This window comes from Urocampus carinirostris, chromosome 16 (assembly GCF_059441175.1).
Source record: "Urocampus carinirostris isolate Australia breed hairy pipefish chromosome 16, RoL_Ucar_1.0, whole genome shotgun sequence".
In the NCBI taxonomy this organism is placed as follows: Eukaryota; Metazoa; Chordata; class Actinopteri; order Syngnathiformes; family Syngnathidae; genus Urocampus; species Urocampus carinirostris.
In genome coordinates, this window is record NC_142364.1 from 26,948,173 (window position 1) to 27,020,261 (window position 72,089).

General features: G+C 38.9%; 3 protein-coding genes and 1 long non-coding RNA gene across 4 annotated transcripts in view; 3 read left to right on the forward strand and 1 right to left on the reverse strand.

Moving 5' to 3' along the window:
* The first annotated feature begins 2,789 nt into the window (after nucleotides 1-2,789).
* Nucleotides 2,790-28,220, forward strand: myo1hb (myosin IHb). The gene is made up of 32 exons (XM_088355290.1): nucleotides 2,790-2,829; nucleotides 5,449-5,610; nucleotides 7,883-7,998; nucleotides 8,089-8,287; nucleotides 8,366-8,446; nucleotides 8,977-9,156; nucleotides 9,238-9,336; nucleotides 9,873-9,986; nucleotides 10,063-10,134; nucleotides 10,230-10,349; nucleotides 10,442-10,509; nucleotides 11,550-11,655; nucleotides 11,727-11,807; nucleotides 11,869-11,960; nucleotides 12,037-12,131; nucleotides 13,970-14,016; nucleotides 14,179-14,259; nucleotides 14,318-14,423; nucleotides 16,637-16,754; nucleotides 18,879-18,992; nucleotides 19,821-19,897; nucleotides 19,993-20,061; nucleotides 20,140-20,224; nucleotides 20,291-20,453; nucleotides 21,654-21,737; nucleotides 21,804-21,897; nucleotides 24,344-24,399; nucleotides 24,495-24,630; nucleotides 24,712-24,782; nucleotides 26,669-26,766; nucleotides 27,854-27,953; nucleotides 28,030-28,220. The coding sequence occupies exons 1-32, from the start codon at nucleotides 2,791-2,793 to the stop codon at nucleotides 28,054-28,056; spliced, it is 3,150 nt and encodes a 1,049-aa protein (XP_088211416.1). The 5' UTR covers nucleotide 2,790; the 3' UTR covers nucleotides 28,057-28,220.
* Nucleotides 9,095-12,057, reverse strand: LOC148350899 (uncharacterized). Its single transcript, XR_015852985.1, has 3 exons — nucleotides 11,851-12,057; nucleotides 11,613-11,768; nucleotides 9,095-9,231 (listed from the first exon to the last, which is right to left on the reverse strand). It is a non-coding gene; the product is annotated as an uncharacterized LOC148350899 (long non-coding RNA).
* Nucleotides 28,221-30,838: 2,618 nt separating the features above from the next.
* Nucleotides 30,839-54,187, forward strand: susd2 (sushi domain containing 2). Its single transcript, XM_088320021.1, is given in 15 exon segments — nucleotides 30,839-30,902; nucleotides 32,947-33,145; nucleotides 34,860-35,011; nucleotides 35,088-35,255; nucleotides 36,700-36,871; nucleotides 36,937-37,138; nucleotides 41,823-41,908; nucleotides 43,532-43,800; nucleotides 45,976-46,183; nucleotides 46,185-46,342; nucleotides 48,100-48,348; nucleotides 49,520-49,703; nucleotides 50,997-51,091; nucleotides 52,205-52,390; nucleotides 53,738-54,187. Coding segments are annotated over 15 exon segments (2,523 nt in total). The 3' UTR covers nucleotides 53,869-54,187.
* Nucleotides 54,188-55,601: 1,414 nt separating this feature from the next.
* taok3b (TAO kinase 3b) overlaps nucleotides 55,602-72,089 on the forward strand; it is a 16,844-nt gene continuing 356 nt past the window's right edge. Inside the window, exons 1-8 of the mRNA XM_088356206.1 lie at nucleotides 55,602-56,348; nucleotides 58,901-59,137; nucleotides 60,506-60,634; nucleotides 60,760-60,963; nucleotides 63,124-63,363; nucleotides 64,906-65,118; nucleotides 67,457-67,639; nucleotides 69,852-72,089. The exon at nucleotides 69,852-72,089 is cut by the window's right edge and continues 356 nt beyond it. Coding sequence (XP_088212332.1) covers nucleotides 58,952-59,137; nucleotides 60,506-60,634; nucleotides 60,760-60,963; nucleotides 63,124-63,363; nucleotides 64,906-65,118; nucleotides 67,457-67,639; nucleotides 69,852-70,013 — 1,317 coding nt within the window. The 5' untranslated portion in view covers nucleotides 55,602-56,348; nucleotides 58,901-58,951 and the 3' untranslated portion in view covers nucleotides 70,014-72,089. The remainder of the gene's footprint in view (nucleotides 56,349-58,900; nucleotides 59,138-60,505; nucleotides 60,635-60,759; nucleotides 60,964-63,123; nucleotides 63,364-64,905; nucleotides 65,119-67,456; nucleotides 67,640-69,851) is intronic.

Consider the following 72,089-nt stretch of genomic DNA (forward strand, 5'->3'; position numbering starts at 1 on the left):
ATAATCAAATTATAAGTACTGAAAAACTCATAGAATGACTATGTATGCAATGACACATTTCAATATTCTTATGCCATCAAATGGAATGCTGAAGTTAGCACTACAGTACAGAATACGAGCAAGTAATCCAGCTAATAGTACCTAGTATGAGCGTTCACGAAGAAAAGCAAAAAATTGGTGGAGTGAAAAACAAAAGTTAGCTAGAGCAGCTAACAACAGCAGATAGCAGAAAATACTATGAGCGATGTGGGTCGGAACAGATCCTACAATAAACAAGATCTTGCGGTATAGTGTAATGCCCTGTTCTAGATTTTCAAGACTTTGTTGGTTTCAAGTGCAGTTTGTAATTAGTTTGAAATCCATCTGTCTAATCAAAGATCAGTAATCAAATACCTGTGCTTTAATTTTATGGCCGAGGCCGCGAATGGCGGGACCCTGCAAGGATAGGGTTTCGCCATCCTTGTATTACAGTATAGCACACACACACAAACAAATACACACACAAAAGCGAAGAATGCCTGCAAACTGCCTGAGCTCCATTAATGTTTAAGTATTCCCGGACATTATTGCCTCATTAGTGACAAGGTAAGAAGGAGGGCACCTATATGCCCTTAATGCTAGTGCGTGGAGAGAGGACACCACCTTTGCTAGATGACTGCTGACATATCTAGTTTGACCACCTATGGTTCTAGAATGGGCATACCCTGGCAGCCCTAGAATTGCCATTGAGTTTTTTTTTTGTATGGGTCCTATAGTCCAGCATTGCCGCCCAAGAGCATTGAGTTGACTAAGTTGAAGGTACAAGATGGATTTAGGTATGACTCACATGGCTTTGGAAGCAAAGGAGGTAAGAACTGCAGTTAGAATTTTGTGAACCTGTTCGTCTTTCCTGATGTTAGCCAATCAGTTACCTTGTCCTTGTGTGGTTTGTTGTGGTGTTTGTCCCATAAGGCAACATGTATTTAGTTCTTAGTTTTATTTTCAATTCTTGTTCAGTCATTGCAATCAATGTAATTTATTATTTGTTTTCTCTTTTCACATCTTGTTAGATGCTTTTGGAAAATTGTGATTTGTTTGTTACTTTGTACCTTGGTTTGTTAATTAAACACCATGTTTTTTTTTAATCAAGCATATTGTGCCTGCCCCAAATTTGACACCTAATCTACGACCATCCTAAACCCTGGACCCCCTGTAGCTTTTGTAGCGAAAAACATAGCAACAAGGGACTAACAAATGAGCGTCTCAGCTTTCCTTTGACATCTGGAGGCCCCCCTGAAGTCGCCTGTTATCCTGTGATACGCGTTTCTATACACGCTGTATCCCTTTCCTGGTGCCAAACTGCTCCACTGAACGGGGATCTTACACCAGTCTTGAAGGACTGCGAAGACTAAAGACCAACCCGATGGAAAGATTGTCTGGCCTGACATAAAAATTGGATGTTTTCTGTTGTTCATTTTAATGTCTGTGGAAAGGTGATCTCAGTCACTGCTTTGCTTTTTGCTGGTCACAATGTACCACGGGGAAGACCTTGAGAAAGAAACAGAACTACTTTGACAGAATAAGATGTCCTCAACCATCTGATGGTGTTTAAAAGTGGAACATCCTAATTATCCAGGTTCACAAACTCTAGTGGGGTCCAAACATATTTATTTGCAATGCAATACTGATATTAGAGTGTTGTCCTATATTGTCCAAGCTGAGAGAGTAGAATGGCCTTGATCGTCATTCTAAAGATGTACAATGAGGTTGGATGGCGATGATCAAAATGCTGATCTTCTTTTTATTCAACTCAAACTTGGTCAGTGCTTCTCTATTCACTTTATTCTCGGAAAGTAAAAAAAAAAAAAGTTTCCCGGAGTTAGACGCGCCTGGGCCCTTCTTGACGCAGCCTGGTGACCCTCCGTGGGGTCCCACCACACCATCTAAGAACCACTGAACTAGGCACAACAATTTTGATTCCATTTCAGGCTATCATTCTTAATTCTTAGTCCTGTTTCCTTCAAATTCGAGTTTTTATACAGGTATCATTTGACTTATGACCGGGATCTGTTCCAACCAACCGGTTTTAAGTCCATAACAATGTCATTGTCAGCTGCTGAAACCGCACAGCCAAAGTTGTCATATGGGCTGCTGGGCTGCTAGGCTGCCGGGCCACAAAGTGAATTTAAAGAATGAGCAATCTTCTGCGAAAAATGACCGTCTGCTGGTTGTGGTCATAAGTACAAGTGGACATAAATCTAGGAAGTCGTAACATGGATGTCACTTGAATTCAATGTTCTATTCGAATCTATTATGAATTGTTGGTGAGACAAAAAGAACAAGATTCTGGTTAAACAGAACATTCTAGATGTGTGGATTTAATAATCAGAAAAGGCAACCTCTTGTCCCAAAACAATTGACACGACTTTGCGCTCAGTCCAATTTTCACGTAAAACCTAGTCTGAGGAATAAGTTCTTTCTGAAGTTGTGATAGTGAATATTCTGTTTTAATCAAACATTTAGTGTTTTATTCCTTTGTGCTTATTCACACGTTTTATCACCAACTACGGATTTCATCCTTCACTGATGTCATGGGATCGACAATCTTAGAATAAATGTCTTTCATCCTGCCGTGATCCCCTGCAGGATGTTTTGGAGTCCTCTTTTTTTTTTTTTTACTGACCTTTGTTTCCTTCTCGGGCAAACTGATATTCATATTGATGCTTTCCATTTAAGGAAGTAAAAAGTACAATCTATGTTTCCTGTTAAGTATTTTACTCTCCTCCCTCTAAGCTGAAACAAATCTAGTTGATGCGGTGTAAACACACAGCAACGGGCTTCCACTCTACAGTAAGTAACTTTATTCTCTTAGCAGAACTGTAAAAATATGTTTTTTGGGGGGGTTAAATCAATGTGAGTTAGAGTAGGTGTGGTTCGATCTACAGCTAACAGTGAGTGTTCGGCACTCAGGGATGCAAGCCAAACTTCCGCAACTTAATACCAAGTGGATGTGTTGTAATTAAAGTGCTTTGCTGCCAGTCAAGTGGGTTTTCCCAACCATACCTTATGAATTTTGTAGTGATATGCACTACTCAAGTTAAAGCAATCATTAGAAAAGGTGACTTTCAATATAAAAGCCTGTTGACAACCCCCCAAAAAATGGCTAGAAGAGAGGAGAATGTTGCTAACTGCTTATAGATAAGAGATTTTTGTGGAAGCTGCATTTTGTTGCTAAAGACCCTAGTCAAATGAAATTATTGCACCAGCATTAATAGCTATTGTCATAATATTATTCATTTTAATAGTTAGCGACTACTACTGAAGCAGGTGGCAATTTTTTTAAACCACATCAAATTATGTGGCTACCGGACTTGGCCATTGGGCCTCGAGTTTGACGCATGAGGCTTCATTTAGGTTGGGTTGTGTGCTTCCTGTTAGCAGTCTAGAAATAGTGTGGATTAGATAGCTTTGTATGAAAAACAGATTCATCAAAAACAGAAAGGATGTGGCCGAGGTCCCAGAAGCCAATTTAAACTGAAAGACATAAAAATAGGGATGGGACTGACAATAAACTGAGATATGGTTGCATGTATAAAAAGCTGTCTAATCTAGTTCTGGGATATGCAGTACACATAATGTTTTATTGCTTGCTTTGTTCAAAATAAACATGCAGCTAGCATTTCTGGCACCCTCATAAATATATCTGGATATAAGTGTGATAAATATGATGATAAGAACAAAATGTCACGAAATTGGTTCCTAACCAAAACAAATTAAAACTTGAAATTAATGCAACTTTTCTTTTTTCCACATCAGCTGTTAAATATATGTATATTACAACAGAATAATAACTATTTAGGGCAATTTTACATACAGAGAGTAATTTAATCCTTTGTTGATCCTTTCAATACCCTTTGATTTTTGTATTCCGTCATCTGCACAGTTTCCATACACACTATATGCTGATTAAAAAAAAAGACAAGAAAATAAATAACCTGTAAAATAACTGCCACTATTTTATTGACACTTTTAACAGCAATTAAACACATTCACAATTTCATGATATCATATTCTAGCAATGGGCAGCACGGTGGCGCAGTGGTTAGCGCTTGTGCGGCACAGTTCATGTCATGGGAACCTGTAGTGGGTTCAAATCCAGCTCCAGACTTCCTGTGCGGAGTTTGTATGTTCTCCCCGTGCTTGCGTGGGTTTCCTCCGGGCACTCCGGTTTCCTCCCATGTTCCAAAAACATGCATTTCAGGTGAATTGGCCGGTCCAAATTGTCCCTAGGCATGAATGAGCCTATGAGTTGTCTGTCCCTGTGTGCCCTGCGATTGGCTGGCAACCAGTTCAGGGTGTCCCCTGCCCACTGCTCGGAGATGGCTGGGATGTGCTCCAGCCCCCCCGCGACCTTAACGAGGATAAGCGGTACGGCTGATGAGATGAGATGAGATAACTGCCACATCTATATTTAAGATAATACAACCGTTTTGAACAACGGGGCCTGGAAACCTTTACAAATCTTGAGGTTTGTGAGCCTTTCGAATTCTCTTAAAAAACTTCACACTTATTTGTACAGTCAGTCCAGATTCAAGTTTAGGTTAAAATCTCAGTTTTTGAGAGATGTTAGATAATCTGAAGACCAAGATGCCTTGGAAAATGTAAATTGTATTCCCATTTCAGTCAAACTATTCAGGCTGACTTCTTATAGTGTTACATATAAGGATAAAAAAAGGCAGAGGTCTTAATCAGTTTTTGGCATGTGCTTTCCTGGCTTCGAGAAGTTCAGGAGGGTTACTGACTGACTTACAGTACGAAACAAACAAAAAAAAACATTTCTGGTGAAACAATTGTGGATACGTTTGTAATTTATAGTTGAGTAAACACACTGGAAATGAGGAAAGAAGACGTCAATGATTTTTGAACCTGCAATGAAAACAGGAGAGGACTGTACAAAAACCCGCAAGCAGCATGAATTCCAAGCCGGTTTAAAGATTATCCCCTGTCTTTTTATTAAATCTTCTAGGTTACAAAAAGCAGATAAGCCCTAAATGTTGTGGCTTTCAAAGAACAACAACATTGATAGCCAACAGTGACAATGATGTCAACAGTGCATAAGTGTCCAAAAAATGGAACAGCTCTCGCATCCTATGCAATTTCTTTTGCAGGTGTCAAATAACAAAAACAGAACTACATTTTTATTGTGGGCAAGCAGAATAAACTTCATCCATCCATTATCTGCACCGCTTATCCTCAGTAGGGTCGCGGGGTTGCTAGAGCTCATCATAGCTATCTTCGGGCAGTGGGGAGGAGACATCCTGAACTGGTTGCCAGCTAGTTGCAGGGAACAAAATAAATTTTGGTTTTGAATAAAAAAACAACCCAAAACCCTTACATTTGTAATTTTGTGATTATGTTACAGAGTCATGATATCTACATTCTGACTGATTATATCCTTGATCTGTCCAGAGCTTGGATGAGCGCTGCCAACGCATTCTGCGGAACATGGAAGCCTCACTCACGACCCGAGATCGTGTAGGGATCCAAGATTTCGTTTTGTTGGACGCCTACACCAGCGAGACCGCCTTTCTGGACAACCTAAGAAAACGCTTCCATGAGAATCTGATATATGTAAGTTATAACCTTAAGTGTGGTGATCATTTACAGCGATTTCTTTTTAAAGTCAGGTTTGGCTTTTTAGCAAGTCTAGAGATTTTGCTCAACAATTTCAACAGTCTTTTCCTGCAATTTTGTTTACATCATACTCCCAAAATATTTTTTGCATGTCTTTATTGATGTAATAAATACAACAACAAACTTAGTGCTCTTGCCGTTGTGGTACTCTAGCAAATGTTATGTTTGGGCAATGTGAATATTTTAATCTAATGTGATTTTTTTTGTGTGATTCAAACAACTCAAATGCTAATGTTCTGTTGACATTTCTTGTTAGCTGCACCATGGACATCCGTTAGAGATAGACCAGTTTCTCTTGAAACAAAGCTTGTTTTATATTAATATTATAATAAACATTATAATAAACAGTGGATGCAATTGTTTTTATGTGTTTAGTTTCAGTGAACTCCGACAGCGATCTTTTTTTTCTATGTCCTCATCAGTGTGGTGAATAACAGCGTTATTTTTTCAATAACGGGGTATTTAACTTTTTTTTTTTCCCGCCATTACAAAGCCCTTACTGTTACTGACGGGCAAAAGTGATGCGTTACTTTGGCTGCGGGTCGCTAACAGCGGCGTGCCCCCGTTTGTCACACCTCTCATAAAGTTATATAGTGATTACAAATATAGTATTTACTAATGCGCCGAAAGAAAAGGCGAATCAAAGAATGCCGCGCCAACCAACGCCTCTATTAGCCGGCTCTTGTAGGTGAACGAAGGGAGACGGCGCCCCACCATTCAGCAGCTGGTTCCCTTCCTAGAATTTGTTGAGCATATAAAAAGGTTAACAATTTTTGGTAATTTATCTTATTTTAGTAGATTTATAAATATTTGTATTGCATTTCCTGTGTTTTCGGTGTTAATGTGCTTATATAAAAATGTCAGGTTAATTCCTTTTTCTTCTTTTAGCTTTCTTTTTTCCTTTTACAATTGTATTTTTTCTTTTGTTTTTTTCCCTCTCCATTTTTCCATTAAATTTGTTAAACTCACTTTATTGTTATCTGCTGATTTTTTTTTGTCATTATAACATTTACTGTTTATATTTATTGCACTTCGAGTGTAGGATAGATCTGTTGCAGTGTTGCGGGTGAGGATCAATAATTATTACAATGTTCTATAACACTACTACTTGTCTGTTTTTCTCCTTTTAACTGACTCAAACACTGCTCAGAAAATTTAAAATCCTTGAACAGTCAACAACATTTTTTAGAGTAACGGAAATAGTTACTCTCCCCGGTAACTAGTTACATTTACTATACAGTAATTCAATTACTAACTCAATTACTTTTTTGAAGAAGTAGTGAGTAACTATAATTAATTACTTAAAGTAACGCACCCAACACTGGCCCTTATCTTATCAGATCTGCCATACTGCGGCACTGATATGTACAGTTAGCGGTCACGGGATTTACCAAGACTGAGCTCTTTTGTCATTTTTGAATTACTAAATGTGCTATTATCTTTACTTTAATTTAAAATCTAGCCTTACTCCTTCAAGGTTGATAAGTTACTTATATTTTTGATGGAAAACTGCAGAGGAAATTTCATACAATGCCTGTTCCTTATTTTGACCTTATTGAGCACTGTTGTTTGTTGTCTGGCAGCACGGTGGTGCAGTGGTTGGGTTCCTCCCCGTGCTTGCGTGGGTTTCCTCCGGGCACCCCGGTATTCTCCCACATTCCAAAAACATGCATGTCAGGGTAATTGGCCAGTCCAAATTGTTGCTAGGTGAGAATGAGCGAGTGAGTTGTCCGTCTCTGTGTGCCCTGCGACTGGCTGGCAACCAGTTCAGGGTGTCGCTGCTCACTGCCCGAAGATAGCTTTGATGGGCTCCAGCACCCCCGCGACCCTACTGAGGATAAGCGGTGCAGATAATGGATGGATGGGTGGATGGATGTTCGTTGTTTTGACTATTACATTATTGTTGCTATCGGCCAATCATGTTGTTGTTTTTTGATACCCACACCCTTAGGGCTGATCTGCTTTTTGTAACCTTGAAGATGTAATTAAAAAAAAAAGTGGTCATCGAAATTCTATATTTCAAGGCTTCTCTCCCTGCCCTGTTAGCAAGTTCATAGTTCATTGACGTCTTCTCTTCCTATTCGAGTGTCAACCAAAGTTTAAACTAAACATTTTCATCTTTTCAAGAATAAACAAATCACTGGTTTTACTCGGAAATTTCAAGTACCCGCCCGGTAATCAGCTCGACCTTTCTTTTTTTTTTTTGCAGACCTACATTGGTACGCTGCTGGTCTCACTCAACCCCTACAAAGAGTTGGACATTTATAGCAAAAAGCAAATGGACACATACATGGGTGTGAACTTCTTCGAGCTGCCGCCTCACATGTAAGCAGGATGAGTGCTTGCTTTTCAATGATCAAAATCTACAATATTGTCCTGAGATCCCGTAATAAGTTTCATCCTTGTTTGTCTCAGCTATGCGCTGGCTGACAATGTGTTCCGGACCATGATGTCAGAGTTCAACAACCACTTTATCCTGATTTCGGGCGAAAGTGGTGCTGGCAAGACTGAGGCCTCCAAGAAAATCCTTCATTTCTACGCCGTAATCTGTCCCAGTTCCAAAATCCTTAATAACGTCAGAGACAGGCTCCTGGTGTCCAATCCTGTTCTGGAGGTCAGCGATTGAAATTGTGATTTTCCTTTTTGAGTTTCCTTTTTTTTAAATGTATTAGTTTGTCATGTTGCTATTTAGGCCTTCGGAAATGCCAAAACCCTAAAGAATGACAATTCCAGTCGCTTTGGAAAGTACATGGACATTCAGTTTGATTACCAGGTAGGTAGTACCTAAAACATTAATGTATTTCAGAGAACATCTTGCTCAATCATACAACCTGTCAATTTTGATAAATAATTACACTTTCTCAAACCCCCGAAAATAATGTTTCGATAGTTCACCCGGTCAAGTTTGGTCACTTTGAATCTCCGTAGTTTGGATTCTTACCTGTGGCTTGTATCACTTGTTTTTGGCTGCACCACATAATACAGCTACATCTAGTGGTCAAATTTTACACACTTTCCCTTTAAAATAATGCTTGTTTAAGTTTAGGTTATTGTTTTCTGTCAAACAAGGTGCCACAGATGTCAAAAAATAATCTTGTATAAACTGTTTCCTACAGCAAACGTTTAATTGTTAGGCGAATGCTAAGAGAAGCTTGTACGGTGTTTAACTTACTATATTTTTCTCCTTGCTGAGAAAGGAAAAACACCTCTAAACTAGAAATTGTCAATGTACTGTGATTCGTATTAAAAAACAATCTTCACTATAAAAAGTTGTTGATGTTGAATCACATGGCACTGTTTCAGGGCGGTGCAGTGGGCGGCCATATCCTGAGCTACTTACTTGAGAAGTCGCGCGTAGTTCATCAGAACCATGGAGAGCGAAACTTTCACATATTTTACCAGCTGGTGGAGGGTGGTGAGGAGGATCTCCTACGCTGGCTTGGCCTGGAGAGGAACTGCCAGCAGTACAGCTATCTGGTTCAGGTCGGGTATCGTCAGGAAACTAAGTGAGGACTGAGCAATTGCTTGCTTTATGAAAACTCAATGATTAGGCTTTTCCTGCAGGGAAATTGTGCCAAAGTTAGCTCCATCAATGACAAAAGGGATTGGAAGACGGTGCGTGATGCACTCTCTATCATTGATTTCAGCAAAAGTGAAACTGAGGTAGGATATCAACACTGACCCAAATAAAGGACATCTTTTACGTTTACAGCTGCGAATGAATGTGTCTGATCTGCTGTCCTTGGGTGTGTGAGAGCTTAACCCCTATTAGAAAAGGTGCTCAGGCAAGAACAGCCTCCGAGCTCCATTCTATTCCAAAACAGAGTAAAACTAAGCATGTCACCACAACCCAAACGATTGACAAAAACCATGAAGCTATATTTATTTAATAATCATTTTAGTCTAAGGCTGTTTCATTGTGAAGCAAGACTGTCTTTGTGTCCAACAATTATATTGCACTTCTGTTTTGGTCAAAGGTTACCACTTCCGGTCTCATACAAGCAAATTGATTTTTTTGATATTCTGGAGACACATTGTGTTTTATAGATAAAAATAGAGTGCGCGCTAAAATTACCGCTTTTTAATGTGTGGTTGGCATGTATGCTATTGCTTTTCCTCTCTCTATCGTATCTTAGAATTTGTAGTCTTCTACTGACCACATATTACGTTTTTTTGTGGGGTTTTCGGATCCAAACCAGTACCTTTTCGGAATCATTGCCAGCATACTCCACCTGGGCAATGTAAAGTTTGAGGTGAATGCTCAAGGGTACGCAAGTATTTGCAACCACCAGGAACTTCACTGGCTGTCAAAGGTTTGTCACAGACCAAAGTTCATTCATTTACAGCCGGACCAATAAATGAAGAATGTAATTGGTTATTTGTCTCCAGTTACTTGGGATTCCTGTCAAAATGCTATTACAGGGCTTAACCCACCGGAAGATTGAAGCCAAAACAGAGGAGGTACAAAAAAACTGCACAGTCTAGCAAGAATTTAAACTACACAAATCCTGAATACCAATACTCATTTCTTTTTTGTATTCCTATTTTTGATTTAGGTGTTCAGTCCCTTCTCGGTGGACCATGCTGTATTTGCTAGGGATGCTCTTGCCAAAGCCGTTTACGGACGCACTTTCAACTGGCTGGTCAACAAGATCAATGAGTCTCTGGCTAACACGGTGAAAAAAAAATGAACCAAATCAATTTAAGGAAGACGTAATAATAATAATAATATTATGTAAATCCTTTACAATTGTGTAAAAAAAATAAGGATTCCTCCAGGAAGACGGTTATCGGTCTTTTGGACATTTATGGATTTGAGGTTTTCAGTGTCAACAGGTGAGATTTCTCAATTTTTTTATGTTTTTAAACAAGCATTCTGTTTCTGTAACTGAAAGAAAAAAACAAAAAAAAACGGAAGTAATCTTTGGTTCAATATTCAGCATTGATAGCGTCCGTCGCAATTCACGCTTGGATACCCAAATACTGATACATCTTTATAACTCAAAACCTAGCACACTTGTTCTAATTTAACACTTTGCTCCTTTTTAAGGCACCGCAAAATGCTTAGCAAGTCATAACAGTTAAACCTGTGTTGATGAAAAAAATATTGTGAGAAATTTTGTGTAATTTATTGCAGTGTTTCCCAATCTTTTTTTGAGCCAAGGCACTCATTTTTTCTATTAATATATTTCGTGGAATATTGTTGAACATATCTAAAAATATTTCCTGGCAGTAGTATGTTTTTTTAAAGCTTAAATTATGTTGACTATATTGACAATATAAAGGATTCTTGATCACGATAGCTCAAAAGGTGAAACAGGTTAGTAACTTTGGGTAACAATTTTGCTATAATTTGAGATTTTACTACATTTTATACCGGTTTCTCAAGTTTCCTATATTTTCATCTTGTTTATTTCTAGAAAACTAACACAATTAGAACTTGAAACAAGCAAAACCCAACTGCCAGTGGAATACAAAAATAACTTTTTTCAGTTTATCTGATAAAATAAGAAAATAATTAAAATTTGCAAAATTGTGTTCAAGATATTTACTTTGTTTGACTTTTTTTGTGTGCATTCTTAACAATTTATAGTTTTATAGTGCATTAAAAGTAATCCGCTGCCACCACCTGATATGGATAAATGTTACAGTTACTCAGCTGACCAATGAAAGAAAGCATAGTATACTTAACAATGGCATGCTTTTTTGCAAAGACAAAATCGTACGATTTCCTTACACCAGACAAGGTCTCACAGCACAATAGTGTGCTTCGGCACACTGGTTGAGAAACACTGAGCTCATGTAGTAAATTTGATCATGGTTACCAGAAGCACTGTTGACTAATGTTAGATGTGATGTCATTTTTTAATTTTCAGTTTTGAGCAGTTTTGTATAAACTATTGCAATGAGAAGCTGCAGCAGCTTTTCATCCAGCTTACCCTCAAGTCAGAGCAGGAAGAATACGAAATGGAAGGCATCGAGGTGGGTCTGGTGCTCATGCTACGGTCACTCCGTTTTGACAACCTGCTTGATTTTACATTATGAATATGCAGTGGGAGCCAGTGCCATATTTCAACAATAAGATTATCTGTGACCTGGTGGAGGAGAAGCACAGAGGAATAATTTCATTATTGGTGAGGGTGGTGAAGAAGATTTGAGGCCCCGATCTGTTCTCACCCTCGTCTCCTTGTGCAGGACGAGGAATGTTTACGTCCCGGAGAAGCCACGGATCTCACTCTTTTAGAAAAAATGGAGGAAGCAATCGGTGGCCATCCTCATTTTGTCACGTAACGCACGCCGCTTCTGTATAAGAAAAACAAACTTGGGGAGCGATGAAAAACTAAGCCTCACTGTGTCCGACAGGCACAAACTTGCAGACATGAAAACGAGAAAAACTTTACAGAGAGCGGACTTCCGCCTTCTGCACTACGCTGGAGAAGTCACGTACAGTGTAAAAGGTGCGACTATTTTTTTTTTTGCGATTCTATTCACAAAAAATGGATGAAGACAAATTCACCAAAGTAACCCCTAAATTTTCGCTGGAGTTGGCTGTAATAGGTACAATTTGTAAAAGACAATTAAAAAACTAAATGTACTCCAAGATGTTGAACTCATCCAATGCCAGACGTTTCTCTCAAAGAAGAAGTGCGGGTGCCAGCCAACGTTTGCCATTTTGACTCTGTTTGAAGGCCTACAGAAAATTTTGTTTTGCAGCTATATTGGCATGGTGTCATGATTACTGATGTGACTCACCTGTGCCCGCTCATTTGGCGCGAACCGTCACGGGTTCTGATTAGCTCCCTGTCACTATTTGAACCCAGTCCTGTCAATACCCTGTTGTCAGTCCGTCTGCGAACCTCAGTGTATACTAGGCAAGCCTTTTTCGACCCTGAATCCCTCCTGTCCCGTCTTTGCTCCCCTCTGTCTCTGGCTACGACCTGTTTTGATACTGACCACGTCTGCTCTCCCGTCCCGGCTTACGACCTCTTTTTGTCCCCGACTACGTCTACGCTCCCGTTCTGGCTTCCGACTCGTTTCCAACCCCGACCAGGCTTTGCTCCCCAGTCCCAGCTACCGAGCATTTTTTCTGTCCCTGACACAGCCTTCGCTCGCTACGGAAGATCCACTTCCGTGTTCGGATCACAGTCCGAATCCGAGAGCGACTTGCTTCTCGCGTCCAGCGAACACCGGATCGTGGGCGCAGTGCTTCCTCTTTCTTTCAATAAAACTTGTGGTAAACGTCACGCAATTGGGTCCTGTTTCCGTTCTGGTCCTGACACATGGGACATACCAAAAGAAAGTTTCAACCCTCATCCTTACTTAGAAAGAAAATATGTTTCTAGCTTTTACCACTGATTATTACGTACACAGCAATCATGAACAGGCTGCCTAAAGCTGCAATCATGAGTGTAAGCCAGGAGATGACGGCAGAGAGAAACAGTATCCATCTTTAAGTACATTGTTTACGAGCTTTAAAATAAGACAGAAATTTAAATGATTTCACATTATTATTAAGAATCTATATACATGTTTTATCATTTTAATAACACATACTGTGTTTGTCAAAACCTAGATGAAATATTTTATTGTCTTCATAAATTTAGAATAATGCTCGATTTGGACTTATATTTGTCTACATCATATGTCAGAATCGGTCTTTAAGGGCAAGAGCTTTGCATGTTTTAGAGCAGGGGTGTCAAAGTCAAATGGATGGAGGGCCAATTAAAATTGGCATCAAACCGAGAGCCAAACTGATAAAATGTTTACAATTTTCAATGTAACACATATAGTCGAGTTAGCCCAATTAAACAATAGTCTTTTAGTGGGGCAGGGTTTCGTTCGCGGGAAGTCAAGTAGCTAAGCAACAATTGTGATCCAAGAGATAGTCGAAGGGGCCGTGTCCTAGTAAACCAAAGCAGCAAAGGCGACAGTCCGAGAGTAAATCAGGCGGCAACCGTGATCCAGAATACCAGGCAGGGATTCGGTACATGGGAAGAACAAGTAGCTGAGACAAGTGTGCTTGCGACGTGACGAGGGAGACAAGGAACTAGCAAGAAACCAAGCGAACAATGAACTAGTAGAGGGAAGAGGGCAGGTTTTGATAGAAGGAGACACTGTGAGGAAATCAAGATAATGTCTGCAAAATGCAATTAAATGCACAATGCAAATCCGTGAATCAAAAAGGTCATTAATCGCATTTTGAGTGATTAGTGCATTGCCAAAGTGTCACCAAATATGTTTTGTTGCATATGTTCCTTTCAATTACCATTTTTGTGAATTTACTGTGCATTTTCAGGATTCCTGGACAAGAACAACGATCTTCTGTACAGAAATGGAAAAGAGGTAATTCATCATACCAGATAATCTGTGTTCTGCTAAATTTAGCTCTTTTAAAGGGGTGATGTGATTATATCCTGTGTAAATTGTGTCATATTTCGCCCCCACCAATGCACATCTAATAGATTTTCATTAAGTTTATAATCGACATTTATTATTCCAATCGAGGTCATGCAACAATCGAAAAACGACATCATTAAGCACTGCTTTCCCCTGGGTGACACAGACTGCAAGAAGAGACCAGAAACCGTAAGAAATTTCGATGACCTCCACTTTTTTATGCAACTGAGTCTCTACATTGATGCAGGTGGTGACTCAGTTCAAAAGCAGCTTGATGGGCCTGACTGAGATCCTCAGAACTAAAGAGGCTTGGTATGTCCGATGCATTAAACCCAATAAGGCCAAACAACCAGGTGAGGTTAAGCATTACTTACTGTAATAAATGAAATATAATATATGGAGCGATGGGCTCCACCAGGCTGTACTTGTCCAAGACATAGCACAGGAAATGGTGCCCCTATCTCTAGTGGTTAAGGGATCCAACCATCCCGCCATTGTTATCTGTTGTACACTGAAAAATGAAAAAACATTTTTTATCTTGATTGATCATTTTTTACCTTTTGGGTTCAATCTTATTTTCCTTTTTAGATGTTTTTAATTTTTTGATATTTAAATAATATATTGTAGTCAGTAAAAATATCACTGTTGTTATTTTACTGTACAATAAGTTTTTTTTTCCCAATGAAGCAAAATAAAAATATTACAATACATTTAAATGTACTTTTCAAATTGTATTGTTGTCATTTTATTTCAAGTAATTTGTAAAATAAAAATCATACAGCATTAAATTTGTTTATTTTAAGTACCGTAAATTCCGGACTATAGAGCGCACCTGATTGTAAGCCGCACCCACCACATTTTAAGAGGAAAACCAATTTTGTACTTACACAAGCCGCACCTGTATATAAGCGGCATGCGCCCACATTAAAAATATGTAACACAAACTCAAAATTAATCCAAACCCGACTTTAAGTTCCGCGATTGAAACTGAATGTCCTTCATAAAAGTACACAGTCCAAAAATCACAGCCGGCAAAATGAACGGATAATGATATCGGTACTTAAGTTTTGATGCAGACCTGCAGAGTCCGGGTCCCGTTGAAAGTAATCCAAGGAAAAAAAGTGTATATTTCCAAAGGTAAGGGTGGGAAAAACATATATCCACTATTGTCCGCCGCGTCCACAAACAAGTCTCGCCTTTACCCCACTTCCCGTCAGCCCGTGTTTGTTTCGCCCCTTTTTTATTCGCCCGTGCAAAACATATCAGAATAAGTGTCTGAAATAAATACATTACAAAAATATACAGTTGCAAATACATATTATACATGGTTACATATATTTACAGAGAAAGACGGTACACCGAGAGAGTTTTCAAAGCTTTAATAATAATATAACTTTCATCCCAAACGATGCCTGTGACAGGGAAGTTAATGGTAGCAACACGCTAGCAACATGCTCGCAACACAGTAAACGGGTCTGTTAAAAAAACATACCGTACTTGTAAAAATCACGGTAAATCGTCCTCATCCTCCTCCTTAGAACTGAAGCCATCAAAGTCGTCTTCCTCAGTGTCGGAAAGAAACTTTGTCATATAGACGTCGCTCCCGCAGCCTCACTCGCGCTGTCGCGCTGTTTCCCTCTTTATAGGACTGCTCGATTGCTTTTAGCTTGAAAGCTGCCTCATGAGCCTTTCTTTTTACATTTTGCATGATGAGGGTATGTTTACGCTAATTTAATTTATGCACAAGCCAAGAAGTTGCAGTCTTCCTCGGTGCATATATTCCACCGGTCTAAATCTTACCTTTTGTGCTCGAGCGCCGCTGGCGGCCGTTAGAAAAATTACATAAATTGGCCGCATCACTGAATAAGCCGCAGGGTTGAACGTTTGGGAAAAAAGTAGCGGCTTGTAGTCCAGAATTTACGGTATTTTTTATCAGTAAATATCATTCTCAAAATGAAGCGCTGAATAAGACGTTTTTTTAATAAAAATAAAACGAAACAAATAAATTGAGTATGAGGAAGCCGTGCGTCTTCTACCCCAATACAGAGGAGGAACATTTCTTTGGATTTAGTGTTCAACAGATTTTTGGTAAGAATTTTCTTTATCTAAATAATTACATGAGTAAAAGTGAGTCCATGCTGTGAAGATCCTCCACGAAGAAAAAAAAAAACGGCGAGGGAGAAGCCCGACTACCCCAACTTAATCGTTGACAATTCTATGCCTGAACCCAGCCAGAATTTTGGGCTGGGTCGGCTTGGTTTCGGGCCCGGGCCCAAGATCTATTGTGAACTATATTAGAATGTACATTTCAAGTATTATTGTTCTCATTCAACTAAAATAATTTGTGAATAATTTGTAATTTAAGTATTTATATGAAAAAAATGAATAAATTGTCGGGAGAATTGACATTAAAATGCAAACGTAAAAGATGCCGCTCACATTTGGACTTTGCTAACATCCCCAATAAGCCAAACATAAAATTATAAAATTTTAGTATGCTAAAGATTTAGCTGGGTGAAAATTGAATAGTGACATAAGTGACGCTTCTGACACGCTCCCTTGATAGGAAGCTTCGATGATGTGCTGGTGAGGCATCAAGTGAAGTATTTGGGTCTGATGGAGCACTTGAGGGTACGGCGCGCAGGGTTTGCCTACCGTCGGAAATATGAGATCTTTCTCCAGAGGTAAAAACGGAAATGGGACTAAGGTTAAATTTATTCCCACAACAGAAGTTGACTTTATTCTGCGTTTATTGTTGAAAACTGTTCAAAAGCACTTAAGTCATTCCATATGACGCCTATAGACGTCGAATGTCCAATTTAAATTCAATGTTGTTGACGGTTTTAGACGTCAAATTTCCATTTCCTGTTTTAGTAGGCAGGTCATGAATTAACTAGCTTGGCCATGAATCACCATAAAATTTTTACTTTTTGGACTATTTTACAGGCTTGAGGCGAAATTTCAACATGCTACCTAGTGTTCTCTTTTATTGATGTTTACTATGTTTGTGTAATGTTATCCAATGCTAAATCTATTCCACCCTGGTCATCCTGGAAGGGGGATTACCACTCTTGTGGCCCTCAAGATTTCTTATTTTCCCCGTGCTGAGGTTTCGAGTTTTTCCTTGCCCGCATGTTGTTTTAAGATCAGGGGATGGTGGAATTGTAATTCAATTTTTCGGTATTCCGATTACGTAATGCTGTTGGATGTATTCCGTTGCTCCCCAACCATACGTATTACTGTGCTGAGCTCTGCAGATGCAAAATGAGGAACACAGTTGTCTTGCCTCTTGCAGGCAATAGTAAGAGTAAGGATTTGGTGCACACCTCAGCCCAAAACAAGAGTTCATTCCATGCGTATTGTACAATATGGTACTTAAAACTTTCCCCCCAGTGATTTAGTATCTAGTATTAGTATGGTTACATGTCACTGCATGTCGCTGCCCATCAATGCGGTGGTCCAGCTCATCTCTGAAGAATGGGATGCCGCTTCACACTGAAGAACAACTGCGATCAAATGATGAAGGAGCTGTATCTGAGTCAGATCAGGAGGCCTCTCCTGGTACTGGTAACCAAGGAAACCAGCACTGTTTCATATGAGGGAGCAAACCCCTACCCAAAAAACAGCTTTAAGAGGGATGGGCACCGCCACTCTGTACATGCCCAAGACGCACCACAGGAAGTGGTGCCTCTAAGAGTCCGTAACCGGATTACCAAGCTTACAGAAAGTCAAGCCATCCAGTGATTTTTTTTTTTCTTGTTGACTTTTGTTTCATAATGGAGGATTACCTTTCTATTGACGTTTTTATTCAAAAGAAGTAGCGCATAGACATTTATGTAAGTTAAGCGTAGCAAATATGGGTGTTAAATAAATTATTCTGACAAACAAATTATTGACCAATTGATTCAAAGAGCCAAATTTATTCTTATCAAAACTCGTTTCACCTTTTGGGAGCTCAACATACGTTTTTTAGATCATTATGTCAGCAAAACGGATGAAAAACCTTGTTTAGTTATTCACTTTAGGTGAATTATTTTTACCGTTTTCATAGTTCAATATACTGTAATCATGACACACACACTCTAGGATTTATGGAATTTTCTTTTACTAATCATCTGCTGAAGAAGCTTGAGGATATTGACTGCTGGTGGCTTGAGGCTTTTCTGAGGTCACTGGCTTTGTCCCACTGGTTTGCCGCTAGCTTGATCAAGCTTGGCTGCTGACCTAGCAAGGCTCTCTGGCTGCTCGTTCAGCTGAGACTTGGTCAGGACCGCCCAGTGCGGCCTTGGTCCAATTCCTCCTGTTAGGACATACCCACTTGCTTCTTGCTGGCCAAAATTCAGACTGCCCTTGCGAGGTGAGACGTGTACCAGCTCTTGGTTCCGGACCCCAGGGGAGGGGCGGAAACATGTGGTGGAGCGGTCGCGGCAACCTCACATTTCTCTAGTATCAGTCAGATAACATCTATGTGATTGACCTTAAATACAGTATTCAGTTCACATTGTTTGATCATTTTCTGACATTGCGAAACAAAATTCTGTCCAAACATTGAATACTCTAGATAAGACAACCAAAGTTTTTTTTCCTATGCTACAGTTTATATACTGCTTTCTTGCTCTGGCAATCAAATGATGAGCAAGCAGTACAGAGGGGTCATATATCAGTAAATCTGCCTCACCTGACACGAACCTCACCGTACGGCACTGAATTAAATGCTTGATTGTCTCATGTGACAAAAAAACGTTGCCTCTTTCTCACATTATGTCACCTCAAAATTGAAAAGCTTGGCCAAATTCTTCTGTCTTTAGATACAAACCCCTTTGCCCGGACACCTGGCCCACCTGGAAAGGTGCGGCTGCAGACGGAGTGCGGGTTCTCATCAAGCATCTGGGATACAAACCCGACGAGTACAAGATGGGCCGGTAGGAACTTTTACATCAAATTATCCTTTAAAGCGGGGGTCTCAAACTCAATTTACTTGGGGGCCGCCCGAGGTAGTTTTGTGGGTATATATATATATATATATATATATATATATATATATATATATATATATATATATATATATATATATATATATATTTTTATATATATATATATATATATATATATATATATATATATATATAATGTATATTTATTTTTTGTATTATTTTATTTTATTATTATTACAATAATAAAAAAAAGAAAAAATTATATTATTTTTTAGACACGGTTAATGGGGACCAAAACCACGTGCGAAAAGTGAAAATTCCGCGAAGTAGCGACGCCCCCTTCAAAAATGCTTCAAAAAAATTATTATTTTATTTTATTATTATTATTTTTTAGACCCGCAAAGCTCTGAACTCGCGTATGTGAAACCGCGAAGTAGCAAGGTCCCATATATATATATATATATATATATATATATATATATATATATATATATATATATACACAGTGGGACCTGTATATATACATATATATATTTATGTATATATACACACATAAATCAATAATAAAGTGATGTTTTTACTCAATTATTTTCATTATGTAGTCTTCTGGATATAAAGTGGGGTTTTTTTGCCCAATCATACTGCAATAATGGCATCTTTTCCTACTTACTTGAAAGCTATTTTCCTACGGATGCTTCTTCTAAAGTGTATTTAGAATCTCACCTACCGTGTGGAGTGCCTTTCCATAACACCAATTAAAAACCATTGTTTTAACCAAAATCCAAATGTCATGTTTGCCTCACTGTTCGCTCCAAGTACCAAGATCTTTATCCGCCATCCAAGAACTCTCTTTGCCACGGAAGATGCCTTTCAAGTTTGCAAAAACAAGCTAGGTGAGAAAAAAATTAAAATCATCCCTACCAATGACACCTATGGTACCTTTTTTGGACTCTTTCCACGATATCCCAATTTAACATGTGTCTTGCAGCAACAAGAATTCAAGCCAAGTACAAAGGCTACAGACTCAAAGGCGACTACAGAAAGCAGAAAGAAGCTGGTCAGTAACTTTGATTTTATTTACATTTTTCGAACAAGGCATTTTAGTCATAGTGTCAGTGATTTCCTTGTGCCAAAGCAACAAAAATTGAGAACTGCTGGCGTGGCCTGATGGCCAGAAAAGAGAGAGAAAGGAGGGAATGGGCCGTCAGAATCATTAAGAGGTAAGAATTAAACCCCAATATTAAAACATTACTTTGAGAAAGACCCAGTTATGTTCCTTACTGTAGGTTCATTAAAGGCTTCATGACCAGAAATGAGCCCAGCGGCGCCGACAACAGAGAATATTTGACGTACGTGAGGCAGAACTACCTGACTCGCCTGAAGGAAAATCTCCCGGAAACACTTCTGCACAAGGACTATTGGCTCACTCCCCCGCCAATCATGAAAGAGGTGTGTCCCATTTAGGGTCTAAAATCTTCCAAGCAAATTGTGCTTAAAGTTTTAGTACAGTGATCAGCAACCAAGGATGTAGAACCTTATGTTTTAAAAATAAAAGGATTCATACATCCCAAATATCAAGAGCTTGAACCTGTCACCAAATTTAAATATCTTGGACCTGGGATGGGTTAGAACCAGAAATCATGGCCAGGGTAGCGCTCATCACAGCCGCACTTGCCAGTAGTAGCCTCACCACCTTCTACTACTCCTTCATTGAGAGTGTGATCACCTTCTCATTCATTTCCTGTTCCAATCCATCAGTAAACAGAATAGAAACTGTCTGTTGAACACGACAAAAGTCTGCTCCAAAATAATAGGCCAGCCTCGAAGAGCTCTCATAACCGTGTGTGAGCATCAAACCACCAAATCAGCTCGCAGAATCCTTCAGGACCTTACACACATTCTGTTACCGAAGTTTGTTGGGCTGCCGTCAAGACGCAGACTTCGCTGCCCAGGCAGCACGACTCAAGGGAGGAATACTGGCTTCATCCCCAGGGCTGTTCAGCCCATGAACTGGCAGGCCCCCGCCACTTAGTGTTCAGAAGTGTTCTGCCAAAACAAAATATCACATTGGACCCGACAAAGAACCGTTAAAACTGTGCTTGGACCATGTTTGTTTTGTGTTTTTCTTCTGACAGGAACCGTATTAAAAATATATATGTCCCTCCCACTTCTGTTGCATATGCTGAACCTTTCTTTAATGGCTTCAGGGATTTTATATATTTGTCGGTCATCTTGCTGCTATGGGTACCCCAAAAAATCAAAAACGTCTGTTTTGATCAATCTTAGTCTCTGTAGTTTTCATACTTTCTTGTGCTTTGTAGAACCCGTTTTTGCTTGCACTACTTAATACGGCAACATCCTTTGGTCAAATATTACACACTACACATAGTATACAGTACTTAGGAGTATTTGAGTGTATTAAGTGCAAGTTGATTTTGAATCTTTTCTTTAATGATTCTTTATAGGTTTGAAAGTATTTAACTTTTTAGTTATGTGAGCTCTTACAGCATACGTTTATTTGGATTGCTATTGGAGAAATTCAATTTTGGTAACTTCTACTCAGTAATTCAGTATAATGAAAGTTTATCTGTGTTTGTGTCCATCCAAAAGTATTAATTTGGAGATTAATATCTTCCCTTCAAATTGCAGGCTTCCCTGTTGCTGAAGCAAATCTTCATTCGCCACATGGTGCACAAATATGTGCAAGGAATTACTGAGGAAAGGAAGGCTCAAGTATGTGGCACATATTAAGTATCACTAAAGACAAAATCCAATTTATTTATTGTACTTTTTTTGCAGCTTTTGCTCAAGGCACAGACCAGTACCATGTTCAAAGGGAAAAAGGAAAATTACCCGCTTAGTGTGCACTCACCCTTTGTTCACACTAGGATTGGCAAGTCCATTATATCTCATTTACTATAATTCAATTTTTTTGAGTTTTAATTTTCATTGCGCACAATAGACAATAAACAAGATGAATATTATACATGAAGCGTTGGTTGGGGTCAAAAACATGGGCGTCGCCGATCCTAAATAACTAGCGAGGATCCCCAGTTTTACCACTAGTGTGCGTGTCCCATTTTTGACGGAGGATGCTAACTTTGCTTATGATAATACCAACCCTAGGTGACACAGTGTCCATTTTGAATTTGCTACCAAACCATATGCCTTGTACATTACAGAGTATCTGACTGTATTTCCTCTTTGACAGGTGTTGAAGGTACATTGATATTTATTTATTCAATTCATCTATTTGTTTATTCATTCCTATGTGTGTGAATTTGATTTTTAATGCAATTTCAAAAATATTTTTACATTTTAATGTTTTCTATACTTTTAAATTGATTATTTTTTTATTTTAACACGTTAAATTCCTTGAAATAAAAAAAATAAATATGTTATACAGTATACTGTACTCTTTTTATATATATTTCTAATACTTTTTGATAATTCAATTCAACTTATAACTTATTTTTCAATTATTCAATTGTATTTATGAATTGAATATTCAGCTTTAATGAATAAAGTCTTTACATTTAAATGTTTATCATTTTAATGGAATATTCAGTTTATTTCTCAAGTGATCTAACCCTTGTGATTTTTGTTTGAAATATTTATAACGTTATTGTTTTACTTAAAGGGGCATTGTGTATTGTTTAGCACCCCCTAGGAGTAATAAACTTAATCAAAAAAACAGTATTGATTTCAAACACAAGAAAAAATACTGTACATGAGCTATGATACAAAAGTGCATTTTTTAAATACCTGTAGGTCAAGGAATTAGCATATACTCCACATAACATGAGGCTCACCTGAAGGCAGATGACATACTTGTACGCCATCTTACTCAAAAACCTCAAAATGGCTGGGCAAAAAAAATAAGAGAAAAGTAAAATGGTCATATTGAGCCTCCATAGTTTGTATTCTTCATGCATTTTAGCACTTATTTTCTGTTGCACTTGTTGCAATACATTTACATAATGTGAGGCTCACCTAGAGGGAGCTGACATGATTGTCTGCCATCTTGCTGCTAAGGGTACCGTATTTTCCGCACTATAAGGCGCACCTAAAAGCCTTTATTTTTTTCAAAAGCTGACCATACGCCTTATAATACAGTGCGCCTTATTTATGGATCAATTTTAAAATTGCAAAGATTTCCAACTAACTTGAAGCCGCCGACTAGATTTTCCCCCGAACGCCAAGTAGTATGCGGTGTATGCTGGGATTTATTTACCGGCGTTTCATTGGCTAACCAATGTGTCAATCATCATTTGAATCGATCACTATTGGCTAAAGTTATTCGGAGGTCAAGGGGCGGATCCTTTTTATCATTTACAGGCTGGCATTGGCTTAAACGGCAACACAAAGCCTGCAATTGGCCGAAAAAGATGTGTCAATCATCAGTTGAATCGATCACTAATTGCTAAAGTTATTCGAAGGTCAAGGGGCAGATCCTTTTTATCATTTACAGGCTGGCATTGGCTTGAACGGCGAAACAAAGCCTGCAATTGGCCGAAAAAGATGAATGTGTATAGCACGTGGCTGACGGCATAGAGAAAGCATTTTTCTCTATTCTGTATTTGAAAATATTTTATTCTCCTGGATTTACTACCCTCACGGATATAAGAGGACATTGGCTGGACATTATTATGAACACAACGACTTCGGTGAGCTACTCCGGGTTTTATATTGTCCCTGTATCTTGTTTCAGACTGAACTCGATGTTTCTGTGATAAGCAGTGCAGATAATGGATGGAATGGAGTGTCTATTTTTAAATTAAACTCAATTCCAAGTGTTTATTGTCATATGCACAGTAAAGTTGCGAGCGAAAAAGAAAATAGAAACTAAGGAATGGTTGGCATTTCTTGAATCCCAAGACTTTAACCTTCCGAATGATATTTGAAACGATGCATTTGAGTGACATCGTACGGACACTGCATCCGCACGTGTTCTCGACACGTATTTGCGTCTTTGCAAGCTTTCGGAATGTTAAGGGGGTAATAAGTTGGACTGAACTATCTGACTGTTTTCTCGACGTTCCCATTGTAGCGCTTTATAATCCGGTGCGTCTTATGTATGTCAAAAATAGGACCAAAAACCATTTTTTCGGGGTGCGCCCTATAACCCGGTGCGCCTTATAGTGCGGAAAATACGGTACTCACATTGAGTCTCCGTAGTTTGTTTTCTTCCTTGTGCTTTGTAGCACTAGTTTTCGGTTGCCCTTCAAAATACCGCTCCATCTAGTGGTCAAATATTACGCATTGTCCCTTTGAATCTAAAATTATTGTTGTATCTTTTTATTTTATGAAATCACTTACAAACTTTTACTTAAATCTAGGTATAAGTGGCATGAATATGAAAGTGTTGCAAATGATCCAACATGAGACTGTCAAGGTAAACTCACATTTTGTGCACTAATATGAAAATATCATCGCTTTTCCACCTCAACGGACCATCTGAAAATATTTTGCATATTTTTCCTCCATCAGTACAGTGTCCCAGTAGTCAAGTATGACCGTAATGGCTTTCGTCCTCGTCCTCGGCAGCTCGTCTTTACCCGGGAAGCCGCCTACCTTCTGGATGAGGCCAAGATCAAGCAGAGGATTTATTATGGCTCGCTGAAAGGTCAAATTCTTAATCGTCGTAGATGATATGAGGAAGCCCGGAGTCCAAATTGAAAATGTGTCTGTGGCTTTTTGGCTTCAGGCGTGTCTGTCAGCAACCTGAGTGATAATTTCCTGATTTTCCATGTTACCTGTGATGACATCAAACAGAAGGTACGGCTGAACCACCATTATTTCATGTTCTTTCTTTGAAACATAGTCTGTCAAGAAAACCTAGTAGTGCATTACTGTAAACCTCCCCAAACTAGTCATGAGCACGGGTGTCAAGTTCATTTTAGAGGCCACATGGGTGAGAAAGCACTCTCACAAGAGCCAGACTAGTAAATTCATGGCATAAAGTGCCAGCTAGCTGTGGAGCTGGGGATCTTTCTGAGGCTCACAATCAAATGACGACAATGATCCAAGGGTGTGAGATTTGAATTTAAAACTATCCTTCTTTTGTAGCGAAAAAGTAAAACAACAATGGAATTCATTCCAACTACAGTTTATTTAACTCTGAGAAACTTATGCAAACTGCAAAGTGATTAAAATAGCACACGGACACAAATTTAAATAGAAAATATTAAAATGATTGATTTAATGATTTAAACATATTTTCTTTTAATTTATTCATTTAATAAAAGCGTGAAGCTAAATTTGGGATTTTTGATGATAGATTTCTAATATATCATATATGTAACACATATTGGTGGTAAAAAAATTCTTCGGACAAACAATTTAGTGACCAATTGAATTAAAGAGCCCAGTTTATTCTTTTCAAAACTCGTCTCGCTTTCTTTGGAGCACCACATACCTTCTGAGGTCATGTCAGAAAAACGGATGTAAAAAAACTATCTTCGTTATTCACTAGGTGAATTCTTTTTACCGTTTTTGATAGTTCAATATACTTTACACACTTGGATTTATGGACTCCTCTTTTACTAATCATCCACCAAAGAAGCTTGAATGGAACACAAAACACTAATAAGAAAATAAAATGAAGAAAACTATAAGTTGAGAACTTAAACTGGCACCATTTGGATGAACAACAACGTTGGCTTGATTATTACGTTATTGTATTTTGATAGAGTTCCCGTTTTACATCACTAAAATACCTAGCAACAACGAGATGTTCTCTGAAGTTCTGCGTCGATGAAGATACGCGGCCCAGTATTTATGTCCTCGGCTGTAGAGCGGTGAGGAATCCCGGTAGGCCTTGTACGAGGACCACAGGATGCAAGGTGTTGAAGCAGAGGTTGGCTGCTGGTGGCCTGAGGCTTCTTTGAGGTCGCTGGCCTTGTCCCACCAGTTTGGCCGCTAGCCTGATCAAGCCTGGCTGCTGACTTGGCAAGGCTCTCTGGCTGCCCGTTGAGCTGAGACTTGGTCAGGACCGGCCAGGGCTTTGGTCCAGTTCCTCCTGGTAGGACATGGCCTCCTGCCTTCTGGCTGGCCAAATTCAGGCTGCCCCTGCGAGGTGAGAGGTGTACTTGCTCTCGGTTTCGTTCTCCTGGGAGGGGCGGACCCCTTGTGTCACGGCAACCCTTAATGGGCAACTGCAAGCTAATGACCCCCCCACCTCACATTCCACCAGCATCAGTCAGATAACACATCGACAGTATGTGATTCACTTCAAACACAGTATTCACCTCACATGTTTTGACATTGTTTGACAATTTTCTGACATTATAAAACGAGTTTCTGACCAAACCTTAAATATTCGACAATAGAAAGGAGCAAAAGCTTCTTTAAAGTTTTGCAAAGAATTCTATTTTCTAATTTTGTATTTTTAAATCCAAGTGATAACCGACCATTTTTAATCACTGGAGATAAAAAACATAGTTTAGTAGTAAATGTGGTTAAGAAAGACATCTTATCATATTTTCTTAAACAGCAATCTGTGACTTCTTTTTTTGGTTAGCTACAGTAGGTGGTTGGACGGCAACAAGTGAACATGTTTTAAACTGCAGGTCATTGTTGCTATTTTTTCTCTTGTGCTCCTCTCAGCAATCTATTGTATGTTTGACATCCCTGGTCCTGAGTGCGAATGTTTCCAATCACAGGGAGATCTTGTTCTGCAGTGCGACTATCTGTTCGAGGCCCTCACCAAGCTGAGCACCATTGTCAACAAGGATGACTTTATTGAGGTGGTCCAGGGAAGGTAAGAAAGAGCTATCGGAGAAAAGGATCGACAATTATTGCCGGTTGAACCCGTGAATGCTCACTGAATAGCAGTGCCAGGCCGTGCATTTCACACCTAGGACTTCGGTAGTACTACTTCTGGAGCACTCCAAACCTCTACAACTATTTTATGTCAATAAAACATTTGCTCCAGCTACAGCTGCGACGCGTTTAAAAAGAAACATTATTTAGCACTTTAGTAACAGTTTACCAAACATGTTTTTCCTAATTAATGCACAAGAGCCATTACGGTGAGTGAGGCGGCGAGTGAGAAAGAGAAAGAGAGAGACGGTGAGAGAGAGAGAGAGAGAGATAGAGACAGCGAGAGAGAGAGAGAGAGAGAGAGGCCGAGAGAGAGAGAGAGAGAGAGAGAAAAGAGAGAGACGGTGAAAGAGAGAGAGAAGGAGAGAGACAGAGAGAGTTAGAAAGAGAGAAAGAGACAGAGATAGAGAGAGGGAGAAAGAGAGAGACAGCAAGAGAGAGAGAAAAAGAGAGAGACGGCGAGACAAAGAGGGAGACGACGAGAGAGAGCGAGAGAGAGAGACGGCAAGAGAGAGACGGCAAGAGAGAGAGAGAGAGAGAGGGATGGCGAGAGAGAGAGAGAGAGAGAGAGAAAGAGAGAGATGGCGAGAGAGAGAGGGAGAGAGAGAAAAAGAGAGACGGCGAGAGAGAGAGAGACGGCGAGAGAGAGCGAGAGACGGCAAGAGAGAGACGGCGAGAGAATGAGAGGGAGAGTGAGAGAGAGAGAGACAGAGAGAGACGACGATAGAGACGGCGAGAGAGAGAGAGAGAGAGACAGCGAGAGAGGGAGAGGGAGAGAGAGAGAGAGAGAGAGAGAGAGAGAGAGAGAGAGAGAGAGAGAGAGAGAGAGAGAGAGAGAGAGAGAGAGAGAGAGAGAGAGAGAAGGGGTGGGTGGGGTAAACGAATGAAAGGTTTACTGCCATCTCCACATCAATTTTGGACCTTTGACGTCAATTGCCATCAATGACAGCAAAACAGCCCAACTAAATGGGTAAATAATTAAAAGATAAAATAAAAAGTCTATTCATTCTTATTATTATTTCTAGTGTGCGATTTGACATCCAACCCGGCAGAGAGGGCTTCGTGGACTTCAGGAGCGGACACGAGTCGGTGGTCTACCGGGCCAAAAACGGACATTTGACTGTGGTATAAACAAAAACAATAAGTCCCGCGTTAAAGCAGTAGATTTAAGTTTATCGAATATCCTCCAAATCCCGTTTAGGAGTCCACGAGCACAAAATCCAGATGATATGGGAGGACGTCGCCTCCTGTCGGCATGTCGGTTCAGCAGCCTCCTTAAGGAAAACAACAAGCTTTTCTACTGTGTGACGTCATTTAACATCGTTCATGCCACATTATTTGAAATAATTGTAACCATGTTTATGACATTAAAATAATCATGCCAAAAGGTGATTTTAGTTTTTTATTAATTTTTTCATTAATTATAAAATTTTGAGCAATGCTACATGGTGGAAGTCTGATTGCTCTACGGAAAACTTTTGATGGACGGGCCGCGGGCTGAAATTGGGTACAAAAATTTGGCGGAGGGGACAAAATTTCAAAACCTTGGCAATAGTGTATAGTGCATGAGGAAAAACGAAAATGTAACCCTATGGAGAGGGATGGGCGCCACCAGGGAAAAAAAATAAAAAATAATAATAATAATAAAAAAATATATATATATACTGTATATATATATATATATATATATATATATATATATATATATATACACACAGGGTTGGGTAGGGTTACTTTAACTGGATTACTTTCAATTACTTTTGGTTTACTCCAATACCAAATATGCTAATAAAAGACAAAAGAAACTCAATATGAATAAAATTATGACTCACAACACGTGGTAAGCTTTCTGTCCTGGCTTTGATCTCTGGCAAAACTAACATAAAATGCGACAGAAACAAAATGAAAATAAATCCAAACAGCTTGCCAACATCATTTTTGCCGTTCCATGTATTCCATTACTCCTCAAGCCTGCACAACATTTAGTAATTTTATTTATCTTAGAAAGATTCAGAAATGAAAATGCATGCTTTTTTAACGATTTATTTATATGATATATCTGCAAATAAGTATTTAAATACCTGAGAAAATGAATGTTAATATTTGTTACAGTAGCCTTTGTTTGCTATTACACAGGTCAAACGTTTCCTGTAGTCTTTCACCAGGTTTGCACACACTGCAGGAGGGATCTTGACCAACTCTTCAACACAGATATTTTTTAGATCAGTCAGGTTTCTGGGCTGTCACTGAGAAACACAGAGTTTGAGCTCCTCCAAAGATTTTCAATTGGGTTTAAGTGTAGAGACTGTCTGGCCCATGCTAGAACTTTCAAATGCTTCTTACGGAGCCACTCCTTGCTGTGTGCTTCGGGTTGTTGTCGTGTTGGACGACCCAGCCATGACCAACTTCAAAGCTCTGACTAAGGGGAGGAGGTTGTTCCCCAAAATTTCACAATACACGGCCCCAGTCATCCTCTTTTTGATGCAGTGTACTAGTCCTGTCCCATGGGCAGAAAAACACGCCCTAGCCATGATGCTACCACCCCCATGCTTCAGGGTAGGGATGGTGTTCTTCGGATTGTACTCTTCACTCTTCTTCCTCCAAACACGCTTAATGGAATTCTGACCAAAAAGTTTATTCGGTCTCATCTGACCACATAACTTTCTCCCATGACTCCTCTGTATCATCCAAATGGTCATATACAAACATAAGACAGGCCTTGACATGTGCTGGTTTAAGCAGGGGAACCTTTCGTGCCATGCATGATTTGACGTCTTAGTGTGTTACTCACAGTAACCTCAGAAACGGTGGTCCCAGCACTTTTCAGGCGTGTAGTTCGGGGCCGATTCCTCACCTTTCTTAGAATCATTGAGACCCCACGAGGTGATAGCTTGCATGGGGCTCTACTTCGATTGAGATTGACCGTCTTGTTTAGCTTCTTCCATTTTCTAATGATTGCTCCAACAGTGAACCTTTTTTCACCAAGCTGCTTGCCAATTGCGGCGTAGCCCTTTCCAGCCTTGTGGAGGTGTACAGTTTCGTCTCTGGTGTCTTTGGACAGATCTTTGGTCATCGCCAAGTTACAAGTTAAAGTCTTACTGATTGTATGGGGTGGACAATTGTCTCTATTCACGACCTCAAACAGGTGCATCTGATTCAGGATGATGCATGGAGTGCAGGTGAACTTCTAATGAGTGGACTAATAGGTCTTCTAGAGTCGGAATTCTAGATGATACAAATACTTATTTGCAGTGGTCTCACACAAAGAAATTGTTAAAAAAATCCTGCATTGTGATTTCTGGAATTTTCTTTTTAGTTTATCTCTTGCAGTGGACTTGCACCTACAACGAAAATTTCAGACCCCTCCATGATTTCTAAGAGGAAAAAAATAGCGAAATAGCAGGGTGTTCAAATACTTATTTTCTTCACTGTCATATATATATATATATATATATATATATATATATATATATATATATATATGTATATATGCATATTTCAATTTGGCGGGTCAGATTAAAAAGCCATAAGTGATCCCAGGGCCATATTTTCTCTACAGGTACCCATTAAAGGGTTTTCATACTTGTTTCCTCAAGTAGGCTCACCTAAAAAAATACTTGAGTATCCAACATGTAATACAACAATGAGAATAATGAGGTCATTTTACACGAATGGATATATTGTCATTTTATATCCTTATCATGATGGCATCTAAATGATGCATGCGTCGCCGCCCTATTAAAACTCGAAATAAACATTTTATATTGTGTCAAAGGTACTCATCTAGCAGTAAATAATGCACTTGCCGATCTCTTGACTCTTCTCGCTTGTTGTTAGGGATGAAAAAAAAAGGGGTGGGCCCAAAGTCCACCACGGACACAACAATCAAACAAGGCTTCATTTGGAGTGTTATCATTATGAGTTGAAGTTGATGATTAAATATGCTCTGGGTTGGGCTAGGCTGGGTTTGCTGCCAGGACTACTTTTCCGGAACACAAAAAGCGAAGAGGATGGAAACATGCAGACCTGCGCTTGCCTTCATTTTTCTCCTCTGGTGTTTTAGCAGGACATTTGGTGAGTGCGTTTTCTTAGAATAGACTTTAAACAAAAACAATACAAAAGAAGGAAAAACAATTTTAAGAAGGACTTGAATTTAAGAAAAAAACCTTACATTCTAAATAACTGGTTAAATATTTAAGTTTCTTTTGTTAATATCACATTAACACATTAATTAAATATTGAAATGTACACTAAAATAAATGAACTTAAAGCAGGTGTGTAAAGTATGCGGTCCGCGGGCCAGATCAGGCCCTCCAAAGGATTGAATCCGAATCCGATAACGCTGTGGAAGGTGTTAGAGAAAAACGAGCTGCAGTTTTAAATAGGTCCACTCTGTTTTTCTTTTTTGGTTCTCTTTCTCACTCTCTTCTTCTTTCTCTCTTTCTCCAATCTTACCTTTTATCTCTCCCCCCTCTCTCTCTGTTTTTTCTTTTTTAGGTACCGCTACTTCTTACACTCCCCCTTCCCTTCAACAGATATCGCACTACTACATACACACGCTCAATTTACTATTACACACTGAGAGAGAGAATGAAGTGAGACAAAGGATGACAAAAATGGACATGAATCTTGGGTAAGATGCAAAATTTAAGAAAACAGTGCAGTCTAGCAGATTATTTGCATAAAAAGTAGTCAAGTTGTAAAGTCTTTCATCTTACATCGCTGAATAGAACACACAATGAGAGACAAGAGACTATTTCAGCTCATGAGGAGATCCGATCAGCATAAGTTCTGCTCATCTGGCCAGAACCTCAACAGCTCCTCTCTCTCTCTCTCTCTCTCTCTTTATTTTTCTCACTTTTCTTCTGTATGTTTGTCTTTTTCTCTCTCTGTCACTTGATTCTCTCTTCATAGTAGTGATCAAATTCAAATTCAGGCTTTTTTTTTACATTAAAATCATGTTTTGTTATAAATGTATTGGAAAAAATACATTAAAATAGTTACATATTGTATAATAACGGTTTATTTAATGATATTGAATCATCAACATTACATTTCAGATTTTTATATTTAATATATATATATTTTTTAATACAGCCATATTACAATAAAATGTTGATGGGAAGCACAAGGGATTTAAAGTCATTTTACTTTTTAATTTGTTTTTAAACTTAATAATAAAACAAGAATAGTACTTGAAATTGGAAAAAAGTCCAACATTGGATATATTCTCTTTTTTTTTTACAACAATATAAATTATTATTCTTATATATCTGTTTATATGTAGTATATAGTTTGCATAAAGAAAAACATTGAAACATTACAATTTTCAAATCTATTGCAAAAATAAGTTAAAAAAAATAGTAAAACCGTCATGAACCGGAACAGGAGGAGGACCAAGATGCGTAACGTTTCTCACACAAGCTTTATTTTACGGGAATGGGGCAGTCATGCACATTAACACAAATGCCAGTGATTCGGCGATCGCTGGGCGGAAGAAGAAAGACAGAAGTCTGACATGGAACAAGAGGAAGCAAGAGACCAACGAGATCGATACCAGTTACACTAGCCGATACTGGACAGATGGTGTCAATACAGGACAGAATGGGACTGACAGGATTGATAACAGATATAAGAGACTGGAGACAGAGATCCGACTGAACGAGATAGACGAGAACGATACCAGACACGGGAGACCGGTGACCGATATCAAAACAGGACGAAATAGATGGGATCAATACCGGACAGGATACACAAACAGGATGCCAGACAGAGTCAAAACACACGTCTTGCGTGTGCAGAGGTTCGTTGACGGACTGACAAAGGGTGAGCAAGAGCACTGAACTTAAATAGGGGGGAAGGCAATCAGTCAACGAGCCGCAGCTGGCGCCAAAAGGGCGGGGCCAATTGGGCGCCATGGGCAACCGTGACAAAAACAAACCGATAATTCGTAAAATGCACAAATTGTTCTGCTAATGGCTGTGTATATTACCCACATTGAAAACATGTTTTTATCTAGATGTGTAAATATGTATTTCTAAAATGTTACGCTAATGGGGCAAGAATTTTGTGTTTTTGCAGTGAATGTGTGTATTTGAAATCCTTTCATTTGCTTCAGGTGAGTCATGTGAGGGGAAATGCGGGCAATCGCTAGAATCATGCTCGTGCCATCCGACCTGCACATCGCTGGAGAGCTGCTGCCTGGACTACAAAGAATTTTGCGTGGAGTTTTCCCCTCACTCGGGATCTATTTTGGGCGGGACGGATTTTCTCCTGCTTGAAGCGACTTTCAACAAAAGTTCTCTCATTGTGTGCAAGTAATACTTTCATTCTTTATACAGTGACCCCCCCTACATACGAGATTGATTCGACTGAATTAAGTTCGCATTTAGAATTTATCGTTTTTCGAGCAGATTTTCCTCTTGACAAATAACTGAAAACCTATTAATCCGTTCCCGCCTCCCAAATGCTAACCCTAAATAACTATGAAACGCATTTTCTTGATCGCTAAAATTACATTGATATTAACGAAATAAGATGCAAGTTTTTTATTAGCCCTTACCATGGAGGAAGTCGTTAGTTGCTAATGTAATGGAGGTGTGTGCGTGGTGCGGTAGGAGTGAAGTAGCACAAGCGACTGTTGATGAAACGTACATAAGAACTTACTGAACACTTAAAATTAAGTTACTGTAACATTAAAGTTTAACAAACACACTTTTTTTTCTTTTTCTGCCTTTTTACTTTTTCAGTTTTTACTTTTCTTGCATGGCATTTCCCCCCCCAGAAGGTTCACCTCGTTGCTGTTAAACTCTTTCTGCGGGATATGTCCTTCCTTGGAACAAGTGATGCGAAGCACTGCGTAAACTCTTCCAAAGCTTTGTTATCTGCACTCGCTGCTATCTGAGAGAAAGTGCATTCCACTCGTTTTATTGAATTTCTCAAACCAGCGATGGTTGGCCGTGCAATTCACTCCTAGTGTACCAGATGGAATCTCCTCCTCCTTTGACAGTCTTTGTAGAATCTAAGGACCTACAACGTACAAGTAGATAGATAGCCTTCTCGGCTATGATGCTTTCCATGAAGGTATTTTCTGCGAGCTAGCTCCTTGTCCCATACCTGCAACTACAGAAGCTTCTCCATCTTGTTATGAATGTTTGGTTCTCAAATTGGAGAGAATAGTCACGCCCTTTGGCGGTTTTATAGCTTTGAAGGCATTTTTCTGAGGTAAATATTGTAAAAATCGTAGACTATGACCAATTGTACCGCTTCGCTAGATCACTCACACCAACACCACACTCATGTTTGTCTTTTAGCTCTTGAAACATTTCAATTGACATTATTCTATTTTTCTTCAGACAAAAACTTACCATTTCCTTTCCAGGACACAAAAAAATCCACCAAAAGGAGATGTGATGTGATTAAAAAAAATAAGAGTTCACTAGAGAGCGGAGTCTTGTAACAGGAAATGCATGCGCTAACAGGGACGAGCTGATGCTGGTGGTGAGCAGTCTCAAATGGTCTCCAGTGGTAGCACCTGGAAATTCTCGTTATTTGGATTTTCTCTTGTATGTCGGTATAGATATTTGCTCAAAAGACATCTCGTATCTCAAATTTCTCGTATCTCGAGAAGCTGTCATAGACTTTCTGGACTAGTTTACAGGCTGGGGGCGTCGCTGCTGTCATGCACTTTCCAGACAAATTTTCAACCTGTTACCTAGTGTTTACTATGTTTGTGTACTGTAATGCTAAATGTAATTCACTCTGGTCATCCTGAAAGCTTTCTCTTTTTCCTCTCGCTGAGGTTTTGAGTTGTTCCTTGCCCGCATGTTGGTTTAAGATCAGGTAATTGTGTCATTGTAATCATGTGCAGTCCTTTGAGACATTTTTGTGATTAAGGGCTATACAAATAAATTTGACTTGACTTGACCCGTACACAGAGAGGACACTGTATTTGCTCCATTGTTTTTTTATTGTTTTGGGATTTGCTCTATAATAAGAAAAACAGTCACAAGACCTTTGCTCCTCCTTCAGGTTCAACAATGACATCACAACGACAGGTTACGTGGATGAAAGAAATCGGGCCCACTGCATCTCGCCCCTGTTGTATCGAACTGGCTGGATTTCCGTGGAAATCTCCTCCAATTACGGCATCACCTTCAACAGAGCCGGCTCCTGGCTGGCAGGTACATCCACAACATCAGAGAAAACGTTTTTTTGAAATAAATAAATATTACTGACACTTTTCAATGTTTTGCGCAGTGCATACTGGAAAGTTGGACTCGAAGTTTAAGGCTGTGTTAGTAAACTCCACCAAATGGCAATACTACGGCACACCGCAAGTCGATGGTCCTCTGCAGATGACTTGGAACACGTCCCTGGTCCGAGCCGAGGGGGTCAACATTGAGTTGTGGGGATACAGGGAGACGGGTGAGGTTCTCAGATGGATTTTTACATCCACTACTTCAATACATTTTCTGATATTACGATTTTATTAGACAAACCGTAAACAGGCATCCATTCAAAATCGATGGTTCTCCTGGCTCATTTTCGTATCACTTTACACTACATTAATTATACATTTGTCTACCCCAAATCAGAGGTAAGACCCTGATAAAATATATTCTGCTACAGCTATATTGGAATTCCCTTTATTGTTAATGCTTTTGCTTTAAAAATGATGCAAAATGAGGGGAGTGATATTGATCATTTTTTTTCAAAGTAAAAGCAAATAGCTGAAGTCAGGCCAAAATTATATTCATTAAAAATAATTTCTTATAAAGAGACCATAAAATAAAAACAGTCAATTAATAACATCTTTGGGTGGACTAATATAAACAAATCTAAAATGAATCATCTGTGACCAGTACATTTTGGTGTAAACGTCAGCAAATTGTTTGGTTTCAGTTAATGTAAAGATAATTGGTTTATCTCATGAAACAATAAACATTCGTGGATATTCAAAAAAAAAAACTAGAGCAGGGGGTCACCAAAAGACCTGTTCTAAAGATAACTCACAATTCATGGGTCACTGTATTTTTCAAGGAAATTTGATTTCTTTTTGGCATTTATTGGTATGATCAGTGTCTTTAAATTCATTATCAATTCTTCTAAAATAATTTTTCAAATCAGTGTCCCGATATATGGCAGAGGTTTTCGGTTTCCTCTAAGCCAAATGTAAGCCTACGGTAAGAATAACAAACCTGGTAATGAAGTACTAATTACATAGTAGCAACATAGTAATAATATAATAAGTTGTTATTTTTAAAATGCATATGGATCAGAGAGCACTTTGCGCTAATTAAAAACAAAAAAGTGTCTCTCAGCTTCAAAAAGTTTAGTGATTCCTGATCTAGATAGATAGATAGATAGATACTTTATTCATTCCCATAGGGAAATTCCCACTTCCAGCAGTATCCCTGTGTTGAAAATAAAACAATAATAAAGTAAAAGGAATATAATAAATGAATACCCAATGTAACGTGTTGATATAGAGTATATTAAAATAGTGCTACATAAAATACACACTGTAATAAAAATAGGGTAATATGCAATGTGGGGGTGTGGTTTAATGTGGGCTTTTTTGATCTAGTGGATTTAGAGAATTTATATTCGATAGAGTATGTAAATGATTAAAAAATAGTTGAAGATTAATTTGATAATCAATGAATGTTCAAGAATAAATTAGTTGTTTGATACCAACCCAAGAATAGAGAAATTCTCAGAAATGTTCTCATTTAAAGTACATCATGTTCATTAATCGACTACGGAAATAAGTGTGGATCAATTTGCTCATCAATTGGTTGTCAATTGATCGGTTAGTATTTGCACTGTGACGAGTATACCGTTAAGTGAGATGTTACCTTGCTTCCAGGAAATCCCTACTCGGAGCAGTGGCGTGCCGAGTGGAGGTACCTTTACTCTCTATCGAAGAACAGTACAAACAACGGAAGCTTCACTTTTGTGCCTCAACCTTCCCCAAAATTTTCAAACTGGGAACTTGGAGCACTCCGGGTTAGCTCCAGTGCAAAGCCAGATGGCCTAAGGTACCTTTCATTTTCATCCAACCATTATTTTATTACCTCATGATAGTTACTTGGTATTGTTGCAGGGATGTGGAGGCGACGTGGACAGAGGACCATGCCCTGGCCTGGCACCTGGAGCCGAAGTTCCGTAATGACTCTAAGGCTTGGGCACTGGAAAAATGTTTAGCCTGGGACCGACTGGAAAACGACTTGCCCAACTTTCTGAGCGAGATCATCGACTGCCCCTGTACACTGGCGCAGGCTCGAGCCGACACCGGAAGATTCCATGTAAGTGAAAAAAGAATGTGAAAAGTACATTTTATGCGCTCTGGCTGCATCTCTCATTTTAAAGCAGTGCTTCTCAATTATTTTCTGGCTTGCCGTCCCTTGGAAGAAGAAAACCGCTTGTGATCAAGTGGAGCCAAGCGTTACATACGCTTTGTCAAACTTCCTCGTCTCAGCTTTTGGGAAACTATTGTTTTCATCTTTATCCCTCTCTTTCCTCTTGTCTCCTCATCCCCGTTATATTTGGGGTCACTCGAGGGTTTGCTACCCTTGGTGACCATCCATCCATCCATTATCTGCACCGCTTATCCTCAGTAGAGTAGCGGGGGTGCTGGAGCCCATCCCAGCTATCTTCGGGCAGTGGGCAGGGGACACCCTGAACTGGTTGCCAGCCAGTCGCAGGGCACACAGGGATAGACAACTCACTCGCTCATTCACACCTAGGTACAATTTGAGCCAGCCAATTAACCTGACATGCATGTTTTTGGAATGTGGGAGGAAACCAGAGTGCCCAGAGGAAACCCATGCAAGCACAAGGAGAACATGCAAACTCCACACATATGGTTCGATTTCATGACCTCAGAACTGTGCCGCACATGCGCTAACCACTGCTCCGACGTGCTGCCCTGTGGTGTCTACTCATGCTATGTGTATTGTGCAAAGAGCGATAACTAAATGCAAAAAAAAAACTGCCAATGAGAGCGCCAATGCCCCCTAGTGTACTGGAGGTGCATTTGCAATTTATTTTTGGACAGTTTAAAAAAAAAAGGTTCCCAGACGCGTCCTCCCCTTGATGTGCCCCACTATTTGAGAAAAGTGAGTGTTTATTTAAATTTTTGTGGTCTGAATGGATAAAGCACAATGGTATGTTTTCAGTTCCATGGTTACATTGATTTGTTAAAGGGACAGTGTGTAATATGAAGTGCCCCTAGTGCTACAAAAAAACTTTCATACAGTAAAAATAAACATTGATTTGAATACTAAGCAAAAAATCATGAACTATTGACCCCCCAAAAAATAGGTTGAGAAATCTGTATTTCTTTTACACAGCGGAATCCACTCTTAGGGCGCCGCCATGTTTGACCGGCATCCAGCCGACGCTTTGCTCTGGGCCACTTGTCCTCGCTCGCACCAGAGAAAATAGTGCCATCTAGCGGTCAAATATTACATACTGGGGCTGTTAATTCAGAGGACTGTATAAGCAACTATTTTGACTCTGGGCATTTTTTGACAGTGAAATCAGGAGATAAAATACATTAACAAATTATATTGCCAAACTGTATCATTTGTCAAGATTGGCCTTGTACTCATCTAATGCGCAGCCACTTAAGTAAGAAATGCTTGGTTAGGCATTTAACTACATGTGCTAATAGCCGTTAGCAACCTAGTCTAACCCGTCGACCAAAACAGACCCAATACAGTACCCTACAAAGGCAACCTAAGGACAAAAATTAAATTCTTCCTCTGAAAGTCCGTTTAACATCCGGGTTGTGCGACATGTTGGGTAACCATCATTCCTTGAGTGCTGGAGTTGAGCAGTTACATAAAGGTTTTTATTACTATAAAAAGCGAATACTCTAAAATTATAACAAACACATTTATTCTGGGGTTGTGAGTACAATACAAGGCTGTTATAGTTTCACGAGTTCGTTTTCAAAATGGCTGACAATCGTTTGTACACCAAGGGGCAGAACACAGCGGGCTATGACTAATATAAAACATAAGTCAGTGGAAATTTCGCCAAATCCCGGTTTTAAACTAGTCCAGACTGGTTGATAAGATTCAAGGCCTCCCTCTCAGCAATAAATCAGAACAACACTTAGAACAATGTAGATACTGTATAACAACAAAAATAAATAAATGAGCAAGTTAATAAGACAAAAAGTAAATATGTAAATAACTTCATTCAAATATAAGGATGCATGAATTAAATGTCTAACTTTATTCAAATATAGACATGATTATCAAAATAATCCAAATATTATACTGTAACTGGAAAACTCAATTATGACTACATTTTTCAATGTTAGAACACAATCCACAGCAAAAAAATACACCAACATTAGCCCAATAAAGACATTCCATTGACATTTGTTTTCATATTTTAAACCATAAAGAAAGAGCTACAATTTGTACCTTGAGACACTGAAAGCCGAGAATCAAACCAAAATAAAATTGCACAAATTACATAAACGTAATACTGTAATCATTATAATCAAATATCTTCTTATAGTGAACCCATCTAGCAAAGAACCCCGTTTGTTATTTAGTCAACATTTTCTTTTTTAGTATTTGAATAAGGGATGGGAGGGTTGTTGGTGCCGTTACTAGCCTTTTTCCAACATCGTTAATCGCCTTCCTTCTAGTTGCCATTTAACATTTCGAAACATAAAATTACACAAATAGTTAATTGTCTTTTAGTAAAAGCAATATGCAGGAAAATGTTATGCACTGATTTAGAGGTGATTGTTTACAAATTTTATACGTTGTTTTGCAGAAGGAAGTTAATTTAATGCAGTTATGGTACTAAGATGTGGTATTGATATTGGTAAGGTCTTAAAGGGACACTGTGTAATATTTGACCACATCACTGTATTGAGTAGTGCAACTGAAAATGAATGCTACAAAACACAAGTAAGAATACAAACTAAGGATACTCAAGGTGACCAAAATGCACAAATTTTCTTCTGAGTTTTTTTCCAGCCTTTAGTTTTTTTGTTTTTTTGATGTACCTTTAGAAGCAATATGGCAAACAATCATGTTATAATAATAATAATAATACAGTAATACATTGTATTTTGAAGCGCCTTTCAGGACACCCAAGGTCGCTGTACATATGAGTAGGAAACAACAATAAACGAAGAGCAAAACAGGGGCGGTGTGTGAGGCAGATGGTCAAGAATAGGCTAGTCCGAAGAGGTGAGTTCTGAGTCCGGATTTGAAGGTGGACAGGGTCAGAGAATTTCGGAGGTCAGGCAGCAATGAGTTTCAGAGCTGGGGGCAGGGTTGGGTAGGGTTACTTTAACTTGATTACTTTCAATTACTTTTGGATTACTTCAATACCAAATATACTAATAAAAGACAAAAAACTAAATATGAATAAAATGATGACTCACAACACGTGGTAAGCTTTCTCTCCTGGCTTTGATCTCTTTGATCTCCGGCAAAACTAACATCAAATGCGACGGAAACAAAATGAAAATAAATCCAAACAGCTTGCCAACGTCATTTTTGCCCTTCCATGTATTCCGTTACTCCCCAAGCCTGCACAAAATGTAGTCATTTTATTCATATTTAGTTTCTTTTGTCTTTTATTAGCATATTTGGTATTGGAGTAATCCAAAAGTAATTGAAAGTAATCCAGTTAAAGTAACCCTACCCAACCCTGGCTGGGGGGCAGAACGGCTGAAAGCTCTGCTCCCCATGAAGCTGAGGCAGGCAGGGGGTATAGTTAGATGTGGGGAGGAAGATAATCTGAGGGTGTGGGATGGCATGGCAGTGTGAAGAGGGTTGGAGAGGTTGGGAGGGGCAAGGTTATAAATGGTCATGGAGGTGTAGAGCATGATTTTGTAGTTGATTCCATGGTAGATTGGGAGCCAGTGGAGTTGCTGAAGGACAGGCGTGATGTGATGGCGAGAGGGGGTCTCAGTGATGATGCGTGCAGCAGAGTTATGGACCAGCTGAAGTTTATGGAGGGACATTTCAGGTAAACCGTAGAGGAGGGAATTGCAGTAATCGAGGCGTGAGTTGAAAAGGCTATGGACGAGGATGGCTGTTGTGTGTGGGGTGAGGCAGGGGCAGAGACGGTTGATTGAGCGCAGTTGGAAGTAGGCTGACCGGGTGATGTTATTTCTATGAGAGTTAAAGGAGAGTGTGCTATTGAGGATGACACCCAGACTCTTGACCGAAGGGAGGGAAAAACTGAGGAATTGTCAACAGAAAGAGATAAGGAGTCAACTTTAGAGAGAGTGGGTTTGGTGCAAATGAGAAGTAGTTCCGTTTTATTGCTGTTCAGTTTTAGGAAGTTGATGGTGAACCATGATTTTATTTCAGAAAGGCAAGAGTAAAGGTCAGTAGGTGGGAGTATCAAGTTGGGTTTGCAGGAAAGGTAAAGCTGGGTTCCGTCCACGAAGCAGTGGAAGGAAACATTTAATTTCCTGAAGATATGGCCTAGGGGCAGAAGATAAGTTACAAAGAGAAGGGCCCCCCGGACAGAGCCCTGGGGCACACCTGAGGAGACTGGAGAGGGGTCAGAGGAGAAGGACTTGAGTTGAATGAATTGAGTCCAGCCAGAGAGGTACGAGTGAAATCATTGGACGGGGGTCTGGGATAGACCATGTGAAGAGTCTGCTCAGAAGGGTGGAATGGCAAATGGTGTCAAAGGCAGCATTTACGTCGGGGAGGATGAGAATGGAAAGTAATCCAGAATCAGCGGTCGTTTGTGATCTTGTTATGTAAAATAAAAACACATTTCTTGACCTACCAGTATTTAAAAAATGCACATTTATATGATAGTTCCTGTATTTTTTCCTTATTTTTTGAATAAATATTGTTTTGTTTTTTTAAAATGAATGAGTTTTTTCAACACTAGAAGGTGCTAAATAATGCACCATGTCCCTTTAAGATTGAGGTATCTGAAAAAATATGGTATTAAATATTCCTTATTTGAATGTTGTTCTTTATTCAGACGGATTACGGTTGCGATATGGAAAAAGGCAGTGTATGTACATATCACCCCGGCAGCATTCACTGCGTGAGGGCCATCCAAGCCAGGTAAGTAAATTCTTAACATTCTGTTCTTCAGACTCTACAAATATTCCTCTGTTTTTCTCCGTATCTACAAGAAAATATATTTGTAAATGAGTAACTGTTCATAACGCAGTTGACTTTTTATGTTGATGTTAACTCACTTATTTGCAACGTGCTTTGTGTTCTGTGTAAAAATGTAGTCAAACTCTTAAAACTGGTTCGAAATAGGTTAAAATCTTAAAAACTGAAGCAAAATAATTTACCAAAATGGATAACCTGTATAACCACCTGAGCCACGGAGACCACAGATGATAACTGTAAATGTATTCGCCCATGTCAGTGAGTGGAAGGAGACTACTGGTACTTTTTTTTTCTTTGTTATATTTATGATGTCCTTTTAAGGTAGCACAGCATATTTAACAACTTATTTTGTTTGGTAAATCTGTAAATTTGCATTGCAAAAAAAACCCAAATCAAATCAAGTTAAATCTTATAATTTTATCTTAAATTATTTATTTAATTATGCTAAATTTATTTAATTTCTAATTTAAAAAAAACAAAAACAAAGTTAGAACGTAATAAAAAGATAACATGATCCAAAGGCAGATGATTTTTGCTTCTAGAAAAACAAGATAAATGTAGTAAAATTCTAAAAATAGGTTAAAATATAGTAAAATCTAAAATTAAAACAATATCAAACAAAATGAATAACCTACCTCGAGCCACGGTGACAAAAAAAAAAATACTGTCAATTTAGACAACCTGATTATTTATCCTCAAAATGTTCTGAGAAACACTGTGATAGAGTGTTTAGTTGTATAATAATTGTAAAAGAATAAAGGTTTCTAATTCACGGATTCTGCTTATTATGGAACGTAACCGCCGCGAAAAACAAAGGTCTACTGTATTGTGCATTGTGGCCACTTAACTAACTGAATTAATTAGTTCCCGGATTGAGCTCGGATCTAGAATTTCTCATTTCTTGAACAAATATTACCCATAAGTAGGAACTGAAAACAAATTAATTTGTTCCCGGCCTCTCCAAATCATCCAAGTTAACCCCAAATAACTACAAAATACATCTTTGCGTTCACTAAAAACACATTCAAATAGTAATTCAACATAAAAAACAGTAGTTTGATTAATACGATGCTATTAAAGAAAGAAAATGCGAGTTTATTACAGCACTTACAATGAGGAAGTCGGTGGTTGCTTTCAGATGTGTATACATAATGATGGAGGAGTGAGACGACTGAGACTGTTGATCACAAGTAAGCAATTTAATAATAAAAAAACACAGCAGGTTGAGGTCTGTATGCCGGTAAATGCGCATGATAGTTGGGACGAGTTGATACTAGCAGTAAGCAGTCTTGAGCACTCAGCCATCTAGTGGTAGCGTCTGGAATTTGTCATAACTTGGATTTTTATCTTGAATATCAGGCAAGATTTTGGCGCCAAAGACATCTCGTATGTTGAATTTTTAGACAACCAGAGTGGTTCGTAAGTAGAGGGGCCTCTGATTAGTCCTACAGTGATTCAAATATAACGAATTGTCACAGATTTCTTGCCTTTCTAAACTCGCATATGAAACAGAAAAACCTTTTTTGGAAGAATTTCATCCGACTATACAGTACATTTCGATTGCAGTCCCACGTACGGGGCAGGTCAGCAGTGTTGCTACGACAGCAGCGGAGCTCAGGTTCTGACGGCCGACTCCATAGGGGGGAGCACCCCGGATCGGGCCCACGACTGGGGCTCGCCACCCTACCTAAAACCTCCTCGGGTCCCCGGACAATCGCACTGGGTCTACGACGTCCTCAGCTTCTACTACTGCTGCCTTTGGTCGGACAACTGCCAGTACTACTTCAAGCACAGACCCTCAAGCGACTGCAGGCGGTACAAGCCTCCCAATTCAGGTTACCCTTCTTTCAGTTTTTGATGCTCAGTGACGAAATCTAACATTAGTACGACTTTTGGGAGGGGTTCAGTTATTTTGCGCATTTCTCATGCTTATAAACTAGAAATTTGGGGCAGTAAGTAAATATATTTGGTGAAGCTCTTCACATAATTCTCATATTTTAAGATACAGGCCTCCCATCTCAATTTACCACTGTTTTAGTTTTTGATGTTCAGTGACAAAATGTAACATTAGTTCGACTTTTGGGTGGGGTTCGTTTTTTTGCACAATTCTCATGTTATTAAACTATAAATTTGGGGCAGTAGCTCAAGATATTTTGTGAAGCTCTTCACAGAAATCTCACATTTTAGGATACAAACCTCCCGATTCAAGTTATTGCTCTTTCAGTTTTTTATGTTCGGTGACAAAATGTGACATTGGTGCCACTTTTCAAATGAGTTCAGTTCTGGCACATTTCACCAAATTATTATGCGTTTAGTCAGGACATTTTGTGAAGCTCTACAGAATTCTCACATTTTAAGATACATAATATAGCTCCAAATTCAAAGGGACGTTGTGTATTATATAGCACTTACTAGTGTTAAAAACAATATTGATTTGAATAATGAACAAAAAAACATGAACTACCATATAAACAGGCATTTTTTGAATACTCATGGGAAATTTTTTTTATTTTTTGACATAACCCAAGGCTCACCCAGAGGGAGCTGACATGATTGTCTGTCATCTTGCTGCCAAGGGTACCCCCAAAAACCATAAACAAGGTGAAAGGCTATGCAAAAAAAAGAGAAAAATTGGACAGTTTGTATTCTTCTTTTATAGCACTCGTTTCTGGTTGCAGTACACAATACAGCGACGTCTAGTGGTCAAATATTTTACAGTGTCGCTTTAAATATGAGGAAGACCATCTGCCAGTGGAACAATTTTATTTTTGCAGTGTTCGACTGTTGTATTCCCCCAAATTATTTATGAAGATTATTTAATCATATCTCTCCGTATTCCAAATTTGTCCAATTCAAAATACTATGACGAAAAGAAATAAAAATGGTCAAATTAGCCTTTCGATATCTATATTTTACTAACTGCAGATATGAGTGCCTTGTCCTAAAGATGATGACAAATATTAGTTGTAAACTATCATGCGAAGATTTGGTTTTAAACTTGGGGGTTTCAAACCCACAGCCCAGGGGTCTATATGACCCTCTTGATGATAAATTGAGGCTCCTGTCTTGATGTGAAAGTTTAATGTCAGTTCAGCCTCTGTGACTTTGATAAGCTAGCTTCGTGCTAATTAGTCATGCAGGGCTTGAAATTGGGAACAATTCACTTGCAAATACAGCCACAATTACAATGCGTGCGGTATTAAAACAAAAACATTAGCTGTCAAAACGTGAGTTCCGTCTGAAGTATGTGTTTTCAATGCGATATTTGAATGACAGTGCACTTGGCAAGGCCGCTCCTGTCAAAAACACGAGACGGAGTAAAACGTACAGAGACAGCAAAAAACAGAAAGCGAAATAAAGAGAATAATGGACTGAGAGCGATAGAAGGAGAAAGACAGAGAATGGCATCGAAAGAGAAAGAGATAAAGGGACAGAGAGATATAGAGTAATAGAAATGTTGGTTTCATGTTGGTTTCACATCATGGGATGTTGTAATTGTGGCCAGTCCTTATAGCCTTTTTGTGATTAAGGGCTTTTTAGTGAGCCGAGCTGAAGAAGCCGGTTCTCGAAAAACTCTACTGACTTTACTCAACTTCGTTCTACTTCGACATTTACTTCAAAATAACACATTTGGAACACAGCGTCACAATGGACCCCACCTCTTTTTTTTAATGTTGTATTTTTTAATTCTGGTGCTAACCAATATTTTCCAATCACTAAGGGAGAGAGAGAGAGACCCACAGGGATATGAACTTCTGACTAATGTGATATTAATTGATTATTTATGGTTTAATAATTTTGTTATTAATTCTTAATAGTTATTTTTTTATCGTTACATTTTATACTAATGCTGATATCTTTGAGAATAGCGGAATGTTTGATGCAAAGCGTCTTCTTTTTTGCAGGGAACCTAACTCCGGCAGCCCGGGAAGAAACTGAGTCTGAGATAGCCGTTCTAAACAAAATCTAAAACTTTCAACTCTGTTTGTATATTCTTTCAATATCTTTAGCGGTGGTTTTTGGTGATCCACATTTCATCACCTTCGATGGCCTCCGCTACTCTTTCAACGGCAAAGGCGAGTATCATCTATTGACATCTCCTAGGAAGCGTCTGACAATCCAGGGCAGGACGGAACCTGTCAATGGTGAGCTTAAAAGAAAAAAACACGATAGTGCCAAAAAGCGGATTCACTCGATGTCTGATCGGGCTGATTTTTCACACCAAAGTAAACGCGACCAAGCTCTCCTCCGTGGTCATGAAAGAATCCATCTCAGACGTCATCGAGGTGAGATTGGTCGCCGGTGGGGACAACCTTCAAGTCTTGCGGAATCAAAAGCAACTTCTGTTCAGTGAGCAGAGTTGGATGGACCTGGAGGGTAAGAACAATCAGCACATTCATGATGTGTGTGCTGGTATGTGCGTTTCTTCGACATGGTTGAATAAACTTTCTGTTTTTAATCTTTCTCGGGGTTGGGTAGGTGTTCCGACTGTACTTAAAGAAGACCTTTTCTTTCTTTACCATTTTCATTCTACTCTAAATTATAAAGGCTCGTTGAACTCAGTTTGGCATTGTTAACACATACTTAATAGAGAGCAATGTTTCCTCTAATTTTCCACGGGTCTGAACGTTCACACAAAGTCGGTGAGCAACGCTTGAAACAACAGTGAGCAACGGCAATCCCAAGTGTGGCAACTAAGTCATTATCAAACATGTCCATAACTTGGCATCACGTTACAGTTTGCGGCAATGCAAAATTATTTTTCTCTTTTGAATGAATTGACTAAAGTACGATTGCAAAGGTTGCAGGGCCTACAAACGTAATTTGTTTTTACAATTCTTTCACAAGATTTCCATTTCTTTTATTCCTGGTATCTTTTGTCGCATAATACTAACATTTTTGGGGGCTTATTTAGTCGATTGCACAATACAGAACTGTATTTAATTACATTTTTTAGTGGAAGTACAATGTTGGCAACAAGATTAACTTGATATAATTGGAAATTATTTAAATGCAACACAAAATTTTTCCTCTTTTTCCCTGTTTTTTTCTCATCTCATCTCATCTCATTAGCTGCACCGCTTATCCTCAGTAGGGTCGCGGGGGTGCTGGAGCCCATCCCAGCAATCATCGGGCAGGTTGGCTATGTCGCCCCCAATCTTGTACTTGTTGACCACAAGGTCTTCGGCAATGGTCTGGCCCTGTTCGTCGTCGGACATATTGACCGAGTGGGTGGTTGCGAAGCAAGCGTTAAGTGTTTTTTTCTCATTTTTTAAAATTCCTTTAAAAAAAAAAAATCTCATTGTGTTTATTTTTTCCTAGCTGTTACTTTTTTCTTGCTTTTTTGTTCTCTATTACCCTTTTCCCTTTATTTGCTTCTTTATTTTCTTCTGGCTTTTTTCAGAATTTTTCCTTCTCTTTCTTCTTTTTTCTCTCTCCTTTTGTTTAGTTTTTTTTCAGCTTTTCACTACTTTTTCATTTTGGTATTTTTTTCTTTTTTGTATCATTCACTAAAGTCATTTTTTTAATTTTTCAATTTCTCGGATGTTTTTAGCATACAATAAAGTGCAGATGCACAGAAAAGTCCCAATTTAAGATACAGTAATACTTAATAAATGTTTTGGCTAATACTGAAGTAAAAACAACTGACAAACAAGACATGACGAACAGTAAAATGTTCCAAGCAGCAGCTTTAAGGGCAGTATTATAAATAAAGGTAAAAAAATGCAAAAATTTAAAAAGGTAAAGGATAAAATAAGTAAAATGTAAATAAAATCAGCAGGTTTGTGCAAGTTGATATGCTGTCCTGAGTGTTCATTTTGTCTTACCTGTTAATGAGAGAGTTCAGTAATCTCACTGCCTGGCGGATTAAACTGTTGATAAATCGTAGCAACTACAGCTACAGCAAATACAGCAGGAGTGTTTTGGCAGCGGTGCCTGGCTTTGGCGACATCCACAGGAATGATCTAAAACTGTGTGTCTTTGTTTGACATGATGTGGCTCATTTTACTCTTGTGCTCTTCTCAGGATTGTCTTGCGGGCTGGAATAAATCCATTGGTGTGCCTGATCAGGCTCGCAGGCTGTAAATTTCATAACCCCTGATCATGACAGATTATTCTGTTGTATCCCTTAGGCGTATTTGTGTTTTCGCCTTCCGCCGCCAACGTGACGGTGATGTTCCCCAGTGGCGCCGGCGTGGAGGTGCGTCTCCGCAGCGGCACCCTGACGGCGACGGTGCTCCTGCCGGAAGAATTCCATAACTCTACGCAAGGAATGTTGGGCAACATGAACGGCAACGCTGGTGACGACCTAATGCCTGCACACGGCGGGTTGCCGAGTAATGGCAACAACGCCGATGAAGTTTTCAAGATGGGGGCCAGCTGTAAGTATTACCGGATTTTCCCCACTATAAAGCACACAGAATCTCATACATAAGGCGCACTGGACTCTAAGGCGCATCAAATTGAGACAACAGTAATATATAACCCTTGGGGTCTTTATACACTTGCGACATATAATAAGTAAAATGGATAATCAGTCGATTATTATTGCTGATAGAAAGCACTTTTTGCAAATAACCTCTTGTTTTAATATGTACATGTCAGAACCCGACCAAACGGTAGACCCAAACGCGTAACACCAAGCTTTATTTATGGAAGCGGGGCAGTCATGCGCATGAATACAAACGCCAGCGATTCGGCGATCAGAAAAAGCAGGGCAGAGAGGTCAGGCACAGATACAGGATGGGACAGACGGGATTGATACGGGATACAGGATACACGAGCAGGATACAGGACGGGACAGACGGGATCGATATCAGCTAAAGGATACCGGACAGGACGGGACAGACGGGATATCCCCTCCACTTCAAATCAAAATGAAATGCATTAAATAATAGTCTGTGGTTTGCAATAATCTGTTGTCTGTGCAGCCCTTTGAGACTCTTAGTGATTAAGGGCTATACAAATAAACATGGCTTGACTTGACTTGACTTTTATTTGCATTGAATATACACACCGGGTGGCACATAATTCGTACAACACAACGAATCGATGATAGAATTAGTTGCCATGGTTTTCGATAATCAATTGTAATCAATTTGATCGATTTGTTGTTGTAACCCTAAATAAGAAAGGCTCTAAAGCCTTTTCGTGTGTCAACTGTACCACTGGAGGTTTAGTGGTAAAGTGTCGGCGCCCCAACGGCCACAACCAAGGTTCAAATCCCGCTGCATGCAATATATTGCTCCCGTTGCATTCTATGCGATTTGGGATAGCGATAATTAGCAATCGATCAAATACTGAAGTATACCGTAAAATCTCAAGTAGTAATGAACACCTATAAATACTGTATACATTTCCAATCTTATTCAGTGTATTCTGCGGTATATAAAGTGCACTTTTAAATTTCTGGCCCACTTGGGGTTTTTGGTGTGCCTTACAGTCTGGAAAATAGGGTATTTCATTTTTTTTTGTTTTAAAATTACGTTAGCAAGAGTATAAATAGTATTTCTATCTTTTAAAACATAATTATATTTTGATATATGTCCCCAGGGGCTGTCTCAAACACATCCGCCATGTTTACGTACGATTCCAAATATCTTTTGGACACATTCTACCATTCTCCAAGACACGACCCTGATTTTATCCCAGCCTTTTCAGTCCCGGAGAATCCTGATGATCCTCTTTACAGTGTAGCTTCACAAATTTGTTCTGGAGAAGACTCTATCTTCTGTAGGTAGGATAACCAAACCTTTTTAATTTGCAGTTTGTTTACTTAAATATGTTTTTGGGTCATTTTTGTTGTTGTTTTGGTCAACTTATGTTTTTAGGTTTGTTTTTTGGTCATTTTCTGTTTTGTCAATTTTCATACTTTTAAGTAATATGGACTATCTAAAATTTAGATATGTATGTAGAGTCTACATACTTCCACATACACGACATTTTCATACTATTTTGATTTGTTGCAGTAGTATTTCACTAGGTTTTGTATTTTTTCCGTACTTTTAAGTACTTTTTCAGTTATCTTTTACACTCTGTAGTACATTTGTCAAATTTTTACATTTTTGTACATTTTGTTTTTGGGTCATTTTCGACTTGTTTTTCGTGTCGTTTCAGTTGTTTTTCAGTCATTTTTGGTTTTGTTATTAATTTTAAGATTTATTTTTTGGGCTGTTTTCAGTTGTTTTTCATACTTTCCAGAATATTTTTCAAAATTCTGCATTTTAGGCGTTTAATTCTTGGGTACTTTTCCTTTTTCTTTCATTTTCCGGTCGTTTTTGTTGTAGCAAGAAAAATGCAAGAGAAGCCATGTACACGGTTCCATTTATGTTTGACTACTCTAAACATTATTTAAGAAACGAAATATGTTATGATAATATTCTTAAAACTACACTAAAATGCTCAAATTAATCACACATATTTGTTAGCTTTTTGGGTTGTTTTGCTATTAGATTTATCTGCATGAATTTACAATCAGTGTTACTTATAAGACTTTAAACAACGGCATGTGCGGTGAGGTTTGTGTCTGGTGAAATTTATTTTTCATCTTTTGATTGGCAGAGCAAGCAAACAATATATGGACTGTATCCTAAAAATAACTACTTTTACTGGATGTTTTTACTCCCTGTTAGTTTAATAGTACTATCAGTAATTATATTTATTGGGGCTAAGGTGTGCACCAAACCAGAATTCTTGGTCTCACAATGGCCCTCTGCCTTGAGGCAAGAGAATTGCGTGCCTCAATTACATACTAATTGCATTGATAATATTCACCATATAATATGAAGATTCTGGAATCATTAAGAAGAAAAACCAATAATAGTAATATTTAATGAGAAAGAACGGCATCACTAATTAAATATTACCATTTGATGTATTCCAAATGATGACAAGGAAGGCACAGCCATCCCCTGATGGTGCGTCACTGAAGAACAAATACTTTTACACACATTGAGTGGCCTCCCACAAAAAGAGGATGCCACACATAAGACACAAAAGTTATTTTGCTAAATGTGGTCATTTTTTGCAGGTATGATATTTTGGTGGGTCGTAGTCCAGAACTGGGAAAGGCTACCAAAGTCTCGTTCCGTAGTCACGTTTCTCTGGTGGAGGACTTGAAGTCTGGTGAGTGTTATATCACACAATGCGTATCATCAAGCACCTTTAAGTCGACAAATACAACCAAATTCAGTAAAAAACACAATATTGAAATTAAACTGATGAGCAAAACTACAGGAAATGTCATATAAACGTACATTGTATTTAAAACTTCGTAAGTCAAGACATTTTGATTTATTTAACATGAGAATCACCTAAGATATAAGTGTCCGCCACCTTGATGCTATGAGTACCCCCAAAATTCAAAAATCTTGTGATACATGGTAGTATTGATTGGAAAAGATCTGATGCCGTTACTTTTTACTCGAAACTTTGATGATCATTTAATAATTGTACCCTTTCAGCTTGAGTTATTTTAATACTAAAATTTTTGGGGGCTTTTATCACAGCGTAATAATTTTTGGGAATAAAAATGGTTCATTTTTTTCTCAAAAAGGTATATTTAAAAATTTAACAGCATAAAAACGTAACAAAAATACTCTATAACAATGTCATCTAGAGAACCCATCCATTACACAATAATTTTAGATAAAGTTAATACCGCAAATTAAGTCTCAATTGTCTCTCATTGGCTCAGGAACGGTAACATGTTTACATTTTGGTTGCAGCTCTTTCCAGGGTGAGCTGTTATCACAAGCTTGTCTAAATTTGAGGTGTTGACACGGTAGCAAATAACTTCACCATACAAATTACACCTGACAGTGTCCTTTTCTGTGGTCCGCACAGCGCTGCACTTCCTGTTCGCCTTTGTCATTTCTAGTTTCTGGTAGGAAAGGGCGCAAAGATTTGGCCCGTCTTGTTTTGCCAGGCAGGCAGGGTGTAGAGGCAGGCCAGGTAGGGAGAGGTGCTAAAAGTGTGTCTTTCTGTTAGACGATCTGGCATAAACTTAAAGTGACCAAGGATGCTAGGTGAGAGAGAAGGGCTGCACTATCTACATCGATCCGACCCAAGTGTTAATAGTATCAATATTTGGATTGATCTGCCCACCCTAGTACGCATTTGAGTATATGAAATTGAATTGGTGCGGAGGGGTATAATAGGAGAGAACTTCACGTTAGCATCAGCTTGTTGGTACCTGTTACAGTTTTTAACACCTTTGTGTGATTTTTATGTCTTTAGTGACTTCCTGTGGGTGGCTGGCACCTCCCACTAACGGCAAGAAAGAGGGCACCACCTACCTACAAGGCGCAACAGTGCGCCTGCTGTGCAATGACGGTTTTGCGCTGCAAGGATCGGCAGAACGCACCTGCCAAGCAGATGGCACCTGGTCGGGGGATGAAACCGCCTGCGTTGTTCACAAATCGAGTATGTCAAAGAGTTGTAGCAGTAGTACACGGCAAAAAATACATTTTTGTTCCATTGGCGGAAAATGTTGCTCATTTTGAGTAACATGTGTACTCGCTTATAAGCCGAATTTAGAACTACCTCATGCTCCCCCTTGCCCTATTTCTTCTTCCAGTTCATTTAATCGGCGCTGAGATGAACCACATCTCATTTTATTGTGATTCAGTGTGTTAGAGTTCCTTTTTTTGGGTGGCAAGAAACTGTGATATGGGGAAGGAAATGTGGTACAACAACGATCTAATCGAAAAAGGAAATTATTCCAAAGGCCAAAATTGGTGTACAAGAGTGCCATTAACGCACTTGCCTAAAAGTACAGTAAATGGTTTAAAATGGTTTTATTTTTATATGTGTTACTGTTGTTTTAATCTTTATTATCTACACTTTTAAATAATTATCGTTGTTTAGGTTCAGGTCTCATTAATATTTTGGGTATGTATTTCTTTAGGTGTGAGGCAATTCAAAAGCAGTTTTAGGGGGTCAGCTTAGAATAAATATGTATATACGGCAGAGTTCTCCAACGTGCAGGCACCAGGCAGCCCCCAAGAACACCTGAGTGCCCTGACACCCTGACAGGTTCTGAAAATAGATCACCAGTGTTGGACCATTGCGATTCTCTAGTAAGTTTGTTTTAATGGTCTACTTAAATTCTAACTATTACAACCTTATAACAACAAAATACTTAGTAACAATAAAAGCTGCTATTTTAGAAAAGTAACAAAATGGTAGCCCTTTGCGCCAATCAGTAACAAAAATGAGTTTTCTCAATTAAAGAAAAGTTTTCTACCAACATTGAGAAAAATAATGTATAAATTAGAAGAACAATGTAAAAAAAATATTGTGCTTATTTATAACGTTAGTACATTTTCAAATAAGAAAATCGAGAAAAATATCTTAAAATAAAAAATAAATCCATACATTAAGTGAACCAATTGGATAGGAAAGTATTTTTTCATCGTCCAGTGCAAAAAAAGTCCTCATATCGAGTGTATTCTCTCTTTATCCTGTTTTACAAGTGAAACAAGAACATTTAGATAAAGCAAATTAGCAGTGAGTATATCGTTTTGATTATTTATTTTGTGACTTCTTAGAATGTACTTATTAAAATGAGTATATCTGCCATGTGCTGGATAAGAATGCTTACTTATTTTAAGGGTGATTTTTCTTACATTATTTGTAAATATTTGTAAAATATCTTAAAATAAGAAAGAATAAGAGCAAAAAAACATTTGCCAATGCATATCAGTTGTATTTTTGAGGTGTAGCAACGCAACATATATTTCTAGAACCTTTCATTTTATTTTTCCTCAGCTGACATCAACACGGCCATTATTGCTGGTTCGGTGGTGGGGACCGTGGTGGCCATTGCGCTCGTTTCGGCAGGAATCGTGTTCTGGGCTAAAAAGCGCAAGAGGTCATGTTCTATTATTCTGATTTGTTGATGTTATTTGTAATTACAGAATGATAGATTTACTTTTTTTGTGTGTTTGCAGGTCAGAGACATTTGAACAATACTGAGTGCTTGAACAGAATGGAGATCATACCTGAGGTTACCCATCCTTCTGGAAAGCCATGAACTTTTTGTCTTAACCAGTAAGACGGTTAAGAGCGTTTGTACAACAATACCACATTTGCATGAAGAGTATTCATTGAGTGGATTTGTCATGGAGTCCTGCCTTTACCAGTGGGAAACAAGTTCAATTGTATTCTCTTGCACAAGGATCTCCAACTGTAGAAATAAACTTGTCTGCATTCCGAAGTAGATCCCCAGCAAAAACTTGTATATGAGTCTTGTTTTTTAAGCCAGAGTGTGTATTGCGGTACATAGTGTCTTTAGTGGTGAAAACACCCTACAATCATTTAAAACAATTATCAATTTGAATAATAAACAAAAAAAATGCTCATATAGGTTTTATTAAGTGAACACTTTTTTTAATGAATAAAAAGTCTAAAATATTAGGTCTAGAATGGCTTGAGTAGCTTCTTCAAAATGCCACCATGTCAATTTAGTACATCTAATCAATTTGAATAATATTCTATCTTCTATCACATGAACACGTTTTTTTGTTTTTACCGCTTGATAAAGAACAAGGGTCTCCAACCTTTCTCAAGCCAAGAGCTACTTTTTTACTAATTATACGCTTTTCTGGAATAACAACTCATTGTGTTTTTACTATGGTTTGACTGTGTAATTATCAGGTTCATTATTTGAACATCCATAATTGACCTGGTAATAACATAGGAATATCATGGTAATAGTGTGATAAATTGTTATTTTAGAAATGCATATCAAACTCTTAGCCCTTTGTGCTAGTTAGTAACAAAAAGTAGCTAACAGCTCAAAAAAGGTTGGATTTTCTGATGTAGAATTTAGTGTATCGGTCAAGATATTGGGCCAGGAAGCTGTCCACTGGACATTCGGTTATTACTTATATTTAATGTTGATAATGACTGTATTGTCTGTTTATGCCCTTGAATGTGCAGCCCCTTCTAAAGGTGTCTTTATTTTCCTCATCCTGAGATTTTTGAGGTTTTCTTTGCCCCCATATAGGTTTAAGAGCGTTGTAATGGTGGTATGTACATTTTGTGATTACGGCCTATGCAAATTAACATGATTTGACTTGTGGTAGGATCACCTTGTAAACTCAAGCTCATCAACCATTTATTTGTCTGAAGAGGCAAGCTGCATTGTTATGTCGGTGAGATGCCGGTTTCTGTTTGATGTCCCTGTTTTTACGATTGTGTCCCCTGTTAGACAACCTTCCCCAATTTTTGTGACTAAAGTGTGTTTGCAATAAAGAAGAGGAGCTGTTGAGGCTCTGGTCAGATGAGGATCAGAAGTTGAACTGACCGCATCGCCTCATGAGCTGAAATTCTCTCCTGACTCCTGTCATTGTGTATTTTATTCAGAGATATAAGATGATAGACCCAACAACTTGACTAATTTTGATGCAAATTATCTGCCTGACTGCCTTGTTTTCTTAAGTTTTGCATCCTACCTAAGATTGATGTCCATTTTTGTCATCCTCTATCTTACTTAATTCTCTCTCTCAGTGCGTAATAGTAAATTGAGCGTGTGTAAGTAGTAGTGCAAGGTCTCTTTAAGGGAAGGGGGAGTGTAAGAAAAAGCGATACCAAAAAAAGAAAACGAGAGGGAGAGAGAGAGAAGGAGAGAGAGTGAGAGAGAAGGAGAGAGAGGAAAGGAAATGAATAGAAGGCACGAGAAGCACCTACCATGACCAAGTGTGCTGTAAATGTAGGACACACATCCGAGCCTCGGAGCGGCGTCACATCGGGACACTTGGGCATCATGTTCGGACTGGCATCTCGGCAAAAACGCCATCCTCCTTCCGAGCATGTCAACTGTCACCCGGGGAAAGACAGCCTCTTCTGCCGTGCCTCTAAATTTCATCACATCTTTCCGCGATTATCAATGGTAGGCATTGCGTAATTGCCAGCCCCTCCCCCTTCCCTTTTATTCTTATTTGTATTTTTTGACATTGCCCCCCACCTGCGCCCTGCTGCTTCTTGGACAAAGCTCGATTTTTTTGCGTTTCATCTGCCCGGAGGATGCGCTTTTCCCTGCCGAAAAGGACTCATTGAACGGGGCTGTATGATGCGCGTGAGGCCAGCGGTGAACGTGTGCTGCATTCACGGACGTTGGACACAGGGAAACTTGGTCTGCCAAGCGGTTCAGGAAACATCCAGCGGGTTCCTCCACCTGAACTGCGGCTTTATCTGCGCCCCTGTCCCTCCTTGCCGCCGCAGGAGCATGCTGCCGGCGTGAAGAAGGGATGAGGCCGCGTACGGGGACTCCAGCGGGCCACAGCTGCGGCCTCCTTCTTACCACAGCCGGCGGCAGCGACGCTACGGCAGGACCCGCGAACGCAACATTGCCACCTTCACATCATCAGCATCTTTGGTAGGCTACTTGTCGCTCTCATCCGTCGATTGCATGAAAAAGAAGAACAGAAGACAGAAGGGGGGGAGAAATGTGCATAATGCGCGTGCATGTGCGTGTGAGAAAAAAGGGGCGGGGGGGGCACATTCACGCGCGATGCTATGACTACATCCATCCGTCGTCATGGCAACCATATCCTGTTAATGGATGTCGTTTTTTTCCCCTTCTCCTCATCGCTCTTCATCAGTGTTGGGCACTTTACGGTAAAACAAAGTCATTCGTAACCGTTAATAGTTACCTTATTTAAAAAGTAAGTGTGATACCTCGACAGATTACTGAGATCCAAAAGTAGCGTGTTACTCTGAAAGTAGCTATCTTCTTACAAATTACGACGAATACTTAAATTGAAACTGAGACTCTAAAACTGTTTAAAAATAGCCACACATCAAAAGAAATAGAAGAAAATGTGGACACCAACCCGAGGAAGCGATGAAGCCTTCAAATTCCTTGGCTTGAGTAATCTTGAGATCTTGCAAACTAACAGTTGAGACACTCCATATCCATGTTGTCTTCTTTCTTCAATCCACTCAAATATTTCCTTTTCGATTTCTGGATAATGTTCAAGAGGTTTTCTTTTTTTCTAAAAGGATGGTGTATTCCAAAAACATTTTTACAAATAGGTAGATGGAGGTTCATTATTCTTACCATAAGTTCTGTGCTCACATTTGCCCCACTGATTTTGTTCCTGTATAAACTATGGGCCCCCCCACGTGCTGCCCACTATGTGCTTCTAGTGACACAAGATCAAATACACATGTGCATATAAACTGACACCCTGATTTCAGTATTTTCTAGTTCTAAATATGGCTTAATAATGATACTGATATCTATAACTTTCTTTATCAAAGATACCTTGCACTAGAGCACAGCATTTGGCCAAATTTTATATGTAGTACTGATACTTGCCCATAATAATAATAAAAATTATTAATGATAATCGATGAGTACCTATACCAAGTACAGTATCTGTATTATTCTGATCCGATCCCAGCCTTTTAAAACTATCAATTAAGTGACAGTGCGTGATATTGTATTCCCTTTCGTGGCCATTTAATTATCAGGATGTAGAGAATTAGAGGAATATGATTTTTAAATTAGAATAAGCTGGGATTTAAACATATTTCTTTAGAAATATCAGCTCTTGTTTTGCAGAGCAAAAGGAATTTTATATACTAGCGGTATCAGTATCTTGTAATCAATATCAAGAGTTACTTGGGAGTTAAATATTGTTATTATTCTGAGAAAATGTGGTACACTGGTTACCATTATTAGACAACCGATACCAGTTACTTGTATTACCAGCCTTTTAGAATATATCAGTATTTGCGATGGTGGGCAATTACGAAAAGGTTTGTGTAAATACTGACTTCTATAGAGAACTATTCATAATATCAATATTTTCATGTTTATTAACATGTTCCTTATATCCCCTGATTAAATGTCGGGAACCCTCTCAGGATGGAGTGGAAGCACAATGCAGAACCACAGATTAGTACAATCAGACTGTTATCCTTTGTTAGGGCAGTGTTTGTCACAAAATAAGGCAGTCAGTGAGGAAATAATGTCCAAGGCACCAGAGTCCAACAAGCGTTACAAAACAAACAGGCAAAATGTTCGGCGATCCAGTGAGTCCAAGCAGCAAAGTAGACAGTCCAAAAGCTCATGAGGCTGTATTTAAAGGTGGTAGGTCAGGCAGGGGTTCGGTACACTGGGTAGACTAGAGCGCTGTGACAAGGGTACTTTAAACATGACGAGGAAGACAAAAAACTTGCAAGGAACCAAAGGGGACACACTACTAATAATAAATAAAAAAAAAAGGTAAGGCCGAGCGAGTGAAATTGGGAGAGAGAGAGAGGGAACATACTGATAAGCAGAACTCAGATTGCGGGATTGTGACAGGTAGACTTAAGAACCCAGTTCCACCTAAAGAAAAACAACTCTGAAGTTTGATGTCTTTACTGTTTTGTTGTCAAACATGATACCTCAGGGGTGGGAGATGAACTTGAGACAAATGCAGAGTTGATGGGACGTGCTGATACTTTATTTAATAAAGATATCACATTACAAACAAGCGTCAAACAATGAGGATTTCACATTTTTATGAAACAGGAGGGCAGGGCCCTTAACTTGAGGATCATTCCTCCTACACTCAGTGATTATGGACTCTGATTAGACAATATTAAGGCCACATATGATACAATCATCTGACACAGACTGTCTGTTCAAAACGTCTTCGTGGGTCAACTTTTTGGAGTTTTTAGGACCTGTTTGGCATGTCATGTTTCCTAACGCTTCAACATGATACGCAGTCCAGAAAAAAAACAAATACAATTACATACACCTACAGGATCTGCATTGTTGACCCATGTGTGATTTTGGCAAAAAAAAACTTCAAGTGTGTTCTCATTGGACCACCATAAGTTTGACTTTGTCTAAGATTTCCAAAGATTGTTTTAAAAAGTGGTTGTTAGTTTTCCCTCTATGGTAAAGCTTCAATCTTGTCCTTTTCGTAGGTCATCCGGCAGATCCAGGAGCATGAGCAGAACTTTGAGCTGCGGGAGCAGATGTCAGGCTATAAGCGCATGCGGCGGCAGCACCAGAAGCAGCTGATCGCTCTGGAGAACAGGCTCAAGGCCGAGATGGACGAGCACAGGCTCAGGCTGCATAAGGAGTTGGAGACGCAGGCCAACAACACTTACATTGAGCTGGAACGGCTGGCCAAGCGCCACGCCTCTCAGACTGACAAAGAGGTGTGTGCTTGCTAGCCGAATCATTACCATTGAAAGCAGCGATAGGCGGTAGGCTAGGCACTAGCTCTTATTCACTAATAAGGTAAGCAGCAAAATTACCAGTGTGAGCACAGCAACAGGTCCGAATGCTATACACACCCCAAGGTATATGGAAAATGCTTTAAAGTATCATTACCGTGTAAATGTTTACGTTTTTGTGGTTGCACCAGAATTATTGTGAGTTCAATTGAAGACTTATTGTAAGGGGTCGCAAACCTAAAACCTTGGGTAGCCTGCCAACCAGTTCTGAAAATAACTCCCCAGAAGTGAGGTTCGGTGAGGTTCATGTCTGGTGATGCAAAGTCATATTTACAAACTGTCCGTGGTGAAGTTCTGAGGTCAAGGGTTCAAATCCAGCTACCAGCCTTTGAAATGAAATGAAATGAAATGATCTGCATTTATATAGCGCTTTTCAAGTCAATGACTTCCCAAAGCGCTTTACATTGTGCTTCACATTTCCCAATAGCGGCCGTGATCTGTGCAGCCATGTAAGGCGCTAACCTGCTTATTGGGGGTATTGGGGGTTCAGTGTCTTACCCAAGGACACTTCGACAAGTAACACGGACAAGCCGGGATTCGAACTGGGATCCCTTAATCCTAAAACGATCGCTCTACCTCCTGAGCTACTGCCGCCCCTTTCTGTGCAGAGTTTGTATGTTCTCCCCATACTTGCGTGAATTTTTGCCCGGCATTCCGGTTTCCTCCCACATTCCAAAAACTTGCATTTGAGGTTAATTGGCCAGTCCAAATTGTCCCTAGGTGTGCATGAGCGAGAGAGTTGTCTGTCACTGTGTGCCCTGCGACTGGTTGGCAACCAGTTCTGGGTGTCCCCAGCCCACTGTCCGAAGATAGCTGGCAGAGCAAGAAATATAGACTGTAGCATTTAAAAAATTGTTTTATTTTTTTGAGTAAGCCTATCAATTATACATGTGATAATCGAGCCCTTTTAAGCGCCACCTCTGATCATAACTTAGTAATAACGTAATAGTTACATAGTAGTAGCACATAGACAGTTATACTGTATCAAATATAAATGTGTTTAAAACTGGTAGCCATTTGCACATATCATGGACAAAGAAGAAATTCTCAGCTTCAAAAAGGTTAGGGACCACTGCTTGTGGTAGCGCTCATTATTTTACCTTCAAGTTTCACATAGTTAAGGAAATTTACTCTGACAGTAGAAATTTTCACAGTCACAGTTTCAGTTTTCTTTCATCCAACAGTGGAAATTTGACTCTGACAGGTTTGATGAGCGTTTTGTCGTGAACCTTGTCCGCCTTGTAGTACTGCTTGTCTCAGCCAAGACCCATGAAAATGTTGTTGCTTCAGATGAAGTCGGTAGCTTCGGAGGAGCGTCGCATTCAGCAGCAGATCGCGGCTCAGCAGAAGAAGGAGCTTACCTCCTTCCTGGAGAGCCAGAAGCGAGAGTACAGACTCTGCAAGGACAAAATCAAAGAAGTATGAAAACACCCACCACACAAGACAATCCGTGTTATCTTCTGTTATCCTCAAAGTTCTGAAAGTCTACATATCACACTTGCCAACATTACGATTGTCTGAAGGATCTTATTTCCCTGTTCCAGGAAATGAGTGAGGATCCCTGCACCCCAAAAGAGGAAAAGCTAGAGCGGCTGTCGAGGCACAAGGAGAACATTCAGCGCTCGCAGGCCGAGGAGGAGGCCGACCTGCTGGCGCAGCAGCGACTCGTCTACGAGCGAAGTTGCCGGTCGCTCAAACGAAGAAGTCTGCTAAGGAAGCACGACTTTGAGCAGGAGCAATTTAGAGAGGTGAAAACAGCCGTCTTGCGTTACAGCAGTATTTCTCACGTTTCTCAAATAGTTGTTGTTCCTCCTTGGATGCTATGTCAGTGGGGATGCGTTTGACCCGGGGGAACTTTGTTTCACCTAACTGTCGAAGAATAAAGTGCAATTGGACCGCCACTACATTAGAGGGCAATAGCACTCTCATTGGCAAAGTGTGCTCTCCTTGGTGAAGGAGTTGTTCGTATTGCAAATAAGACAGAGTTCAACCTGTAGACAGTAAGTATAACAAACCCTCAAGTTACACCATGAAAAAATATTTGAGAAATAAGAAGACAGGCAAAGAGATATACAGATAATGACAAAAAAAGTCTCCCCCTGAAAGACAAAACGAGGGAATATGACAAATCATATGTAGAGCCTGAGACGAGGAAAGACCAGTGTGCTTACTATTTCTAAAAATGTTGGTAGCAGACAGCATAAAGCCAAAAAAATAATTCAAATACATTGCACTGCAAGAGGTTTTCTTCTCCCTAGGCACGACAGAAAATAATTAAGAACCACTGCTTTACATTGACACGCTGGAGTGGAAGGGCTGCTTGTTTGTCTATCAGAACATCTGAGGGATTGGCAGTAATAGCCATAAGGGCAAAATATTCCAATTTTTATTCTCAGTGAAAGCCACACCGTATGCTTTAAGACAAAATTCAGCAAAACTGCCAATCCTGACTCTCTAATTCTTTAGTGCATTTTATGTCACTGTGTGACATTTGATCCATACAATTATTATCTGCACCTCAGTAGGGTATTGGGAATGCTGGTTGAGAGCTAGTTGCAGGGCACACAGAAACAGACGACTCGCTCATTCCCACCTTAAGACAATTTGGACCGGCAAATTAACCTGAAATGCATGTTTTTGTAATGGGGGAGGAAACCCACAAGGAGAGCATCCAAACTCCGCACAGGAAGCCTGGTAGCTGGATTTAAACTCATCACCTTCCAACTGTGCTGTGGACGCGCTAACCACTCAGCCGCAATGCCTCCCGAGATGATTTCATAAAATCAAATAAATGACAATAGTGCCATAGTCTGTCTTCTATCTTGATACTTAAAATATGTCTCCCTTCCACAGTTACCTTATTTTCCGCACTATAAGGCACACAGGAATATCGTTATTTTCAAATAGTTTTTTGTCATACATTTTTCCTATATAAGGCACAATTGAATTTAAACTATGGTAAGAGCTAATTTAGTTATCTTTGTATTGTGTATAACCATTGTGCATTGTACATACATAAGGTATATTTTGGTGAAATGATTGATCAGTCAAAAAATACTGCTGATCAAGATCACATTAAATTGTATGCATCAGGATTTGAACCTGGGTTGCAATGGTGAGGCGCCCAAGACCTTACTTCTGGACCACCAATGATATAGACATCCCTCCACAAAGCATTCGATTTTATTTTAATCTATTTTTACTAATTGTGCCGGAAACAAATCTTAGCGAATGAAGAAAACAAGAAGTCGCCCTGAAACATATTTAAAAAATGCAAAAAAGCATGACAATGGAAACAACTCTTTAATGTATCTTGTGATGAATCAGACTTTGCATTTATTTACGGGTATATGTTTCAGGACGACTTTTTGTTTTCTCTTTTGTCTAACAATTGTTTTTGGCACCGTCAAAATTGGGTGATAATGAGATAAAACCTGATGCCATTTCATATGATACCTGTATTACTGATGGCGTAGTGGTTTGGTTTCCGCACTATCACTGCTATTACCTGGGTTGGATTGCTGTGGCTTATAATGTTTTGTGATTTTGGTCAGTGACATGTTTCAATGAATAAATTATTGCACAAAAGCGGAAGTATACGGTACAACAGTAACGCACACGTATAAATACCGTATGCATTTCCAATCTTCTCCACCATATTTTGTGGTGTACAAGGCGCACCAGTTTATAGGGCGCACTTTCAAGTTTCCAGCATATTTGGGATTTTTAGGTGTGCCCTGTAGTCCACAAAATGCAGTAGTAGTGAATCAGTTTCCTTTTTCTTTTATCCAAGGTGTGTCATTTTTTACCCCAGAGTGTACACATCTCCCGCTTCTACCCCACCTCCCCCTTCTCCTCTCTCCTCACCTCCAACGTGACGTCTCCCCAAATGCCCACCAACCTTCTAGGAGCTGAACAAGAAAAGGAGCCAGAAGGAGATGGAGCACGCACTGATGATCCGCCAAGACGAGGCCACGCAGGATCTGGAGCAGCGGCAGCTTCAAATGCTCCACAAACTCCGCATGGAACTCATGCGATTGCAGCACCAAACCGAGCTGGAGAACCAGGAAGAGTACAACAACCGCAGGCAGCGCGAACTCCTGCGGAAACATGCCCTGGAGCACCGGCAGCAGCCCAGAGACCTGAAGGTCATCCTTCTTTGCCTTCTCAGTTTAGAAATTAAACAAAAACACAAAACAAAGGTTGGGAAAACAACTGAATTTACGCTCAGAACAGGTACCTGAAAAAGAAAATATAATATTGAACCATGAGTGATATCAGAAAAAAATAATTGGTAAAACTGAAAAATGTTCATATAAAAATGCTAATAAACCTCCGCTATCTTTGGAACCCGGCCTGGAAAAAGCAAACGGTAAAGTGTATGCAGTATATAACATTCATTCATATTCAAATTCATATTACTATTCACATTAATCATCTCCAAACGGAAGAGCAGCTTCAGCGAAAGACTGCTGTCACAGTTTTGTTCCACGGACAGACTGAGGAGATCATTTCTTCCTCATGCCACGAGGCTCTTTAACTCAACCCGGGGGAGTAAAAGCTCACATTAAACCACACCCCCACATTGTATATTACCCTATTTTAATTACAGTGTGTATTTTATGTAGCACTATTTAGATACTCTATATCAACACGTTACATCTGGGTATTGGGTGTTTATGTATTATATTCCTTTTACTTTATTATTGTTTTATTTTCAACACAAGGGTACTGCTGAAAGTGTGAATTTCCCTACGGGGATGAATAAAGTATCTATCGATCGATCTATCTATCTATCTATCTATCTATCTATCTATCTATCTATCTATCTATCTATCTATCTATCTATCTATCTATCTATCTATCTATCTATCTATCTATCTATCTATCTATCTATCTATCTATCTATCTATCTATCTATCTATCTATCTATCTATCTATCTATCTATCTATCTAGCTATCTATCTATCTATCTATCTATCTATCTATCTATCTATCTTTTTATCTATCTATCTATCTATCTATCTATCTATCTATCTATCTATCTATCTATCTATCTATCTATCTATCTATCTATCTATCTTTTTATCTATCTATCTATCTATCTATCTATCTATCTATCTATCTATCTATCTATCTATCTATCTATCTATCTATCTATCTATCTATCTATCTATCTATCTATCTATCTATCTATCTATCTATCTATCTATCTATCTATCTATCTATATCTAAGTGATTTATAGCTCTTGGAAAAAAGTTATATTTATATATAGAAATAAGATTAATTCTATACCTTGTTCAAGGAACTGTACAGAATTTCGAACTTTGTTCCTCAATCATCCAATGGACCGCTTCCGGCCCACTGGCCATATGTTTGACATACATTCTTTAGAAAAAAATTGCACAATATCATCAAATTATATAACAATGACACTCTATTTTACAAATGAATGATCATAGTACATAATTGCCCGTAACGTAACAAGTCGTTTCTGTGTTTTCAAAGAGTCGTTTGGTTTATTTTTTTTTCATTAATGCCCTTTTATAGTCAACATTTTTTAAAAACAAATGAAGAAAAAAACCCTCCCAACCTTTGTACGTCACAAATAATCAGTACACTTTGGATTTGGATTATTTTGACTCCATTGCAACAGAATTTTTGTCTCCACGGTCTGATCCATCCTTAGACAGTGGAGTTGCAGATCAAGAAGCAGTTCCAGGACACCTGCAAGGTCCAGAACAAGCAGTACAAAGCCCTACGAAACCACCAGCTTGAGGTCTCGCCCAAAGGGGAGCACAAGAGTCTCTTAAAGGAGCTGAAGGAGGAGCAGACCCGCAAGCTAGCTGTGCTAGCCGAACAGTACGAGCACTCCATCAACCAGATGATGGCCTCGCAAGCGGTACGCATCACACGCATGTCAATGTAATAATGGAAGACAGTGACATGCAGAGAGGTTTGTGTCTGCTAACAGTCAGATTTACAAATAAATTACCATACATCTTATTCACCATTTGATTGGCAGAGCAGGACAGCGATTTACAAACAGTAGCATAGAAAACACGTTTTATTGTCTTACTCTAATAAATGTAGTCTGTGCGCTGTTCCTTGGAAGAAGAGCCTTGATAGAAAGGTAATCCTCCATTATGAAAAAAAAAAAGCCCATGCAACAAGATACAAATAACTTGATGGCTTGACATGCTGTTAGATAGCTAATACAACTACTAATTCTATTGTTTGGGGCTGAGGTATGCCCCAAATCCGAATTCTTGGTCTCACTGTTGCCCACTGCCATTAGCCAACAGAATTGCGTTTCTCACTCTACATTTGGTAACACTCAGCACAGTAATACGTTACGTGCCGATCCCTTTGAATAGAAGCATAAATAGATAGGTACTCTTTGATCATGAGAGATAGTCCATGCAATGAGTAGAAAATTACTACTGTTAGCTTTTAAATACTATGATTACTCATATTGTTTGGGGCTCAGGTGAGGTTCAAATCATATTACTGCAGACTTCTTCTTGGCTCTTGGAGTCACAAGTAAACTGGCATTTACTGAGTGGAGGCTCCTTGCAGGAACATAAGGGGAAACCAAATCAGAGAGATAGGTGGGCGCAATTTCATGTTAGTAAAGGACCCTATGGTCACATCTTAAGCGGACTGGGAGCCAGTGCAAGTTAGCTAATTTTGAAATAATGAAGTAATTAAAGATATTTGTTCTTTTACTGGTTTTACCTAATTTTGATGGAGGGACTACTGTTCATTGGATAGGCTCATACCAGAAATATTTTTAATCAATTTGATAATGAATGAATTAAAATTTGATGATCCCTTCCTTTGAAACCAAATCACTGTCAATTTACTTTATGTATTATTTCGCCACAGTAAGAAGCAACAATTTCACAGCAAATTATCACATGTCAAAGCAAAAACAAAATGGAATCAACCTCACTAACAACTAATTCACTTTTGACCAAGGGTGGACAAATCGATCGAAATATCAATATTATCGCTGCAGAGCAACTACTTGGATCGGATTAATACTATTGTCTTGGGATCAATAATGCCCTCTCGTTTAAATGAATACTATAATAAAGAAGTTAGTGGGTCGCACGATTATACATAATGTACTTACATACATACATACATACATGCATATGGTACAAACATACGGTACATATATACTGTACATACATACGGTACAAACATACGGTACGTACGCACGTACTGTACATACATATGGCACATACATACGGTACATATATACCTGGGATACATACATACATGCATACATACTGTACATACACACGGTGCATACATACGGTACATACATACATACTGTACATACACACAGTACATACATACGGTACATACATACATACATACATACATACTGTACATACATGCTCTACATACATATGGTACATAGAAACTGTACATACATATGATACATACATACATATGGTACATACATACTGCAGGATTGCTGAAAGAGGGTTGTGAAAAATGTATGATCTAGTACACATGGAAGTATTGTCTCAACCAATCAAAAATGTCAATAAAACACTTAAACAGGCTAGAACAATAGACTTCTCAAATCTTATTTCTGAAAACAAAAATAACCCCAAATTTCTTTCCTCCACCTCTGAACTTTTAACTAAAGCTGATTTTAAAAAGTTCCCACTGGAGCCGACGAATGCTCTGAGTGGGGACTTTGCCGACCACTCCGGAAGTAAAATTAGGTTGAGCCTTCAAGCCCATCAGAATGTAAGATCTACAATAGCTGGACAATCGATTTTACCTGAGGAAACTCTGGAAAGTTTTGCCTTGGTATCAACCAAGGACTCTTGGTCGAGTTTTCTCCAAAGTCAACCCAACAACCCGACTTTTAGATCCAATTCCCACATCTCTTTTAAGGACATTTTATGGATTCTTCGAGGAACAGATTATAAATATAGTGGACTGCTCTCACCAGACCGGGAATTTTAGTGTCTTTTTGAATGCTAAATGTTTTTATAAAGCACTTTGAGTGGCAATTTCTTTGGCCTGAAAACGCTTTGGAAATAAATTTGATATGATTTGATACTACATACCAACATACATAGGACATTTTATGTTATTTTACATTGAATGCTTTTATTCAGCACTTTGAGTTACAATTTGTTGACTGAAAAGTATATACAGCTCTACAAATACTTTTTAAATGAATTTGATTAGATTTCGCTGTTCCCACACAGATGAGGTTGGAGGCGGAGCAAGAGTCAGAGTGCGAGGCTCTGAAGCAGCAGCTGAAGCAGGAGATGGAGCTGCTGGACGCTTACCAGAGCAAAACCAAGTCCCAAATGGAGACTCAACACGAGCGAGAGCTGCAGAAACTTGAGCAGAAGGTTTCCATACGCAGGGCACATCTAGAGCAAAAGGTAGGTGATGAGTTTGGTCCACTGTTGCTGGGGAGATTGCCTTTGAAAGAAACTCTGATTGGCAAACGAAAATTTGTTTATCCGACAAACAAATTATTTTCAACGATGCAACTGCCCCATAGGACAGGCAGGACTCATTATTTAGATCAGTTGTCTTCTACCTCTTATCTGCATTGTGCCCCCTGTGGTGACATGTGGTTGAGGTAAAACATCAATCATTATGTTCAGGTTTGGACTGGGGCATGCTCCCCTCTTGCTGCCTTTTATTTAATGATCTACCTTTCTTTATCGAGGATTGGCGCACTGCCACATCAAACTTGTCAATGGCCAAAATCACCCTTCTTCCTCTCTCTTCCTCACAAAAAAATATGAAAATTCAGGTTTGCTCTAGGCTCGGCCGTTTAAATAAAGTTAATTGACCGAGTTCGGGCTGGTTTGGGCTTTTATGCGTTGGCTGGATTTTTTTTTAGTCAGATTTACAAATAAATTAACATCTTATTAATCAAAACTCATAAATAAAGTCTATGACTTTTTAAAATAAAAGCTCCAATAGGTAATTAAGATGAAAATGGGAGAAAACTTACTGGATGGCTTGACTTGCTGTTAGCTTGCCAGTACTCTCAATCATTCTATTCTTTGGGGCTGAGGTGTGCACCAAATCAGAATACTATTGCCCCCTGCCTCGAGGCGAGGTAATTGTCTGCCTCACTCTGCATCTACTGGCGCTCAGCACATATATTAGATAGCAATTGTATTACTAATTCAGCAATATAGAAAAAAGACTTCTGAAAATTGAATGAGATAGTTGAATGAGAAAGAGTTTATGATTCCACAATGACAGCCTCACTTGCCTCCCCTGACTGCAAATCTCCCAGATATTTTTGGGTTGGGAATGATCCAACTATTAGGAACATCATTTTACCAATGATAAATGTTTATACATTTTTATTGACCTCTATGATAAGTGATAATATCTCTAATATAAATATCTCTCAATGTCACAATTATCCCTCCATCATTAAATGATAAAAATACTTTTGAATGGCTGGACTCGCCCTTAAGATTTGTAGTTTTCTATTTTTGGGGGAGTAGTTCACAGAATCACTTTGTTTTCCATGGTTGTTTAAATTCCAATTTCATGTATTTTAGGGTTATTTAACATGGATGTCAATGGAAGGAGACAAAGAGGAAGGCCACGATTGACGTGGATGGATGGTGTTATGAGTGCACTGCAGGAAAGAGGTCTAAATATAGTGGAAGCTAAAGCTCTTGTTGTAGGAATGCGTGGAGAGGTGTTGTAAAAGGATAGTGAGATGTTTAGACGTGTTCTAAGGGATGGACAGGGCACCTATATGATGCGGCAGGGGTAAACCAGTAAAAGCTATCGGGCCCTGCTGTTGAAAAAAAGAGTGTGTTGTGTCACCTTGAGCCGATAGACACGGCCGCTTTCTTGTGTTCATCTGGAGGGATGAAAGTATGACCAACTTGGGTGCCGAGGTGCTTAACTGGTTTGGGTGATTGGGCATTTGGGTTGGCCATGGTCCAAAAAATTTTGTGTGTGATTTTTTTTTTGCTACTTTTTTCCTTGTTTCTTTTTGTTTTTGTGTATGTGTTTGTCTTGCTGTTGGTCACCCCTCTTGAGGGATATGACCAAGGTAGATAGATGGATAGATGGATAGATAGATAGATAGATAGATAGATAGATAGATAGATAGATAGATAGATAGATAGATAGATAGATAGATAGATAGATAGATAGATAGATAGATAGATAGATAGATAGATAGATAGATAGATAGATAGATAGATAGATAGATAGATAGATGGATAGATAGATAGATAGATAGATAGATAGATAGATAGATAGATAGATAGATAGATAGAAACCTTGCAAAGGGCTATATAGCAAATATGAAAAAATAGGCAGTTTGGTCTCCTTATTTCCTTATGCTTTTTAGCACTCATTTTCAGTTGTGAGACCCAATACAGCTTCATGTAGTGATCAAATAATACAAACTGTCCCTTTATAATGACCTAATTTTATGTTTTTTTTTCAGTTTGTTTTTGTTTTGTTTTTAAGGGTTGGTTGGGGTTGATGCATGGTAAATTAGCCCTGAAGATTTTTAGTTTGCTATTTTTGGGGAGCAGTTCACAAAAAAAAAAACATTTTCCAAGGTTGCCTTCAAGTACCAACACGTGTATGTGTTTGCAGATAGAAGAGGAGCTTTTGGCTTTGCAGAAGGATCGCAGCGAAAGGATCAAAACTCTGCTGGAGCGTCAGGAACGAGAGATTTTGTCCTTTGACAGCGAGACTCGAATCCTGGGCTTCGGTAGTCTGGGATCTTTGGACTTGTTCCTGAAGGACGACAGATGAAAGTGGACCAGAGGACATCTTTTGTCTTCGTTTTCCTTCGTCGGATAATTCTGGCAGCGGCGGAGAACTGAATTCAAGGCCACCAAATGCCAGAATCCTCAAAGACCATACCAGTCCATGTTGGAATTATTGCTCCTCGTCTCAGTTTTTGGTATGAAGTGAACATTTCAGGATATTTTGGGCTAAAATAGGCATTTCGATATATCCCGGAAGAACCTAATTGTGTGTATGTGTGTGTGTGTGTATTTGTGTGAGTAGAGCAGGGGTGGGCAAAGTATGGCTTGTGGGTCACCTTGGCTAAATCAGTTTTTTGGATCCAGACCGATGTTTAAGCAACACTGATGTATTGATTAGTGCATTATTTTAGCCCGGGGGTCGGCAACAAGCAGCTCTGGAGACTCATGCGGTTCTTATGCGCTCCCTCGGGGTTCCCTAGCCCTTTTTCGAAAATAATGGAAAATGAAATGTTTTTCATAGGAGACATGACACACATTCTTAATGTTTTCATATAATACAGTATGTGATGTCTTACTTCTAAGGCTTATATAAAGCTTTTATTTTTTTGCGGCTCCAGGCATTTACTATTATCTTTCAACATTTTGGGTTGCCAACCCCTGATTTAGCTAAATTATAATTCCAATTATTAAAGGGACACTGCATAATATTTGACGACTAGTTGTCCCTGGATCGTGTAGCGCAACCGAAAATGATTGCTACAAAGCACAAAGAAGAATACAAACTACAGAGACTTAAAGTAAACGAACCGCATCAATTTTCTCTCATTTTTTAATCCAGCCTTTTATATTTTTTGTTTTTTGTTCTTTTGTTTTGTTTTCTCTCTAGAAGAGCCTCATGTGGTGTGAGATATATATAAACCTACAAGTATCCTCTTTTATATGATATTTCATGAAATTTTGCTTATTATTAAACTCAATAGTGTTTTTAATGGATTAAGCTTTTACTCAATGACCACTAGGAAGTGCTAAATCACAATGACTCTTGAAATTTCTTGTTAATGGAGTGAAATCCAACCTCATTTTTGCATATTCTATGTGGTTTTAACACTTCAAAAACATTTTTAAAAAACATATTTTTCATGTTATATATTCATTTTTAAAATTTTTGATTTTCTCAGTAAATGATAAAACATTATAAAATATAATATGAACAAATTGATCTTAAACCTACTACTATTACTACACCTACTACTATTACTACTACTAATAATAAAACTAATACTAATAAAATAAAAATTATTTAGATTTTTATTAGGTAAAAAAGTCATTTATAAAATGTACAAAACTCCTAAACGTAACGGATGTATTTTTTGAAATAATCGTAAGTTGAGACATTAGTATTTTTTTTATTTAAAATGTGCCTCACCTAAAGGAATCTGACATGATTGTCCGCCATCTTGCTGCTAGGGGTACCCCCAAAACCCAAAACCTTGTGAAAGGCTGGGCAAAAAAAGAAAATTAAATTGTGCGTTTCGGTGACTATACGTCTCCGTAGTTTGTATTCTTCTTCATGCTTTTTAGCACTTGTTTTTGGCTGCACTTCACAATAAAGCGTCATCTTGTGGTCAAATACTACACGCTGTCCTTTTAAGCATTTTTACAAGTATAGTACAAAACCACCACTAATATTAATAGAATCTTGTTTTCTAAAATTAGAATAAAAAACCTTGAAATGAGGAAATATTTTGACATCTGCCAAATCATACAATTCTGTTCATTTTAAGGATTGCTTTTCTTATTGGAATTAAATCTAACTTACGGCATACATTGATCATCTCCCAATCCGACAAACTCTTCTATTTGTACAGTGCCTTGCAAAAGTATTGCCCCCCTGCCAAGATGTTTTTGAACTATTGCCATATATCATGCTTCAAAATCATAAAAGAAAAAACTCGAAATAATGCCTAATAATCAACAACGTGTCAGACACACTCGTGAAAAGAAACGAAATGTATTCAATATTTTATGTTATGCTAACGAAAATTCAAAAAGCAGGCGTTGCAAAAATATCGGCCCCAGTTGAGTTTATACTTTGAAAAACCTCCTTTTTTCAAAGTTT

Coding starts and splice junctions, on each gene's coding strand:
- myo1hb (XM_088355290.1), top strand. CDS start 2,791: ATGCGGTGTAAACACACAGCAACGGGCTTCCACTCTACA. Junction 11,808..11,868: donor GAGGAATAATTTCATTATTG/GTGAGGGTGGTG, acceptor CTCCTTGTGCAG/GACGAGGAATGTTTACGTCC. Junction 14,017..14,178: donor TGTACAGAAATGGAAAAGAG/GTAATTCATCAT, acceptor ATTCCAATCGAG/GTCATGCAACAATCGAAAAA.